The sequence below is a fragment of the Zootoca vivipara genome, chromosome 13 (genome assembly GCF_963506605.1).
Source record: "Zootoca vivipara chromosome 13, rZooViv1.1, whole genome shotgun sequence".
Lineage (NCBI taxonomy): Eukaryota > Metazoa > Chordata > Lepidosauria > Squamata > Lacertidae > Zootoca > Zootoca vivipara.
The window spans coordinates 28,790,798-28,851,745 of NC_083288.1; the positions used below are offsets into that span (position 1 = coordinate 28,790,798).

Sequence of the window (60,948 nt, forward strand, 5' to 3'; positions counted from 1 at the left end):
CGAGGCAGAACTCACAGCACTGACGGCAGCGGATGAATTTGCCAACCGCATCTTCAGAGAACTGAGAGGGGGGAGGGAGCAGGCAAAAGACTTTGCAGAACGCAGAGGGCTGCTTTTCTACAAGGGTGCGCTGTACCTACCCACCACCCAGCTTCGACGTACGGTCCTCAAGCAGATGCACGACAACCCTACAGCGGGGCATTTTGGAAGGGACAAGACCACTCACCTAGTCATGAGACACTTCTGGTGGCCAGGGGTGAGGGAAGATGTTCGAGACTATGTAAGGGGCTGTACCACCTGCCAGCGGGCGAAGGTGGTCAGAGCAGCGCCACCAGGGTTGCTGGAGCCCTTAGCCACACCACACAGGCCGTGGGAAGTGGTGTCCATGGACTTCATCACAGATCTGCCTTCGTCCAGGGGTAAGACTGCAGTGTTGGTGGTGGTGGACCTCATGTCCAAAATGTGTCACTTTATACCGTGTGCCAGGGCAGTCTCGGCAGAAGAGACAGCCAAACTGTTTGTTGATCACATTTTCAGACTGCATGGATTACCTTTAAGGGTTATTTCGGATCGTGGCCGCCAATTTGTTTCCAGGTTCTGGCGGCGGCTCATGAACCTCCTGCAGGTGGAGGTCAGCTTGTCGACGGCTAGACACCCGCAGACCAACGGACAAGCGGAGAGGGTCAACGCCATTCTGCAGCAGTACCTGAGATGCTACGTCAGCCAGCGGCAAACGGACTGGGTGGATCGCTTGCCACTAGCAGAATTTGCCTACAACAATGCAGTGCACGTCTCCACAGGGGTGTCGCCCTTTAAGGCCAATTACGGGCGCGACCTCAGATCTTTCCCAGAGAGGGAGAGGGAGGAGGAGGAGGAGGGCCCACAGGCTGAGGATTGGGCAGAGGAACTGGAGACGGTGCACCAGCAGCTCAGAGAACACTTGGAGAGGGCCAAGGAAGCGTACAAAAAGGGGGCAGATCGCCACAGGCGACAAGGGGAGGTCATCAGGGTGGGGGACAAGGTGTGGTTGTCCTCGGAGGGCCTTCCCACCAGAGGGAGGTGCAAAAAGCTGGCACCCAAATGGCTGGGCCCCTTCACGGTCACGCAACAGGTCAACCCGGTGGCATACAGGCTGGCACTGCCAGAGGACATGAGGGTGCATCCAGTGTTTCATAGATCGCTGCTGTCGCCGTACAGGGAAAGCAGCAGGCTCAGAGACAGCGAACAAACCCCCGAGGGAGGGGGGGAGAGGGAAAGCAGGGAGCAACTCAATGAGGCCACGGCCATCCTGGATTCAAGGTGGGGGGTGGGGGGCCTGGAGTACCTCATGGCATGGGAGGATGCTCCACCGTCCCAGAATGAATGGGTTCCCGCCACTCAGATACAGGAGGAATTCTTGGTGGAAGAATTTCACGCCCTCTTTCCCCACAGACCCAAGCCCTGGCACATGGAAAGGGAGGGGGAGGAGGAGGAGGCACGGGAGAACAGCTCACCATGGCGCTGGGAAGCGGAGTTTGAGGAACCAGAGGATGAGGTATGGGTGTCGCCAAGATCCACCCAGTCAGAGGAAGGAGCAGATTGGCAAAACATTTTTACCCCCACCAGCTCTGACGCCACGGACTTTTTGGGATTCCCGTCCTCCCAGGCGGAAGGGGGGGGCTCGCAGGACTGGGGGGAGGTGTTCACACCAACGGGCTCGGAGAGCACCGAGTTTTTAGGCTTCCAGTCGTCACCGACACATGGGGGGGGCCTGGGGAGGGGTGAAGGAGAGCTTGGGAGGGGGGTGGATGTGAGGGACAGGGGATATCGCGAAGTCCCTCCCCTCCTGAGTTCAAGCCCGTCCCCGAGCAAAGGGGAAAGCAGGGAGAGTTCCGATTCCAGTGGGGAAGCAGGAAGTCGTGTCCGAGGCTCAGGCAAGGTAGAGGAGCCAGGGTCCCAGGTGGGACAGGAAGGGGCAAGTAAGGGGGGAAGACCCATCCCCCCAACTCCAGAATTACGCAGGAAGAGGAGGGGCAAGAGGATGGGTCTGCCAAAGCTTTTGTGTTGGAGAAAGACGCGCCAAAAGCCATTAGGAGGTTCTGAAACCGACTGACAACATCGCTCCGTGTAAATAGCAATGACTTGAGCACTGTAAATACGCAGCACCAATAAAAGAATAAAATGCAGAGCTGCGTAGCGTCGTTACTCTGAAGTAGTCCACTCCGGCCACTGTGACAATTACATTCTATTCACTTTAGGTATATGCGTTGGCACTACAGTATTTTATCAAATGAATATATGCTGATTATTTTTTAAGTAGTGGAAATCATTCCAAATAAAACTTAGATCCATTTTTGAATAGTTCAAGGAATATCAATGCAGTGCCCTCCAGATGATATTTGACTACAGCTCCCATTATCTCTGGGCATTTGACATGCTGGCTATGGATAATGGGGGCTGTAGTCAAACAGCACCAATATTTCAGTAACCACTTTGATGTCTTCTACGATCAAAGTAGTTCTACTTGTGAAATAAGTAAAATAAATAGATATATGGAAGACACCATGTTAGCTATTGCTAGTATAGAAGATGGACTTCAATGAGGGAATGAAAAATTCCAATCCTGGAAACAAGAGGAATTGCCGACAAAGGAAGAATGGCAATTGAAACTAATGGAGTATGCGGAACTGGCCAAAATGACGGGAAGAATCTGAGAACAGCGGGAGGGACCAAAAGTTCATCAAGGACTGGACCAAATTTGTAAATTATTTGAAAGACAATTGTATTCAGTCAAATACACTGGTAGGATTGCAAGAAGCTTTGTAAGGAAAGGTACAAAAACCACTGCAGATAAGGATAAGAATGTATGATGTGTTTTAATGTTTTTTGATTTTAAAGCAATGGTTAAATAGTGGAAATGCAGAAATTTTGAAATGAAAGATAGAAAATTGTAAGGAAGGGCCCTAAAAAACAAAAATGTATAATATAAGAGGAGATATTACAATGGGAAGTATTATTGTAAAACTAATAAAAATGATATGTAAAAAGAAAAAGAAAAATTCCAATCCTTTCAGTCACAGTGCTTAAGGATAAACTAAATGTGGCATCATTCACACAACTGATAATTGTTTGATTTTTTTAAAAATGTGAAGGATATACACTGGAGGGAGTCGGAAAATCTTTTGTTATCTCCTGCTGCAATCTCAATTTGGATTCTACCTGCCACATGTAAAGCACACCTGCTCTACTCAACTGGGTGTTGAGTTCCATTCTCACCAGTGGAAGCTTTCCTTCCAGTATAAATAACAGATACAGGGGACTAGTCTGGACTGAAACCACAACAAAAGGCAAAGTGTTAAAATACCCACCATCTTCCCTCCCCTCCATATGTACCTTCTACTTGCAAATCACTGAAAAAATTGCTAAGCACATAAAATGTACCGTATTATATTTAATTCAGCTCTCTTCTTGACTTAACATTATTTACAAAGTTGTTGGAAGGATAGTGTGTAGGTGGCTACCATATATTCTACCCTAAGAATGTGATGGATAAAAAAATAAATAAATTTTAAAAGCTTTTAAATGTTTGCGACTCCATTTTGACTGTGATGATATAGAGGCTGAGTGATGCATTTAGACACTACAGGCACAATCCGTTGAATGATACGTTGAAGTCCTTTTGAAATCATTCAAGAATTTAGCAATGGAATTGATTTCTTCACATTTGGAATATGGCTCTCTTGACTTTTGGATTTCTATTATTAAATGTAGGCATCAATATTATATAGTTTTTAAACATAAAGATTGATATAAATGTACAAATCAGTTAATTAATATTATTTCTTTTTTTAAAAAAAATGTGAACAATATCTCAATATACCAATAAGAAAATTAAACAACTTGCCTCTTTGTATTTCTTCAAAAGAAGAAGTATCAGTTTTTCAAAGTGAATCGTCCCCCAGTTAGTGATTTATCTTCCAGATTGCACTGATATCACATGTGAGTAGGGTAGTGAGGACAGAATAGAATCTAGCAACATGAATTCTAAATAGTTCCTCTCCGTCTTTTTCTCTCTCCCCTTTGATTCAAATTTCTGTACTGAAATGCAGCATCTAATCAAGTGGAAGGATTTATTAATGGTGCTGATTCATTAAAAGGGTGTGGGAGATCATTTTGGAAAGGTCCTAGGAAATAATTCAAATAGTCTTGGGTGTAGATCTCATGTCTAGAAGAGAATTATTAATCTGATATTTTAATTTTTTTAACACTCACAATTTCTTCATAATTCCCAATGGCTATAATCCCAAATGCCTCATTTGTTTTAGAAATAGGGACTGAATGTTGTTCTGTTAATTTGCCTATACTTTAATACATGAGTATACACAGTGCTTTTTTCTCTCTCTAAAGAAATGTTTAGGGGTACTCTTATTTTTACTCAAGAAAATCACAATTTTGTAGTTCAAATTGGAGAAAATAAATACAGTAAATGGACAAAAGTACAAAGATTCACAAAATGTTTAGGGGTATGCGTACCCTTGCGTACCCCCCGAAAAAAGCACTGAGTATACATGAATCCAATGCACATACTGGAAGCTCTTTTGTAATTTAAAATGTCCTAATGAAAGATTGTCTCCATTTTTGTGTTTATTTCTCCTAATACACACATTTTTGCAAGTGATTTTCCCCAATATATTTTTGTGTTTTATTTTCATTTGTATACACACTCCCCCAAAATATATGCTTTCTTGTGAACATTTTTTTTTAACTGCAGAGCTGCAGTTCAAAATTTGGAGAAGTGCAAATTTGGAAAGATCACTATAAAACATGAGTGTGACTACTGTGTAACATATACAAACAATTTGGCGGGCACAAAATAGTGTTTCAGCTAAAACAATGGGTTTTATATATTCAAATAATATATAAGTGGGAATGAAACCCTTCAGCACATAGTGCTTATATGCCCTTTATATTGTGCTGTCCGGAAGAATTTATTGCTACCATTAATCCAAAAATTCCCTGGGCACCCGGCAGATTTTCATCTTGCCTTTTTATTGCAAGATACAGATCCGTTTGTAACTTTACAAATGGCAAAATTTTAAACTTCTGTTTTGTCATATAAGAGACGTAATGGATTGCTGTATGGAAATTGAAATTTCCTTATTATATTTATATTTAATTTTGTAGACCTATTAAGCTTTTTATTGTTATTAATTCTAAATCAAATTTGCACGTGTATTTGTTCTTGTTTTTGGCTGAAATAAAGTGATTGATTGATTGATATAAGTGGGAAAAGATGCTATAAAGCAGTGAAAGCACATAAACCAACAGGGTCTATTGTGGGCAATAGGATGAACAATGGAAGTGTTTGGGAAGGTAGAAACTGAATTGGCCATGCTGGGTGGGAGTTGTTTTAATCCATTTGGAGAGCACCACATTGTGTATCCCCGAGATAACCATATGACCTGGTTCTTGGGAACATTTTAAATGACCTTTCCCCACTCCTCCATCACCTCGTGGCAGGGGTTTGCTTTTCAACTCTTGGTGGCTTCACATATCCCCTACATGCAAAATCAATGGTCGTCTTATTTCCTAGCTCCCTCAGAGCATAGGCTAGGAACATGGTGCTTTGTAAGGGCACAGTTCTCACTTGGCATCAGTTGCTGGACACACGAGTCCTTCTCTAGTGGCATATTCAGAATGTTCAGGCAGTACAATTCCCAAATAACCAATATATTTTATTTTCTGATCATCAGCTCTATTGAATACAATAGTTTCATAGATTAGTTTTAAAATATCCAAAACTTATATCTAGTTTTGAAAAAGGCACAGTTATCCTAATCTGAATTATCCTAATCTGAAAAGAAATACCACCATTCTAGTTATTGGGAAATGTTGGCTGCATGTTGGAGTTCCCATTCTTTTAAAATTCTACTGCCATCAGAGTGCCCCTTGAGCATAATTGATATAAAAATACAAAAAAGCAGCACAGTATATATGGAAGAGATTTAAAGTAATTAAGACCATTAAGGAAGCCTAATTTCACATTGTACCATGTTTGCATTTGTTGCCTATATGATAAAATCCCACCAAACAGCATATACTTTTTCATGATCCTCCAAGCTCTTGGCAACACATAATTTATTAGCGCCCCTCCCAAAAAAAGCTGATGCTAAATTCAATACATTTTAATACCAAAATGAAAGTTGCAAGTCCTGTAAGGGTTTCCATTCAGTGAATTCAGGCTGAAAAAAAGCCTTGGCAAAAATCTTTCAGTTGATTGTTCCATTGATTTTGTAAACAAAGCTAGTGAAGTTGCAATGGGATATTTGAGTATTTTGGTCATTTCTTGACTAACCACTGTCCTGAATTTGAATACCTGTGGGCTGTCCCATAAGTGGAAAAAGGTGCCTCTTTTTCTACATCCCTTCCAACACTTATGAGAAAATTATGCTGCCATATGGGCTATTTGCATTTGTGTATACATTTCTATCTACATAATATTTTCATAGAACACTCCCATATATAAGCTGAGACTGCAGTTGAAAAATCAACAGAACGTTAGATTTGAAACATCTAATAACATAATTTTGCATTATTTCTTCCCACTCATTAGTCTCTTTAGTGCCCCCATCACTTCCTGATTCCTGAGTGCATAAATCAAAGGGTTAAACATAGGTGTGACTACTGTGTAAAATATATAAACAATCTTGTCACCTAAATGAGTTTCTTTAGTTTGAGGGATAAGGTACGCAGACATACCTGAGCCATAGTACATGACCACCACAACCAGATGAGACCCACATGTAGAAAAAGCCTTCATCCTACCCCCTTCAGAATCTGAGTGCATTCTCATGATGGCAACAAGAATGTGTATATAAGAAAAAGTAATGAAAGCTAGGGGTAAAATCAGTGTGAAAATGCTTGTAAAATACATGCCCATCGTGCTTGCAGAAGTATCAGTACAGAGTAACTTAAAGACAGCTTTGAATTCACATACTAAATGGTCCACCTCATTGTTCCCACAGAATCGTGCTGGCTTCGCAAGGCAAGGGACTATTGTAACCATGAAGGCAGTCGTCCATGTCATAGCAGCAAAGGTGATGCAAATATTCCTGTTCATGATGAGCGTATATCATAGTGGATTGGAAATGGCCACAAAGCGATCATAAGCCATGACAGCCAGCAGCAAACACTCACACGTTCCAAAAAGGAGACCCAGAAGAATTTGAGAATAACACAGCGGAAGGGACATTACAGGTCTATCCACTAAACAGTTGACTATGGACTGTGGGATGCCAGTTGATGAGAAGCAAAGGTCAATGATGGACAAATTACAGAGGAAAAAGTACATAGGGCTGTGCAACCGGGAGTCATTTATGACCACCACAATAATGAGCCCATTTCCAACAAGGATGACAGCATAGGATACAATGAAGAGGACCATCAATCCCATTCTTGCCTTGGGTCGACCTGACCATCCCACGAGAACAAATTCAGTTACTTCTGTCTCATTTTCCCCTATGTCCTGCATGAGGGCAGATCTGAAATTGAAGAAGGGAAATGCATTGTCTTTTGATCTCTGTTCTCTTTATTACCTGTTATTTCTTGTCCTATGGGCTCATTATTCCATAGATTATTTCATTTGTGGCTAGGCATGTTTGCATATCTCACAGCCAGACATACAAAATAGCAAAACGCAATAAATTTAAGCATGTCCATCACATCTCAATATTTTAGAAAGCATTAAGACAATATTATGTAAAGTGGTATCAAAACACTGGTATCAATAATACTGTAGTTCGTTTTATGACTTTGAATATCTTTTACATGTCACATCACATTCATTCATAAAAAGTACAATACAGTAAACCTCTGTCCACCTACTACCAACTTTCCTAGAGTGGGGTAGCTTACAAAGTTAGAAAAAGCAAATAGATGAATAATTTTACAGGTCAAATGATAAAGGTAATAGTATGGGTCTCCTGTGAAGTGAACCTAGAAATCAGCAATTGAATTGATTTCTACATTAAATATCCTTTATCTAATTGGGTCCCATATTTTGGACCTGAGAGCTATCAAAGAGAGAAATTGATATAAAAGTACAAATTGGTTAATATTATTTTCATCTGTTTTTAAAATAGCCTCCCCAATAGGAAATTAAACAAAACAATGCCTCTTTGTATTCCTTGAAAAGTAGAAGAAAAGTTGATGATAGTGGATCATCTCGCAGTTATTGATTTATTGTATTGTATTGTATTTCAAGAAGTAAAAACCAGGATGTTGAACTTTTCTTTACAAAAACGTCAAAAATATGCCTAAGATTGATTTAACTAAGATTCAGAACAAAGCACCACCTTTTGGAAATTTCCAGTAATGTCTGGGAGATTCCGGACGTATGTCAGCCCTATTATACGACATAAATGTTTATAAAATAAAAATACTCCTCCTCCCCCTCTTTCTCTCTACCCCTTGACTGAAATACCTGTTATATAGGCTGAAATGCAACAAATGATCAAGTGGAAGGATTTGCTAATGCTGTTGATCTAACACTGCTCATTAAAACAGGGTGTAAGGTCGTTTTGGAAATTTCCTAGCAAACAATCCTAATTGACTGGGGTGGGGTTTTAAATCTGTTTAACTGATGAGCAAAGCCTAACTTTAGTCTAGAAGGGAACTTTTAATCTGCTATTTTCATTTCTTAATGCTCACAATTTCTTCACAATTCCTCCTGGCCATAATCCCAACATGCTTAATTTATTTTAGAACACCCAAGAAGGGATGCTATTCTGTTAATTAGGATATTTTTGCCCATGTGACCTATGAGAGCAGCAAAAGAACCAGACTGTACAATGGTGATGGGATAAAATCAGGCCAATTTGTTTTTGACAGACATAGGCAGGGCAACGGTTGGCATGGCATTGGGTCCCAGGATCAGTTCATTGTTTCACAAGCCCCAGGTTGATGGAATGGATCCGCTGGGTTTGGATCTTTCCGAACCTGTACGATGGGAGTCGGCCAGTGTTGAACCTTGCCGTGGTGCAAGCCAAACAAGGAAGGTCTCACTGGGGGACCAGGGTACAGATTCCAGCCCATGCTTGGGTTTGCCATGGTCAATCCTCCTCTCAGGCCCATTATGCCCCCCCCTATACTATGTTGATCCTGACCAATGCAATTTCCACCACAAGGGAGGACCTACCACGGTCCAAATCCTGCCAACCCAAACATGCCCCCACAGCCAATCCAAAGGCCCAAATAAAGACCTTCCAATCAAATGTCAATTGCCACTTCCTGACAGGTGAACCTTACCTAGGTGAAAGAAGTTCGCCAACTCAAACCTGATCAAGGGGTGACAGATTTTCCAGGCCACCTTAGAGCATTATAGTACACACCACGTGCCACTGCCATTGCACCACATCCACCTGAAAGGGTTGATCTCCCCTCAAAGAGCATTGTTGTACCAAGATGACCGGGTGATGCACATTTTCATATCTCCATTAGGCAATGAGGCAATGTTTTTTTTTAAATGGTCCACGCCAAGTAAACAACCTTTTGCATACACAGGTTGCTTTCTACCAGATAAACAACCAGCAGGTCTAGTGAGCAGAAGTACTAAGTGCATTTGGAAAGCACTGGGTAGCATAACTGGGCTCCTGAGCCCCACAGGGGTGCCGCAGAAAGAATGCAGTTATTCAAGGGAGCCGTGGACTCAAAAAAAGTTGGAAACCTCTGTTATAATTCCAGTGCTATGGAATTAGGCTGCAGCATTTGGGACAGAATATACAGAATATACAGTTATGCGTGGCAGGGAGAAAGTGGATAGAGAAACGTTTTTCTCCCTCTCTTAGAATTCTAGAACTTGTGTATATCCAATGAAGCTAGATATTAGAAAATTCAGAATATATATAAGCAAGTCCTTCTTCACACAGCACGTAATTGAACCAGATAACTCTCTCCCACAGGTGGCAGCGATGGCCACCAACTTGGGTGGTTTTAAGAGAGGATTGGATAATTCATGTTGGGTACGTTTATCAGTCATGATGGTTGTGCTCCATCTCCACAGTCAGGGGTAGTATGCTTCCAAAAATCAGTTACAGAAAATTGTAGGAGGGGAGAGGGCCTTTGCGTTCAGGTCCTGCTTCTGGATTTCTTACAAGCATCTGGTTGGCTACTGTGAGAAAACATGCTGGGCTATGTGGGTCGTTGGTCCAATCCAGCAGGTTGTTCTTATGTTAGCAGAAGCAGTAATCATTGTAGTAACAGCAGCAATACTCAAATGGAAAGAGTGCATGGTTATTTTTTAGTGGATCTAGACTTGGCTATGCTTAAAGTAGTTCCACTGAAATCAATGGGACCAGATAGTCTTAGTTAACTTGTTCTGTTGGTTTAAATGGGTCAACTCTAAATATGAATATATTAGGATCCATCCAATTAATTGTAAATAATAATAATAATTGTGTGGACATGTGGAGGCCCCCCCCCAAAAAAAACCCAGGCGACCCCCAGGTGGAATAATGACACCTGACAACATGTTATGGGATAAAAATTGGCCACAACTTTATTAAACTTTCAGATATAGGAAGACCTTGGCTTAGGCATTGGCCGTTTATCCCTCCCAGTCCCCGGCCGGGGAACTGGGGAACATCAGGATTATCCAAAATGTGTGGGGATTGGGCTGACTGGAAAATGTTTGGTCAAGCAGAGAGCCTGCCCCCCATTTTGCCGTGTCGTAGGGGTGAGCACTGACAACCTATTGGCGTATGACCAATGCCTCCCCTCGAAATACCCCTTTAACGGGGAACCCTGGGATCACTGCCGCAGAGGGGGCGTCAGTCACTGCTTTATGTCCCCCCCCCCATATTGAGGGAAATAGACTAAAGGATTCCGCCCAAGGCCTACAAACCGCCAAAGTTGTGATGTTTTGCTACGGGGAAGGCGAAACCTGCCAATGCAGGGAAATTCCTTCTCGGTCCCTCAACAGCAACCATCAAAGACCGCAGCAGCGTCCACATAGCTGTAAAAAAGTTTAAACTGCAAAAGAAGGCATAAACTGAGAGAGGGCAGGGTGGGGGAAGATCTGGAGCCGACTGAGGACTAACAGGTAAGCTATACCCTCTATTGTGAGTGTGGGGTGGTTCTAACTCTACCTGACCAACTCCTCTGGCAACGTCCCTCACCCCAGCCAGGATTGGTTAATTGTCAAGGCTAGGAAGGAACCTCCAGGTACCCAGCTTGGGGGAGGGAGGGGCGAAGCCAGGCTACCTTGCCAGGAGTCTCATAGTCTTGGGGGGGACTGTGTGTGACCCCAGTTATTGTGGGGAGCGGTCATTATATTGCCATTCTCAGTTATTGTTTTGCATTATACAAATGCATACATCCCTGTCATTTAATAAAGCAGCAGCAGCAGCAGCTATTTTTTAGAATGATGACACTTTCCAATACAGCATTCCACAAGTGGGGAAGCACTGCAGAAAAGGCCCGTTCTTGTGTTGCCACCCTCCTGACCTCTTGTGGAGGGTGCACATGAAGAAGGGCCTCAGCAGGTGATTGCAGGCTCCAGGTCAGTTCATATGGGGATTTGTATAAAGAAGAGCTCATTCACAAAAGCAATTGTTACTGACTTTAATGAAACTCCACCTAATTTATGTAACTATAACTTAGCCGTACTGAGGTCATTGAAATAAAGTAACTAAATAAATATGTAATAAACATTCAACATACAATTAATTGTATGGGGGGTATTCTTGAAGTAGCTTCTCAAGTCAAGGTAAGAACATCCCCCCAAAAAAATTGACACCCCCCCCCAGATTGTTAGAGTAATTAGAAACCATGGATGACATATTTGATGTTACAGCATTATTAGCAAAATAAACAAAAGGCAGCTAGGGTCTAATAAAACTTCTACTTGATTAACATTTTGGAAATGAGATGAGTTACATGAGAAATTTATTTTATTTTTAAGAAATAAATAGACAATGGAACTATTTCCACTTCTATATCCCCAAAAGTCATAATCCCCAAAGCCTTGTTTACTTAAGAACTTTCTGAACTTATATAAATATATTTAAGACCATTGTGAATAGCATTTCCCATATTAACTCATGAACTTAATTAGCTAAGTGCAACAAGTTTATGTATATCAGTAAGAATAATTGTGCACATTAGGTGCAGTCAACAAACCATGTCCGAGTTTCATAGCCAAAAAAAAAAAAAATCTACTAGCTAGCCAGAATATAGTAAAAGTGTCCTTGAGCACATACAGAGTGCCTCTTTCTGTCTCTACATTGAGCAAGTGCAAATTGTCCAACCCCTCCACTTTTCCCCTTTTTTACAGAGGGCTGCACTAGATATTCAGTTTGGTTCAAATTTTATTGCAGACCTATGTAATTTCAATTCCCCAAACAACAGGCAAACGTATGCACAAATATTCTTCAAATTCACACTGTTCTGAATATTGTGTGCAGTTCTTCAACCTTAATATATATACACTGAAATGCATATATTGGGGGGAAGTGAACATTAAAAGTGTATGTTAGTGAAAGTGAAAGCTACATGCAAACATGCAGTATATTACATAATGCAGAACTGCTTGCAAAAAAGGGATGTATTTGATAAACTTGCACAGTAAAGTATTTTGTTGTTGTTGTTTAGTCATTTAGTCATGTCCGACTCTTCGTGACCCCATGGACCATAGCACGCCAGGCACTCCTGTCTTCCACTGCCTCCTGCAGTTTGGTCAAACTCATGTTCGTAGCTTCAAGAACACTGTCCAACCATCTCATCCTCTGTCGTCCCCTTCTCCTAGTGCCCTCCATCTTTCCCAACATCAGGGTCTTTTCCAGGAAGCCTTCTCTTCTCATGAGGTGGCCAAAGTATTGGAGCCTCAGCTTCAGGATCTGTCCTTCCAGTGAGCACTCAGGGCTGATTTCCTTCAGGATGGATAGGTTTGATCTTCTTGCAGTCCATGGGACTCAAGAGTCTCCTCCAGCACCATAATTCAAAAGCATAAATTCTTCGGCGATCAGCCTTCTTTATGGTCCAGCTCTCACTTCCATACATCACTAGTGGGAAAACCATAGCTTTAACTATACGGACCTTTGTTGGCAAGGTGATGTCTCTGCGAGAAATACTGATGACACCCTCTCTCTTTCCAGGCCACATCCATCACTGGCCCTACTTGAGAGAGGGGTGTGTGAGTGTAGAAACTAACTTACTGAACAAAAGTAAAATCTGAATGTCTTGCCTCACCCAGTTATTCATTTGCCCCTGTGCACTACTGGCGTGCCCCTCTGAAGGTTGCAAATAAGGAAGGAAAAACAAGTATTTCCCACTTTGTGACATCAGGGAGATGTTTATCCACTATGTAATTATGAAAAACACTATTATTGTTTCTCCTTAATCTGTAATAAAAAAGAGAGAGATCGAGAGATTAAAAACAAGTGCTTCAAATGTTGAGCTCCCTTAAGTACTGGTTACAATGTGCTGCATAGATCGGAGGGTGGGTGGGTGTTGTGACACATGCAGAAGCGATCAATTGATCACTTAAAGTTGCTGCTTTGTGTGTGGCAAAGCATGCCGTTGTGCAGTTGTGGTATGGGCAGGCATGTATTTGAATTAAGGTGCTTGCTGCTGTTGTTGTTGTTGCAGCTTCAGCTCCCTCCTTTTGCTTGCAAGGAAACGTCAGAAAAATGCACAAACATCCAAGACGATTTGTATGAGCCTGGAGAGGTGATCATCGGTGGGGTTCTTTCTCTTATACAACCTGGGGTATATTTGCTCAATTTTACATTCGTTCCAGACCGAAGTCATGATTTTCCTCTGTAAGTTTTGCATTTTTACTTGTAATCATTTTTACGGCCTGATGTTACATATGCCAGCAACTGCATAGCAGATGTGTGTGGGGAATGCTACAAAGTTCTGCTTTTCATATGATGTAACTGCAGTTAATGGGCAAGATGTATAATTCTAATTTCTACTTATAATAGATTTATTAAAGACTTACCCACTGTGGGTGGCACAGTAGTGTAGGATTTTGACCCCATCCCCAATTTTCCTAGGAAAAGCCCTTCAAAACAGCACACTTTAATGGGAGGGAGGGAGGAAGAGAAATTAGTACATGACATCCCTCCTGCCCAAAAAAGGATATCCTGCCCACCACCCTTTAAAAATAGGTATTCCCACTGGCAATAACCAGAAATTGTTAAGTCCAGCTGATCCAAAGGCAGCTAGCTAATCATTAGGACAAAGTGCTTAATTCTGGCTGGATTTGTCCCAGGTTTGCAAGGAAATATTTTCCTTAATTCCCATTTGTCTGACTCAGTTCAACAACTCTGCCTTATGATGCTGAATCAAAATGCATCCCTCAAACTCACACTTTTTTTTCTGATAGTAACCTTCCTTTCTCAAGCTACTAGGGAGTTGTATAGTAGCTTTTCAGTAATTAAAAAGAGTTGGGATTGGTGATACACGAAACAGTGGGCTTGTCCTCATTTTTGGGCAGGTGTGTGTGGAGAACAGAAGAGGTTAAAACAGATGGTGAGTACTCTGAGGCATGTTTGAGATGCATAATGATCCCAGAGACTTACACATTGGGCTTTGTGGCCCATGGAGCAGGATATGGATCACTTCTGCATCACTCGCTTGGGGTTTTGTAGCCTCTTCTTAAGAGTGTCAAAAGGTGAAAGTTAGAATTCAGAACCAACTCACCATAACTTAGGCTCACCCAATCAATATGCTAAGGAGCCTGATAGAATTGGCTTTCACATAGTTTGCATTGCCCACTATGCAATGTTATGACTTTATTAGCTTTTTATGTTATTTTAATAAAGGGGCCCTAATTTTATCCCAAGGAACCCAGGTGGCACTGTGGTTAATCCACTGAGCCTAGGGCTTGCTGATCAGAAGGTCGGCGGTTCGAATCCCTGCAACGGGGTGAGCTCCCATTGCTTGGTCCCAGCTCCTGCCAACCTAGCAGTTCGAAAGCACGTCAAAATGCAAGTAGATAAATAGGAACCACTACAGCGGGAAGGTAAACGGCGTTTCCATGTGCTGCTCTGGTTTGCCAGAAGCGGCTTTGTCATGCTGGCCACATGACCTGGAAGCTATACGCCGGCTCCCTCGGCCAATAATGCGAGATGAGTGCGCAACCCCAGAGTTGGTCATGACTGGACCTAATGGTCAGGGGTCCCTTTACCCTTTTTAATTTTATCCCATACTGTGTGTGTGTTCCTTGACTATTTGCAGTCTGCTAATGCATAATATCTAATTGACCTTTGTAAATCTCAGTGTGAACCTCATTGCAGCATAAAGTTTAAACATTATCAGCATGCCCTCGCCATGATTTTTGCCATTCATGAGATCAACAATAACCCACGGTTGTTGCCCAATATCACACTGGGGTTCCATATCTTTGACAACCTATATAACTCAAGAAGAACGTACGAGGCCACCTTGGATCTTCTTTTCAAACAGAAAAATAATATACCAAATTACAAGTGTGATAGGAAAGATGTATTTTCTGTTACTGGAGGACTCACTTCAAAATACTCCATGCAGATGGCCTCCATCTTAAGTAACTTCAAAATTCCACAGGTATGTGCATGCTTGCTGTTCAGTTATACCCTCTCATTTTTTCCCTTTCTTTGAAAAAAAAGAGAGGAAAAATGTAATTGGTTCATATAAGTGCTGATTATTAATAGTCTTGGCAGCTCGATGTGTTTGAGAACTGCAATTTCTTCTTCAGGAACAATCTGAAGATAAGTAAAGAATGCAAAAGTAACTATTGCCATATATACCAATTACTGTAAACGTTTGTAGAATAGTTTACATATATGCCAATTAGAAAGAAAATATAATCATAATTTCAAAAAGTAAACATCATTTAAAAAGGTAAACATCAATTTTTGAGCCATGCACATGGCATATCTGCTGAAATCCTGTACCTTCTTATACCACCGTCTTATATTTATTTATAAACACACTATGGCTTATTTTCAGGGGATGTCTTATTTTTTTTCCTCCTCCTGCTGCGGCCGGCATTGCTGCTGCACCTATCACTATTTCTTATTTTTGGGGTATGGATTATATTCCTTGAATTCTTAAAAATCCTGCTATGTCTTATTTTATGACTACATCTTAAAATAGGGGGAACAGGGTACCAAAGATATTCTGGGTTGTTCTATCTCACTTTGACAGCAATAATGTAATTACATTGGATATATCACAGAAAAGGACTGGTAATTAAGCATAATTAATCTACTACCAACACACTGCTCTTGTTTCAAGACCATATTGCAGATTACACCCACAATAAAACACTGGTTTGCAAGAGCCCTGGTCTTACTTTTATATACTAGGTACTAGTTTAACAGAGACAGGTGTTTTAAATCTTTATTCAGCAGAGTTTTTGATCAACTTTTGAAATGAAGTATCTAGAACATTAAAATAAAGATTTTTCATTCAGCATTTCCTAAGAACTAAAAAAAGGGGGGGATCCTTGCACATTTGTGAAAATTGGTGTTTTATGTAGGAGACCTTTCCCATTCTTACAGATATCATTGTTTTGTTCACAGATTGCACACACATTGAAAATTAAATGTGAATAACAGTAAGTGTATAGCTCAACTGTTGTGTAAACAAATACACAATTTGTACACTTTTTGAATGTCATGTGTGAAGATAGTCATCACCTCAATGGGGTCCTTTGATTGCAAATGCTTATAAAGGCAGTTTTTTAAAAATCTTGACAGTCATCAACAGGTTAACCACTCCTATCAGCCAATCACCCATTCCCACCACCCTTCTGAGTAATACCCCCACCACACCCTCTGACTTTACTTAAGGGTCTGGTGACTTCTGAAGAAGTGTGCATGCACACGAAAGCTCATACCTATGACAAACTTAGTTGGTCTTTAAGGTGCTACTGGAAGGATTTTTTATTTTGTTTTTAAATCTTGAGTTCTAAATGAAAATATATGTTTGTTCATTTGTTAGATCACATTTGACTCATTTGAAGCTACAGTGAGTGATAAAAGCGATTTTCCTTTTTCATACTGGACAGCACCAAGAGAAACCATACATCATGTTGGCATCGTCCAACTACTCCTGCATTTTAGATGGACATGGGTTGGGCTCATTGTTTCTGATGATGATGCAGGGGGAAGCTTTGTGCAGAAGCTTTCTTCTTTGTTTATCCACAACAAAATATGTATTGCCTTCTTGATAAGGGAAGTAGTAACTCATTTTGTTCTTAATGATTACTTGAAACCTGATTGCACTGAAAGAATCATGGAGTTAATGCAAATTCTTATTTCAAGCAATGCCAGTGTGATTATTCTCAAGATGGATCCTCTGTTGTTGAATACTTTAACACGCTTGATGGAAATAAATGAATTCAAGATGAACACCAATGTAGGGAAGGTTTGGCTCATGCCACTTCAGTGGTATTTCAGCACCTTCTTAAAGGGAGAATTGATTGGCAGAAATATTTTCTTTGGTGCATTTTCCTTCTCTGTCCACACAGATACAGTTCCAGGTTTCCATGATTTCCTTCTGAATGTAAAGATTGATAAAACACTAAGGCTGTTCCTCTGTTTATTCTGGCAATTAGCACTGCTACGGTGTGAAAACTGTAGAGAGGGATATTTAGAGGATCTTCCTGCCAAGGTTTTTGAGATGGATATGTCTGGCGAGAGCTACAGTATCTATAATGGTGTCTACGCTGTGGCACATGCTTTGCATGCCATATACTTTTCCAGACCAAAAGCTATGTTGCATAAAGGCAATGTGGAGCATGTGAATGTTCACCCATGGCAGGTAAATTAATCACTTTAAGGCTGGGAGTATCTATTTGTAATTCACAGTTTTGAGAACATGTTGTGGGCACCAGTCACAAAATGGTTACCATGGTTATTAGGCAATAGCACAGCATGGCTAACACAGCAAAATACTGGGAAATGAGAAAGGAACACATAAAACTCCTACCCATAATGTGTGGAAAGAAGGTAACAGACAGCTTTTGAATTCTATTTCTCTGTACTTCACTTCATGTACAATTTAAAATGCTTGCAAATGACCGAATAGCATATTGAGGGCATGCAGAAACTATGGCTACCATTTTATAAAACTCATTTTATTTTCCTCCAATCCAGCTCCATGCTTTCCTGGAAAACATCCGCTTTAACAATGGAGCTGCCCAGGAAGTCTTTTTTGAGTACAAGGATTTGTCCATTGGATATGATATCATCAACTGGGTCACTTTCCCCAACGAGTCCTACCTAAAAGTATTGGTTGGAAAGGTTTCATCAAGTCAGAACTTCAGCATTATCAAAGATGCCATTGTGTGGAATACAAGATTGAAGCAGGTAGGAATCAACTGTGGATGGAGCTGCTATTGGCACTCCTGCTGTGGAACCTCCAGTTTCTTATTTGTCTTTAATAATCTCTGAGCCCCACAGAGGTAGAACAGAGGGTAAATTGTGCTCCCTTGGTCTGCGTCCAAGCTATAAAAGGAGACCAGGGCTGTAGGCAGACAGGAATCCTGAGGTAAGTATGGTTGGACTCATACATTTTTTAATGAATAGGTGCCACCACATTCCGTATGTGTTGAAAGCTGCCATATTGGACAGAGCAAGATAGTTCAAGAAGGCAAACCACTCTGTTGCTATGACTGCACTGCATGCTCAGAAAACATGATTTCCAACGAGAAGGGTATGTGGCAGTACACAGCTATGCAAAGGGGGGGGGAATCAAATACGAGTTTCATGCTTTTATATACTTTGTCAGGACCAGGAAAGGGCAAAAAGCTCCTCCTTGTGCAGTACATTTCTAACCTATGCAGGCCCCCAAGGAATTACAGTTTGCAATTTTTTAAAGATTCACATACTGCAAGACAGAGTTTATATAGGCTGACGCCAGGTTATCCAGAGAACTGAGGATTTCTCAACATATATACATATACATATCTCAATATGTACATATAGAACCAAGGAGTCCCCAATACTTACCCATCCCCTGTACCCCAGAAACAGAATCTAGGAGTCTCTAACCAGGGCAACCAACCCTGGGCTAAACCAGGGGTTAACCTGGACCTATTCTGAACTAGTTTGTAGGTAGGTCTTATTGTAATTAGCATACAGCCACCAGAGGAAAGAGATGTTGCCCTGGTGGCTTGGAAAGGAGCAGCTGTGCATATAGAATCAGTGGCTCTGCTTCTGTCCCTTAACAACATACAAAAAGATGAATCATGTGATGGGCTGCTATCTTCTTCCAGTGGTCAGGATAGATTCCAGCCTTTTCATTCAGTCCCCCACCCCCCACCCCAACACATGCTGGTCCTTCCTGCTTGGTACCCCATCCCCTAACAGCTACAGATTGTTCTGAGTGATCCCATCCAACCTGATAGATAAGGATATGGAAGTATAAGCATCTCATAATAATAAATTGATTTTTGATACATATGTCAAGGAAGGATACGAACCACATTTTGGACCACCAAATATTTTAAACCAAGCTGTGGCATGACTAGGGTGATGGCTAGGCTGTGGAATGTACCTAGCCCATCCCTCATATTTTTGTTCCCTTATTCTCTTGTTAAAAATTTATTCTGTGTGTGTGTGTGTGTGTGTGTGTGTGTGTGTGTGTGTATCCATTCTTGCAGGTCACCTTCAGCTTCTTTGCTGAAGACAGCAATTGGGCAGATAATCCTTCCCACGCTTTCTTAAAATGAAACATCAGAGAAGACATTGCTTAATTAAGCTTTCTTTTGTGCTTAGTACGGTATAAACATGTGGATTGGGCCATTTTTGTCCAGTATTAATTAAGCATTATGCCGTTTCTTCCCTTCTGCATGAAAGATGTCATTTATATTATATATCCTATTCATTCTGTTCAGATGCAACTCATTGTGTCAAGTGCCCAGAAGATCACTATCCAAATGAGAACCATGACCACTGTATCCCTAAGGTTATATCTTTCCTATCCTATCAAGAGCCCTTGGGCATTGTTTTGGTTAGTGTTGCTCTTTCCTTTGCTGTGATCACTTGTTTTGTGATACAAACCTTCCTAAAGAATTGGAACACTCCCATTGTCAAAGCCAATAACCAGAACCTCAGCTGTGTTCTTCTCATTTCCATCCTGTTGTGCTATCTTTCTTGTTTGCTCTTCATTGGCAAACCTGGGAAGGTATCCTGCCTTCTTCGACAAATGACTTTTGGCATCATTTTCTCTGTGGCAGTTTCTTGTGTGTTGGCAAAAACAATCCTTGTGGTCCTGGCCTTCTTGGCCACAAAGCCAGGCAACAGGATGAGGACATGGCTGGGCCAAAAAGTGGCTATTTCTATTGTTCTTTCCTGCTCCCTCAAACAAGTGTGTATTTGTATTGCATGGTTGTTGACCTCACCACCATTCCCAGATGTTGACATGTACTCACAGACTGGGAAGATCATACTGGAATGCAATGAAGGTTCCATCACCATGTTCTGTTGTGTCTTGGGCTACATGGGTTTTCTAGCCATGATCAGCTTCACTGTTGCTTTCTTAGCCAGAAAATTGCCTGACACTTTCAATGAAGCAAAGTTTATCACCTTCAGCATGCTGGTGTTTTGCAGTGTTTGGATCTCCTTTATCCCAGGTTACCTCAGCACCAAGGGAAAATATATTGTGGCTGTGGAGGTTTTTGCCATCTTGGCCTCCAATACTGGGCTCTTAGCTTGCGTCTTCCTCCCTAAATGTTACATCATTATTTTCGGGGCTGATTGCAATACCAAGATGCTGCTAACCAAAAAAGGAAATGATTGATTAGTTTTTGTTTGCTACATGTTTTTCTTTTGGGGGGGGGGCATCCATTAAAGACTTCTTTACTCAACTTAGTAAACTTTGTAACTGCACGTTGGCTAACAACTTTCTATCGTTAAGCCACTGGGAGAAGGAAACCATGTCATAGTTTAGGTGTCAGGTTAACCATTGAATTCATACTAGAATGAAATGAAGCCTGTGCTACCATGTTCTATAATTAGAATTTTCTATTCTCACTGTTCAAAGATACAGCTTCATTGTACCTGAAAATTGCTTGACACATTAATTGAAGCCAAGTTCATAAACTTTGACATGCTGGTATTTTGTTCTCTGTGGATTTCCTTCCAACCTGCTTACCTGAACACCAAAAAGGAGAATATATTGTGATAGTGGAAGTTTGGGGCATTTTCACTTCCACCAGAGGCATATTGTCCTACATCTTTCACAATAAACACCGTCATTCACCTCAGGTTCAAAGGCAACCCTTCTTCTGTGCAACATGAACAGAAATTCACATAAGTGTTGATGGTGTCAGAAGCTCCCTTGAAAGTCCCATTCTGGCTCACATGTGTGCTCCACTCCTCCTTCCCTGTTTGCTCACTCAACTACCAAGTGGCCTGCTGGCCCCTGGTGGTCTCTTCTGATGATGGGGGGCCCTTCATGGCCACCTTCAGAGCTGAGCTGCTGCCCACCTTGTGAGGAGGGAGCCACATTTTCTTCATTGTGCCCTTCCACTCCCCCCCCCAGTTCTCCCAGAACACAGATGAGCTTGGCTGACTTATGGTAGGAACAGAGCCTCCATTGCACCCCATGCCTGCCTTTTCATGGTCTGGGCAATGAGGCAAGCCTTTCTACTGCAATGGTTGGTCACAACCAACCAAATAATATTTTGTCTTGTTTTGTAGTTTGGTATATATGATTGTTATTATTTGCATCTTTTGGATACATAGATGATATGTATTGATCTTCCACAACAAGTGTAGAGACACCACAGTGCAAACAGTTAACTTGTATGAATTGTAAAGTGACAGAATTAGCTCTGTATGGGATGGAGCTGATGTGCTTATCCTTGTCCCCCACCCCCAATATTCTCAGTTAATGTCTATGGAGGGGGGGATATAATTATGATGGCCTGCAAAAGAATTTTGAAAAAGAGAGGGGCTTGTTTTATCCCCACCCTCACCCCCAGTTAAATAAAAAAATTTTTTCAATGATGTGCATTGGAGCAACATTGGAATTGAAACATGCCATCATCACACTTTTGTACAGCTTCACTATTTTGCCAATAAAATACATTTTAAAAAACCACTTGTTGCTTCAAAAGGGTAACTGCTCAGTTCTCCTCGAAAAAAATTCCAAAAGACTGCAGTAAAGTCCCATGAGGTTCTGCTCTGCTCAGTTCCAGTCTGGTTTACATTACTGATATGTGAAATTGCAGAATCTGTGTTGGCATCTGCTGCATGTAAATTCCATTACTGTCCCTGCATGATATTCCCATTTATTTGGCATAAGGCAATCACTTCTTATGGTCAGTAAATAGTTAATGTAAGGCAATTATACTATGCCCAAGAAACTGGTGTAAAGCACTTGCAGTATAAGGTAACCTAGCATACAGTACACCAGATGCAAAGAGGCTTGCCAGGAAAGGGGCTATTGTGAGTCGAGGACCCGCCACCCGCGTAGAGATAAATAAGACACAAGGACACGTGTATTTTAGGTTAATGGGCTAAACAAGACCACAACTTTATTGGTTTACAGCATGTGCGTGGTATTGGCTTAGGCATTGGATCAAAAAATTCTATACATGACTCCACCACACTCAGCAGGGGGGGGTCATTTGAGGGTTAACGGCCAGTGGGATCCGATGAAAACAGGAAGCCGAATGGAGCCCCAGCGCTGCCGCGACTACCTAAATGCAGCTAAACCCTGCCCTTGAACCAGCCCTGTTGCAGCAGCTGGGAAAAGCTGACGGAGGGGGCCAAATACGCCCCCCTGCTGACGCAGGAGCCAGCTCCCTCTCACAACTCAGGAAAGAGGAGAGGTCCTGTTGGCTGAGGCAGCCTGAGCATAGCAGAGGGAAAGCAAACCTTCAAAATAGTATTTGAGTCACACCACTGTTTTTGCTGACTTAACAGGCAACAGGTTGCCAGGTCACTTGACTGACTTGAATCCAAATAGAATCCAGTCTAAATCCTACCCCCACAGTCCTTAGAGGGACATGAGTATTGGGTGGTGGGATTGGATACAAGACCCCAGTCGACCTTGCTATAGGAATGCTCCCTAAATCAGGGATGGACAATATCCTGTGCTACAGATGTTGGGGGACTGCTACTCCCATTCAACCCAGCTAGCATGACTGTTAGTCAGGGATGGTGGTAATTGTAGGTGAAGAGCATCTGGAACACTACAAACTCCTCATCCCTGATCTCAATATTGTAAGGAGAACCCACAGGGTTCAGACAGCCTCACAGTGAAGCAGGTGGTACCTTGGTTGTGTCTGTGAAATATTTTTGTTATTTCCCACAAGCAGAGAATACATCACTTTGGGAAGGTATTTACCTACTCTGTAATTATGGAAATCACTATTATTCATATGTAACAAAACAAAAAAAAATGCAACAAATACTGTATATTCCGGCATATAAGACAACTGGGTGTATAAGACAACCCCAAACTTTTCTAGTTAAAATATAGAGTTTGGGATATACTCGCCGTATAAGAAATACGACCTGGCGTATAAGACGACCCCTGACTTTTGAGAAGATTTTCCTGGGTTAAAAAGTAGTCTTATACGCAGCAATATACAGCAAGAAACCAGGGATGGGTAAATGTGAACTCCTTTGAGTGCCAGTTACAATGTGCTACTTAGAGTTGGGCGTATGGTGATATATGCAGGAAGGATAAATTGACGACCTACTCTTCTCACTGTGTGTAAGGTGAAACATTCATGCTGTTATGGGAAGGCTTAAATGCAGGTGCTTGCTGTTGCTGTTCTTGTCGCAGACCTGTCTACAGACCCGTCCTTTTGCCTTTAAGGAAATGACGAGAGAATGCAGAAACACCCAAGAACATTTGTATAAGCCTGGAGAAGTAATCATTGGTGGGGTTGTTTCTGTAAAACAACAGTGGGCTTATTTAATTGATTTTAAAGATGTTCCAGACAGAAATCACGATATTGGTTTGTAAGTTTTGTACAGTTTTGCCTACTTCTAATCCTGGTTGAACAATGTTAGATTTGCAAACAATTGCATGGTAGGTGTTTGTCTGGCATGCTAAGAAGTGCCCCTTTTTGTAACTGAAGTGTCCCCCTGGAAAACTTGGATTATTGATCAGAATCCTGCCACCTGTATGGAATAATGTCCAAAAGATTCCCCATAATGGGGTAGGATTTTGCCACAGACCCACCAGTTTTTTCTAGGGAAAGCTCTTCAAAACAGCCCACTTTATATTTGCTCCCACCAAAGAGGAAAGGAAAGATTGAAAGCCGAGCCAATTCACTGCCTTCTCGCTGCATGATATGCATAGGGTACGCATGACTCACCAGGGAAATATACAAGGCAGGAAGAGAAAGAAGTGCAGGGTCTCACAAGGGAGTACCCTGCATAGCTTTCCCTGCTCCATACTGGCTGCTCCACTGGCAAGAACAATCTAATGTTAATATATTATGTCCCACTGATCCAAAGGCAAGAAGCTAACCAATGGGATAAAGTGCTTAATTCTGGCTTAATTCTGGCTGCATTCTGGGTTTACAATGAATTACTCTATCTATTCACTCTTTGTCTGACACAACTGAACAATTATAGTCTCAGAAATTGAACCAAAATACATTCATTTTAACTTCCCTTTCTCCAGCTAGTAGAAAGTTACCCAGCAGAACTTTTAAAAACCAAACAAACCTGTCCTGCTAATAGCAAATTGAACAATCCCAAACTCACCTTTATAAATCTCAATGTGAACCTCATTGCAGCATAAACTTCAAATATTATCAACATGTTTTCGCTGTGATTTTTGCCGTTCATGAGATCAATGACAACCCACAGCTCTTGCCCAATATCACCCTGGGGTTCCATATCTTCAACAACTTATATGATTTAAAAAGAACGTACAAATCCATTCTGGATCTACTTTTCAAGCAGAGAAAGAATATGCCCAATTACAAGTGTGACAGGAAAAATGTATTATCTGTTATTGGAGGACTCACTTCAGAATATTCCAAGCAGATGTCTACTATTCTAAGCAACTACAAGATCCCACAGGTATGCACAGTCATGTTTTGTATGAATGGTGTCCGCTTGCTTTTCAGTTATGCTCTAACAATCTCCCTTTTAAATAAAAAGAGTATGAAAAAATGAGAAGTTGTTTCTTAAAAGTGGAAAAAAATTAATGGTTAATGACAATGTGTTGGGATATTGATTGAAAACTAAACTTCTACACCTAAATAAACACCTAAATATTGTGATTTTTGCTTTAGTTACATTCATACTTGAACCATTTAAAACCATAGACTTAGATGACCTCGGTTAATGAGCTACTACAACAAATAACTTTGGGCTAATTGTGTTGCACAAAGACTAAAGGTAAAAGAAAAATATTTAGCTGCTAATGAGCTCTACATAGTAAACTCAGCAATGCTATGGTTTGGAGTAATTAATTACTAATGAACAGATCTATACAAATACAAACATGAAGAGACTGTTCTTATCCTGCTATACAGGGCTGTAACACAACACTAGAGAGATCTCCAGACCTTTTTATTATGCACTCACAATGATTTGTGCTCATGATGCAATTGGAGGGATCATACAACATCCCACTTTCAGTACCATTTGTGCCTGTAAATGTTTTGGCGTGGTCATATTGCTTCATTTTCAATCAGTGCACATGCTGTAATGTCCTGAAATCCTGTAAATTCCACAGATATTCTGGGTTGTTGTAGCTTTTATCCCACTTTTGCTGTGCTATTACCGGTACACCTACAGATAGCAATAATGTGGTCCTATTGGAAGTATAACAGGACAACTAATAAAGCAGCATAACTCCCCACCCCACCAGAATACTATATTTGCATCAAGAACCTGCTGTAGAATACATCTTCAATAAAACACGGCTCTGTGGGAGACCTGGGTTTTCCTTTATCTACACATTCTAGAGACTAATTGTAGCAGAGAAAGGTCATTTAACAGAAGTGTTGAAACACTTTTGAGTTGAGGTATTTAAAATATTTCTCGCTGAATAAATACATAGTCAACCAAAAAGAAAAGGGGGGGAAAAACCCTACTTTTACGTGCATCTACATGAAAATAATCATATTCGTGGGGGCACCTGTTCTATTCCTACAGATATTATTATATAGTTTGTAAATTTAATGTGATTAATAGTATGAGTGTATAGCTTGACTAAGGTATTTCCGTATACAAATTCACAGGCTAGCATTGTGGAATGTAATGTGTTACCACAGTGACCACATGAAAGGTGTTCTTGGGTGAGTTGCTTATTAAGGCAGAGTTCTTTTGTTTTTTGTTTGTTTGTTAGTTCACTTTTGGTTCATTTGAAGCTACAGCAAGTGGCAAAAGTGATTTCCCTTTTTTGTACCGGCTGGCAGCAAGAGAAACCACATATCGTATGGGGATCATTCAGCTTCTTCTGCATTTCAGATGGACATGGATTGGCCTGGTTGTATCTGACGATGACGCCGGGGAAATCTTTGTGCAGAGACTAAGTCCTTTGTTTGCCCAGAAGAAAATATGTGTTGCCCTCTTGAGAACAGTAACTAACTATATTCTTAACAATCACATGCAATTGGATTACATTGTAAGAATCACAGAGTTAATGCAAACACTTGTTTCAACTGATGCCAATGTGATTGTTCTCAAGATGGATACATTTTTGCTTAATTTTTTAGCACAGTTCATGGAAGCAGATGAAATCAATGTGATGAGCAACAGAGGAAAGGTTTGGATAATGCCGCTTCAGTGGGATCTTGTCAGCAAACAGCAAAGTGGAGAAATGATTGGCAGAAACATTTTCTTTGGTGCCTTTTCTTTCTCAGTCCACACAAATTCAATGCCAAAATTCAAGGAATTTCTTCGGAATGTAAAGCTTGATGACACTTTAGAGATGTTTCTCTGTTTGCCATGGGAAACTGCATTTAAACTGTGTGAAAGCTGTACAGGAGAGGAGAATTTGGAGGAACTTCCTATAAAGATTTTTGAAATGGAAATGTCTGGTGAGAGCTACAGTATCTATAATGCTGTCTATGCTGTGGCACATGCTTTGCATGCCATATACTTTTCCAGACAAAGTGTTATGTTGCATAAAGGCAGACTTGAGCATGTAGAAGTCCAGCCATGGAAGGTAAATTGCAATCACTTTAAGGCTGGGGAGTGTGTGTGTGTGTGTGTGTGTGTGTGTGGTTCCCCCCCCCCTAGAAAGAAGGGTCATTATGCATATTAAAATGTGGGGGAGGGGCACAGACAGGGGAGGGGTCAGTGCATGGGGGAGGGGTGTGAACTGATGCCAAGGCTGAGCAGTTAGCTGTTTGATGCTACGTCACTCCCACACAAACCTACTGGGGAGCTGTCACCCAGAAGAAGAAGCCTACCATGGTCATTGCCACCAGGAAAAAATAGTTCCTGGAACTGTGATCCAGTGTACTCCACTGGGGGGGGGGAGCACTGAGGCTGATGTTGTCTATTTGGAAATTTGAGGTCATGCCTTAGGTACCATTCACAAAATGACTACCATAGTTAACAGGGCATAACACAACATTGCAACATATCAAAACACCAGAAAAATAGACAGGGATGTGAAATTGAATGGACATATCCCCACTGCACTTGCTTAGAAACATATATTCCTTGCCCACCCTTCTTTGTTCAGAACAGAAGGCAGACTAGATGTCAAATTTTGACACCCATGAAATGCGGGCACATCGAAACAGGGATTTTTAATGTAGAGATTGAGCCTGTGCAAACAGGAACTCAGCAGGAAGAAGAAACTAACTGTCATTCACTGTAGATTTTTGAGAATATATTTTATTGAGACCTTTTGCAGCTGTCCCAGAATGTACTGGTGTATACACTGACACTCACACACTCTTACACTCTCCTCCGGAAAATATTGATTTTTGCTAACTATTTTGTGGCACCTTTGTTGCCCTACTGATGAGGAACTGAGGACAATCTGCTGTACAGTTCATTTTAACAGTGGTATATTTGTAGAAAGCATGCTGAGAAAGCATACTGAGAAAATGGAATTCCATATTTATATTTCTTTTAGTTTCTCCCAATCGAGCTCCATGATTAGTTCACCTTCACTGCTATCTTATTATGTGGATATAAAGTGACAGAAATATTATGAATTTGATTCCTCTGTGCTTCACTTCAGGTCCAATTTTTAAATGTTTGCAAATCACCAAATGGAAGATTGAATGTACACTGTAATTACAGATGCCATTTTTATAAAAAGGTGTTGTGCTGTCTCCCAATCTAGCTCCACATTTTCCTGGAAAACCTCCACTTTAACAATGGAGCTGCCCAAGAAGTCTTGTTTGAGAACAAGGAATTGTCCATAGGGTATGATATCATCAACTGGGTCATTTTCCCCAATGAGTCCTACATCAAAGTCTTGGTTGGAAGGGTTTTGCCAAGCCACATGTTCAGCATTATGGAAGATGCCATTGTGTGGAACAAAGGATTAAAGCAGGTAGGAATAAATTGTGTATCTTAAAGGAATGGAGCTGCTGTCTTGGCCATTTCACTCCTGCAGCAGAAACTTCAGTTTAAAATTTCTCTTTGCTACTTTCCGAGCCTTCCAGAGTTTGAATGGGGTAATGAAAATTGATCTCTGTCACGCAAATCCATATTCACTACTTCTCAGCAGTAGACTCCCATTGAAGCAAGCAGCTGGGAGCCTGGCAGCTTTCCAGCTGACAGGACTTTGGCCTCTTGCTTGCTCTGGGAACCAAATGGCAAACTTGATCAGCTCTTAGGTTCAGAGCTGTAGTGCAGAACAGTTGGGAAATACTGCTTCTTGTCAGGGAAATGGTAAATAACCTGTGTAAGGCAATTAATGAAAGAGGCAAAGTGTGGGGCTATATGCACTCTCTAGTGCATCATAACTCCCAGCAGAGTATTTAAAAATCACAAAATGTGCAGCACAGTGAAACATTATGAATATAGGCTGCTACATGCAGTATCTTTAAACATCCCTTATAGTTTGATTTCAGTGTTTCGCCATTTCTACCCATTTCATGAATGTGCATATTTAAATTTTTGGGGAAACAAGGATCAGGTGTGACTTGAAAACTCAGGGTGTCCCTGATTCCTGCTCATACACCTTGTTAATGTGATTCACCTCCAAAACATAAGGTTATGACATGAATCACCCCAGTTTACCTAGTTATTTGTCATATATATCAGAACCCCTTTTTAAAAAAAAAAAAAAAATCTCCCCTGCACACACCCAAAAGGCAGACTTGAGCTGCCCACCCTTTGTTGGAGTAATTGAATGATTGATTTACAATTAGTAAAATAATGGGATACAACTGCTTAAGTGTGTTCTACAACAAATTTAATTGGAAACTTTGTTGGAAATCTTCAGAGATATGCTATTTTAACTGCATTTTTAAGAATCAGATTTTGAAATTCCATCTTCAACTATTTAATATATCAAGAGTACATGCAGTATAACATCTTGCGCAGTCAGACAGAGTCCCCCCAAACCCCAGGCAGCCCCCGAGCAGAATAATGACACCAGACAACATTCTATGGGATTAAATTTAGCCACAACTTTATTAAGATTCAGATGTAGGGAGACCTTGGCTCAGGCATTCGGCTTTTATCCTTCCCAGCCCCAAGCCGGGGGTCTGGGTAATTTTCGGGTTATCCAGCATATGTGGGTGTTGGGCTAGTTCTGGAGAACATATGTTCAAGAGATAGCCCGCCCCCCTTTTCGCCGCTGCTGGAGGGGGAGGGCAATGACGAACTCTGGGCATATGGTCAATGCTTCCCCCCTAGACCTCGTTTATGGGAACCCTGGTATTGCCGCTGCAATGGGGGCGGGGGGGGTCACCTCCCCCGCCCCCCTTCTGGTAAATTACTAAAGGATTCCGCCCAAGGCCTGCACCCGCCAAAGTTGTGACTAATTGCAACGGGAAAGGAGAAACCTGTCAATGCAGGGAAAGTCCTTTCCGGCCCTTCAACAGCGGCCTTGTCGTAGCAGCTCCTGCGTGCGTGTTCGCCTGCAGAAGAAAAAAGGGGGTTAACCTGTAATGTAAGCATTAATTTTGCGAGTGGAGGGTGGGAAAGCTCTGGAGTCGTCGGCAGCTACCAAGGTATGTCTCACCTTCTGCTGTGTGCACTGAATGGTTACCTCCTCCTACCTGGCCAATCCCCCCTGGCAACACCCCCCCCCAGCTGGATTGGATGGATGGCTGTGTGGGCGGAGACCACAGGTGTCCAGCCCGGGAAGGTGGTGCCAGCCTCCGAACTGCTAAGGGCTGTCCAGGGGTTCCCAGGGGCTGTGCATGACTGTGCAAAATGTGCGCCCCTTTTTATATGGGGAACAGTCATTATCTGAGCTCTGTTTTAAGCTCCATTTTAAGCACTTTTATCACATCAGAAATTACAGTTCGTTTTGCAGCTTTGAGTGCTAATTCTGATGTGAGAATTATGTTTATCACCATAAGCATCTCGTTTCAAAACTGTTCAGCTTACAAAATTCCAAAACAGCCATAACACCTTAGTAAGTCTAGATAAAAAGCAGGATATAAATAAAACACCAGGTTGAAATTTTATATAAAAAAGCAAGAAAAAATTGCATCACCTCAGTGCCACCACTACAAAGACCCTAACCACATCAGATTTCATGCAAGGACTGAAGTGATGGGCTGGCTCATGTTTGAGAATAAGGTTCATGCACTCTATTTTTTTCCCCTTTTTGAAAAATGAATAGGTGCCACCACGTTCCATATGTGTTGAAAGCTGCCATATTGGACACAGTAAGATAGTTCAAGAAGGAAAACCAGCCTGTTGCTATGACTGCACTCCGTGCTCAGAAAACATGATTTCTAACAAGAAGGGTATGTGACAGTGTACAGTAAATTTTTGAAACATGAGTTTTCTATACTTTATCAGGACCAGAGCACAGCAGGAAAAAGAAAAAAAAACATTCCTCCTTCTGCAGTGCATTCCTATTTCTATTCAGGTCCCTGAGAAATTACAATTTGCAAGTCAGTGTTTATGCAGACTGGCACTACTGAGGATTTCTCAACATAGTAATAATCATCATCATAATCATCACTACATTTCTGCAGTGTATCGGGCTATGCACTGACATACAACATAAAACCCCAATCCAAGGCTCTTGAATCAGAGTTAACCATCTGTTCTACATTTGAATATTTTAGGGAGGAACTTATTTTTAATTAACATATAACAGGGAAGGGGAAGCAGGAAGGGGCTATTGCTGTCTCTCTCCTGCCATCTCCAAACTAGGAGTAGGAGTTTAATTCTCTGACAAGCTTCTGGTACATTAGCACCCTGCCACATGCAGGATCAGTGCCTCCACTGAACAGTTGCTCAGGAGAGGTGCCAATCCTGCTCCTTTACATGTGGCTTGACAGCAAGGAAGCTGCTTGCGAAGAAGCAGCACACACCAGGCAAGATTCACATCTCAGTTGTTCAGTTGTTCAGCAGAGGTGTCAATCCTGCTTTGTGCATAATGAACTTTTGCAAGCTGCTTATCTATAGGAAATCCACCATCAATGGAGTACATTTCATTGGGCACGTTTGACATCTCAATTGAATAGTTGTTCAGGAAAGGCACTGCTTCTGCTTCACAGAACTACTTTGCAGTTCAGCTGGATCTACACTGACCTGTTTAACTTTATTTCCCTCTGTTAGAATTATATTGTTGTTGTTGTTTAGTCGATTAGTCGTGTCCGACTCTTCGTGACCCCATGGTCCATAGCACGCCAGGCACTCCTGTCTTCCACTGCCTCCCACAGTTTGGTCAAACTCATGTTCGTAGCTTCGAGAACACTGTCCAACCATCTCGTCCTCTGTCGTCCCCTTCTATCTAATATAATTCTCAGAAGGGGACGACAGAGAATTATATTAGATATGTCATTTAAAAACGGCACAGGACATACTTATTAATTAATATGTCTTTTACCTTGGTTTTTGCATCAAATGTATGCAGTTATCCAGGCAAACCATTTTCCTAAATGCTGTTCTTTCCCTGCTGCTTCTCACCGGTTGCTCTGTTCTGGCCCCTGGTGTCACATACTTTGACAAGCTTTCAAACTACTAAGTTGGCAAGAGCTGGAACTGAGCAATGGGAGCTCACCCCGTTGCGGGGATTCAAACCGCCGACCTTTTGATTGGCAAGCCCTAGGCTCAGTGGTTTAACCCACAGCGCCACCCGCGCCCCCTTTGTGCTCAGTATATATTTGGAATCGAGACATCTTCATCTAAACATTTGGATTGAATAATTTTTGTCCAGCATTCACTAGGCATTATGACATCTGATCGTTCCTGCTTAAAACAAAGAGTGCTATTCAAATGATATATTCTCTTTATACCTTTCAGATGCAGTTCATTGTACCATGTGCCAAGAAGATCAATACTCAAATGAGAACCATGACCAGTGTATCCCTAAGCATATATCATTCCTCTCTTATCAAGAGCCCTTGGGCATTGTTTTGGTTAGTGTTGTTCTTTCCTTTGCTGTGATCACTTGTTTTGTGACACAAACCTTCCTAAAGAATTGGACTACCCCCATTGTCAAAGCCAACAACCAGAATCTCACATGCCTTCTTCTCATTTCCATCCTGCTGTGCTATCTTTCTTGTTTTCTCTTCATTGGCAAACCGGGGAAGGTGACCTGCCTTCTTCAACACATGACCTTTGGCATCATATTCTCTGTGGCAGTTTCTTGTGTGTTGGCAAAAACAATCCTTGTGGTCCTGGCCTTCATGGCCACAAAGCCAGGCAACAGGATGAAAACATGGCTGGGCCAAAAAGTGGCTATTTCCATTGTTCTTTCCTGCTCCCTCAAACAAGTGTGTATTTGTACCATATGGGTGTTGACCTCTCCACCATTCCCAGGTGTTGACATGCACTCACAGGCTGGAAAGATCATACTGGAATGCAATGAAGGTTCCATCACCATGTTCTACTCTATGTTGGGCTACATTGGCTTTTTGGCCCTCATCAGCTTCATTGTAGCTTTCTTAGCCAGAAGCTTGCCTGACACCTTCAATGAAGCCAAGTTTATCACCTTCAGCATGTTGGTGTTTTGCAGTGTTTGGATCTCCTTTATTCCAGGTTATCTGAGCACCAAGGGGAAACATATTGTGGTGGTGGAGCTTTTTGCCATCTTGGCCTCCAATACCGGGCTGCTGGCTTGCATTTTCTTCCCCAAATGTTACATCATTATTTTCAGGGCTGATCTCAACACAAAGAACCTGCTAACTGGAAAAAGGATGGGCTGATTTTGCATGTTATCTCTCCATTATTTCATCCAAATATGTAATTCCTGCAATCTGTTCACTTTCGTGATATATTGCTTTTTTATTGCTGGAATGTAATGAAGGCTCTATTATCATGTTCTACTGTGTCTTGGGCTATATGGATTTCCCAGCCACGATCAGCATCACTGTAGCTTTCTTAGCCAGAATATTGCCTGATACTTTCAATGAAGCCAAATTTATCACCTTCAGCGTGTTGGTGTTTTTGCAGTGTTTGGATCTTGTTTATTCCAAGTACCTAATCACTAAGGGAAAATATATAATGGCTGAGGAGGTTTTTGCCATCTTGGCCTCCAATACTGGGCTATTGGCTTGCATCTTCCTCTGGGAGGCACTGGAAGACAGGAGTGCCTGGTGTGGTCTGGTCCATGGGGTCACAAAGAGTCGGACATGACTAAACAACAACAGTCTGAGATACTGCTACAGATTAAACGCCCTTGAGGATCATACTCTTACTATGCTCTGGTTAGAGCAACTAAGGACAGGGGGCTGGGCACATAAGTGCCAGGGTATGCTTATGGCTTATAATCTTCAAATGGAGAACTTCTTAGCCCTTAAGCCACACAACCTTAGAAATTGGATTTTTGATCAGGTTGCCAACCAAGGCAGAGCATCTATCATTGCTGGTCATTACTCTACTTGGTACCTTCTAATTAAAACATATTACCCAAGTCCCCATTACCTTGAGACTCTGACCTTCCCAAAACTACCCAGTGCCTTTGTAGAACTAAGGTTCCAACAGATGCCCTCAGCAAATTTAGAATGGAGATATTGGAGAATTCCCCATATGGATCACAAATGTATATATGGATGCCATCGGGTAGAGGACATTACACACCAGGTAGTCAATTTTGCGCTGGCAGTCAAGAAACTCCATTCCAGCTGTGTGAATGCACTCTAATCTTAATTTTTAATGTTGTATTTTTTTATGTTGTAAACTGCTACAGGTTACATTGTATGATTTTAGATGAAAGTTTTCCTTTTATTCTCTGCCATCTATTGTATAGGCATTTGGCTATATACAATAAAATTGACTGAGCAATACTAAGAAGCTGATAACCCAAACAGGAAATGATTACTGTAGTCAGTTTTTGTTTGCTACCTGTATTGTATTGTATTGTATTGTATTGTATTGTATTGTATTGTATTGTATTGTATTGTATTGTATTGTATTACCATTAAGCACTTCTTTACTGGACTTAGTAAACTGCTAACCCCATGAAAGTAATGACTGAATGCAAATTTATTTGTTACATGTATTATTTTTGTATTAGTATACTTTTTGCACTTCTCATAACAGACAACTTAAATTGCCTGAATCTTTGAGTCATGAGGTTACAGATTTTTTTTGTATTGACTCATTTTATTGCACTTTAGGAATAAAATCTGGAAGTTATGGAGTGGTACCAACAGATTACAGACCTTCTAAGTCCCTGTATATTGCAGCAGGCAGGTCACCCTGAGGCTCTTAGACCACAAATGAGAATAAGTTTGAAAGGGAATGCAGGAATATGAAGAAGAGGAGGAGGAAGAACTAGTCAAGCTTACTCATAGTGGTAAAATGACAAGATCAGGTGGCTTAAATAGGTTTCTGGACAAGAAACAAGTACTACATATGGCATTATTTAAGCGGGGGGAAAGGCTTCACTCATTAGACAAAGGTGGATGGAGTTGGGTGTGCATACACGATGAAAGAACTTCTGTCACAGTGTCCCATTTCACCAGAAGTGGTTCAGTCATGAGCTGGTCACATGACTGGAAAAACTGTGAACAAACGCTGTCTCCCTAAGTCTGAAAGTGAGATGAGCGCCACACCCCATAGTTAAATTTGACTTGACTCAACCATCTAGGGGTCTTTATCCTTTACCTTGGAAGAGCTTGGAAATTTGTCCACTTCTTTTACCAAAGCCAGCTAACTTTCTAACTTCACTGAAGCAGGTAGAAACCTGGTTGACTCTGGGAAATAATTTCTTCGGTTCTCACAAACAGCATAGGTGACATCAGGGGGAAATTAATCTACTCTGTAATTAAGTGAAGCACTATTATTAGCTTTCTTTCATCTGTGACAAAAATTAAAACAGAAATGTGGACCTCAAATGAGTGCTGGATGCAATATGCCACTTACAGACGAGAACGCAGAGATAAATGCAGGAAGGACAAACTGACCACCTACTATCCCTGCTGTGTGTGTGTGGCAAAGCATGCTATGGTTCAATTGCATCATGGGAAGGCTTGTCTTTAAACGAAGATGCATGCTATTGCTGCTATTGCTACAGCTGCAGCTTCCGACTTTTGGCTGTAGTGAAATGACAGGAGCATGCATTAACACCCAAAACCATTTGTATAAGCCTGGAGAAGTAGTAATTGGTGGGGTTCTTTCTCTAATTCAACCTGGGGTATATTTGCTCAATTTTAAAGTTGCTCCAGATGGAAGTCATGATGCTCCTTTGTAAGTTTTGTACAGTCTTTTTTTAAAATAACTCATATTCATATTTGCCAACATTACATTTGGCAATAGTCACATTGCATGTGTGTTTGTGGAAGGTCCAGAACTGCTAATTTTTCAAAAGGTTTAACTGAGGTTAATGAGGAAAATGTATCATTCAAATTTCTGCTTTTAATAAACACCCAGAAACTACATTTGGGGCCTTGGTAGATTTGCCTTAAAGGAGTGGCAAGCATTCAAATCCCTGAATTCCTAAAATCCAAACTGGATAAGTTTTTCTGACTTTGAATAAGTGATAGGAGCCAACTCCTAGGGGCTGTGGGGGCTTCAGCCCCCACAATGCAATATTTGATGGAGCTCCTCTCCCCAAGTTGATGGTCATTCCCATTCAAATAGTGTGTGTGCACTTCATCATGTGAACAATTATGCAGGGTGGGACCTCCCACAATATTTTATTTAAGTTGGCACCTCTGAATAAGTGACTCTGGAAAGAACTGGAGTTGGGACCAAAAGTCCACACTCTGCATGAAATCTTTTTATCAGAATAGCTTTTTGTTAAACTTCACTTTTGTCCTTTCCATTCCCAGATTTCCCAGTGAGAAATCTTCAAAGCAGTTCCTTAATATCTTTGAAGAAATCTAGGCTATTTAAATGAGTTTGTGGGAGAGGGTAATTAGTAGTTGCAGAATAGGGTGTATTCCGTTCTGGTCAGACCTCACCTGGAGTACTGTGTCCAGTTCTGGGCACCACAGTTCAAGAAGGATACTGACAAGCTGGAACGTGTCCAGAGGAGGGCAACCAAAATGGTCAAAGGCCTGGAAACAATGCCTTATGTGGAACGGCTTAGGGAGCTGGGTATGTTTAGCCTGGAGAAGAGAAGGTTAAGGGGGTGATATGATAGTCATATTCAAATATATAAAAGGATGTCATATGGAAGAGGGTGAAAGGTTGTTTTCTGCTGCTCCAGAAAAGTGGACACAGGGCAATGGATTCAAGCTACAAGAAAGATGATTCCACCTAAACATTAGGAAGACCTTCCTGACAGAAAGAGCTGTTCGACAGTGGAATTTGCTGCCAAGGAGTGTGGTGGAGTCTCCTTCTTTGGAGGTCTTTAAGTGGAGGCTTGACAGCCATCTGTCAAGAATGCTTTGATGGTGTTTCCTGCTTGGCAGGGGGTTGGACTAGATGGTCCTTGTCATCTCTTCCAACTCGATGATTCTATGATTCTAAATCCACTACCATGTTCTGTCCATCCTCACTGTACAAAGTTGTACCTTTACTGCACCTATAATAGTTGGCTAGATTCTGCTGTTTTCTGTTGTTCGCATTTCTTTTCTAACCAAATTCATGATCACCAAAAAAGTGAATATACTGAGATAGTAGAAGTATTGGTCATATTTGCTTCTGACACTGGCCAGTTTCTTACACCATTCTCACAAAAAATTACATTATTCTTCTATGAAGTGAACTGAATTCCACGTAAGCAATGTTTAAGAGAGAGAGAAAATCTTTATTCTAAAAGGTTAGGAGGGCTTGTGCATACAAATAAATGTAGATCAGCCACAAGAGGCCTGAAACTCTGAAGGGGGAAACTCTGCTGGGTGATTGAGCTTGAAGATCATAATTATTGGGGAAAATAAATTAAGTAATTGACATTCAACTGTGTGAGAGGTTTCTTCTTCTTAATATCTTCTCAAGTATATTTGGCACTGCTTGTAATATTCCGAACGTTGGAAGAAAATGTTGAGGATCATTAGAATGAACTTGAATTGAACTGTGAACTGAACTAGTGCGTAAATGTAGGTAAATATATCCAGACAGTAGTTTTGGCATCCATGTCCATCCTTCATCCAAGTAGGAAGGAACTATTATCCCAGTCCAAAGGCATATTCCAAGCTTCCAAATGTACTAGAGAAGGTTGTGGACTAGGGCGCTCTCTCTCTCCTGATTTTGAAATTATGCAAAGGTTCCTTGTGGATTTATCTCTAATATGCCTCTTCTTACCTTCTTCCCAGCATCCTTTGTGTTAGGCACTTGGAAGGAGAAAGGCATTTAAATTGGATGTAAAAGATGTTGACATTCCATTTTTTTAATTGATTGGCCAAAGCCAAAGCATTAGAAGGATTACTAACATGACTCTGCAGTGACAGTGTGCCTGAAAAGTTGTGCTGATAGCTTTCTAATTAAATGAAGGAAGCAAACTGTCTGGGAAGTTAGGAATATAAGAGTTCCAAAATGGTGTACCAAGAAATTCATGCTAATTGACTGTTCAAGGACTATTAAAGAAATGACCGCTCTGTTGGGTACAATTTACCCATTGGTGACATATTAGTTATAATTGGCCACATCTCTCCTTCATATCCTGCCGTTTTTTTCTTGACCTCTTTTAGAATTCCTGTATTGAGAGATCTAGATAAAGATAGCAACAAATAAAACATCAAGAGAACAGAACACAAAAATAACTAAATGCTCTTTGGTATTTTTCCCCCCATCCCAGAAAAGCAAGGTGAAATCTCAAGGTGGCTATGGTTTTAATGAGGTAAATATTCATTATATTCACCTATGTAGATTTCCGATCCCATGGTGTTGTCATGGCCCTCTGTTATACTTTCTGTAGTGAAGGATCTGTGGGAGCCTAGCAATATAAATCCATAGGGATAATACAAAAAGTTTTAAGTGACTTCAGGGATTCCCCCCCTGAAATGTGTTAGAACACATTTTCAGAATTGAGAAGAAATCTCAAAGGAATCTTATTGTTGTTTTTTCTAATATAAATTTTAATTATTCAGCTAGCTACCTGCATTTCAGTTAGAAGCATCTGTTTAAGAGGACACACTTATCCAAGTTTTCCACTGTGTAAGTAGAACGAATAAGAGAATATGAAAAAGTTAAGTGGTAAGAGTGGAAGAAGAGTATATATAGATGGAAATCTTTGTGTATTCAAAGTGGTACTTTTGGCATATTGATCCAAACAAATGAAATGGCAAATAGTAAGTAGCTCTACTTTTTTAAAAAAAAACATTTTATTTATATGGCTTAAATTGGTTTTTTTATTGTTGATTTATTGCTCTTTTAGTATGAATACTGGAAGTCACCATGTGATCTTGGAAAGATGAAATGTGGTTTAGAAGAGGAAATGTAAATAAGGAACAAACAAACAAACAAACAAACAAATCACTAAGCGTGTTGGGCAAGAATCCCATTAGCACCACAACTGAGAAGAGCCTTTTCACAGCAGCAACCCACTTTACTTGATAAGATCATCCAAATGGGGGCCTCTGCATCTAACCAAAGTGTAGGGAGATAAATATATTGCAATGGGTATAGGTGATCCTTCAGAAGGTCTCAAGTGATGTAGATATTTTCTGTCTGCATACTCCTTATCATCACATCCTTGGTGAATTATCAATATGTTAATTGGGTGATCCCCCCCCCAGCAGTTAAACTTATGGAAGAGAAGAATAAAGGAAGGAATGGAACAAAAGTGATGGAATTCATTCTTCTTGGCTTCCCGGGATCTCAGTATTTACAGATGTCCATCTTCATGCTCTTTCTTATCATGTACATCTTGTCACTTCTGGGAAATGCGTCCATCATTGTTCTCGTAATAGCAAATCATCGTCTCCATACTCCCATGTACTTCTTCCTATGCAATCTCTCCTTCCTAGAAATATGGTACACAACAGCTTCTATCCCTAAGAGTCTTGCCATCTTTCTGGGGAGGGGCAGAAGCATCTCTTTCACTGGCTGCATCATTCAGCTGTACTTTGTGTTTGCCTTAGGGTGCACAGAATACTTCCTCCTGTCTGTCATGGCTTATGACCGATATTTGGCCATATGTTACCCTCTGCGTTACAGCAGTATCATGGATAGCCAGCTTTCTTTGCAGCTGGCAGCTGGCTCTTGGCTTTGTGCATTCCTCATTATTCTTATACCAGCCACCTTAATCACAAGATTGACTTTCTGTGGTTCCAATGAGATCAATCACTTCTACTGCAACATTGATTCATGGATAGCTATTTCATGCACCAACACCTTCGAGGTTGAGATGGCAGAGTTTGTTATATCCATTGTTGTCATATTGGGTCCCTGTGTGATCACCTTTCTTTCCTATATATTCATTATCAAAACCATCCTGCACATTCCTTCTGCACAAAGACAGCAAAAGGCTTTCTCCACCTGTTCCTCCCATCTTGCTGTAGTGCTCATTTGGTATGGAGCCACCATCTTTCTCTTTATCAAACCATCTAATCAGATCTCTTCGGATATGAACAAAATAGTCAGCATCTTGAGCACAATTGTGACTCCATTGCTGAATCCTTTCATTTATACACTAAGAAATAAAGAGGTGAAGGACACAATTAGAAGTTCATTGCACTGGGGTTGAACCCCACCCCACATGAGTTATGCAATTCAAAAAGGGTATAAAATAGTTTGTCGCAAACATGTGTATAGACCAGTGGTGGGGATCTTTCAAGGGCCATGTTAGAACGATGGTACACCTTCCAATCCGGCCCATGGTCTCCAAACCTCTGTCCCACCCCACATGAAATTTTGGCTGTAAAGGGTGAGTGATTTTCTTGAGTGTTGCAGCTGGGAAGTAAAGGGTTAATGAGGATGCACTGATATTAGGGGAGAGAGTCCAATTCATGTAAATGAGACTTTATTATAAGTTTACTTGCTGCCAAATGGGGGGAGGGTTACCCCTCATCTCAACAAATACAACCATATGCAGCAAATATGCTTTAAAATTGTCTGATTCATTATGCTGCTGTGGAGGGCAGTTTAGGGTAAGGAAGGTTATCAAACTTTTGCTTTTCAACAGTGCCACTTTCCTGAAAATGATCCAATGGCTATTAGGCTTGCAGAAAATAGTACTGTACTTAATTGTACTGATTAGGGGAGGGAATAGGGTATGGAAGAATATGAAGGGATGAGAGAGAGAGAAGGGTCAAGTCCGTGTTAAGTATAGTGGTTAAAATAACATGGAAATGAGAATGCCAAAATATGTATTGGTGAAAAGGTTTAAAATTGGGTTTTAAAGCCAGGGAGAGCACTCTGAGCTCTTGCTGAGTTAATGATTGTTATCTGGAAACTAATATGTGAGTGTTGTAACCTTAGATAATGTGATGAAGGTATTAGGTTACAAATCTTCATTTTGAACGGAGTTGCTTTTGTGTCTTTCATCTCAAGGCTTTGTGAAGTCAGGACATGCAAAAGACCCTCTCTGACTGAGCAAACATACCTAGGCTAAAATGAATGTTGTGGGAAGAGACAGACCTTTGTTCCTAGGTCTGTAGGAATTATTTCATATTTCAAAAGCTGCTGAGCCTGTGCTGGAAGCACAACACATTGTAAGGATGTTTGGATGTATAATTTACTGTATTCTGTTTTGTTTCTGAAGAGTTCTGCTAATAAAATTTGAGTAAGATTTTCATGGGTCTGGACAATGTTTCATTTCCAAAAGGAAATCAGTGCATGAAATCCAAAAAAAAATTCATGCATCCAGTCACTTCAATCTGTACAATATTAATATTTGCAACAGTCTGTTTCTGCCAGCCAAGCAACTCCATGTCTAGAAGCTGTTGTGGCCAGCTTAGGATGGGGCAAGTTCAGGCTGCCTGGTGTGCAGGGCCACATACTTTATAGGTATTGTCTGTGCCTCTCAGCATAGCATCAAAGGAAACCAATTATCACATATCAAAGCAAGCAGATAAATATATGCACGTCTGGGAGAAGATAGCTCCATCAGTAGAGCATGAGATTCTTAATGTCAGGGTTGTGGGTTCGAGCCCCATGTTGGGCAAAAGATTCTTGCATTGCAGGGGGGTTGGGATAGATTACCCTTATGGTCCCTTCCATCTCTACAATTCTGGGATTCTCACAGCAGATACCAATTAGTCCCAGGATTATATCAAATATAGAAGTGGTGTTTACAGGCCTTCCGGGACATTTTCACCATTTGGTTCTACACAGCTGGAAAGGGTGCAGTAACAACTCTCCTGATGTTGGTAGGTAGGAAGTTGCAGGGGAACAACATCTGGAAGGTCACATGCTTCCTATCCCTGGTCTGAATATTGTAAAGGAAACCAATTGTGCTCAGGCAACCTCACTGTGAAGCAGGTGATATTTTTTCTATTTCCAACAAACAGAGAATCTCTGACATCAGGGAGGTATTTATCTACTCAGTAATTATGAAAAGCACTATTATTCATTTCATTAGTCTGCATCAACAAGAATAACAAGATATATATAATAAGGAGCCTAAATGTTGAGCTCACATGAGAACTGGTTCCAATGTGGCACATAGGGTGGGATGGTCTATGCAAAAAGGATAGGGATAAATTTACTATCTACTGCTACTGCTGTGAGTGCAGTGAAACATTATGTTCTGCAAGTGTGGCATGGGTAGGCATGTCTATAAATGCAGACACTTGCTGTTGCCACTATTGTTGCAGCTGCAGCTCTCTCCTTTTGCCTTTACAGAAATGACAGGAAAATGCAGAAATACCCAAGAGCATTTGTATAAGCCTGGAGAAGGAATCATCGGTGGCGTTCTTTCTCTAATACAACCTTTGGAGTATTCACCCAATTTTACAGCTGTTCCCGATAGCAATCATGATGGTGCTGTGTAAGATTTGTACAGTTGTTACTACGGCAGTAATAATTTTTGCCACATGGTATTAGATTTCTCAACAATTTAAACTGCTGAACTTCAAGAAGTGCTTTTTCATATTGTATTACTGGAGTTAATGGGAAAGCTGTAGCATTAAAATTTGTTCTTGTAATAGATTTATCAAAGGTCCAGGAGATACCAAAGATCTTTGAAGTGCTACCCACTCAAACACCTTAAACCAGGCATCCCCAAACTGCGGCCCTCCAGATGTTTTGTGCTACAACTCCCATGATCCCTAGCTAACAGGACAAGTGCTTGGGGAAGATGGGAATCGTAGTCCAAAACATCTGGAGGGCCGAAGTTTGGGGGTGCCTGCCTTAAACTATAGATCAAAAGCCTGTCCCTCATTTTCCTAAAGAAATGAAATGTTCACTGTATTCCTACTATATGATAAACATAATAAGCATGGGACTGGGGTGGGAGAGAGAAAGCAGTGCAGGGTTCATGAAGAAAGTATTCTGCCCAGCTCCAATCCCCTCATCCCAATATGAGAGTTCCATATCTACTGTTACAAATTTTAACTCCAGCTGATCCCAAGGACAGAGTGCTGAAATTTGGCTGCATCTGCCCCAGAACAAAATATTCTCCCCCTTCCCCTCAATTGAACATCTCTACTCACACATGCTGATTCAAAATACCCCCACCCCCCACTCACACTTATTTTTTGATCTTAACCCTCGTTTATCAAGCTAGAGTGTTTTGTTTGGCTTTGCTTTTTGGAGGCTATCTTTTATATACTTGTGCTACTAATTGTAATTTATGTTCTCTCTAATTGATGTTTCTAAGTCTCACTGTGGACCTCTTTGCAGCGTAAAGTTAAAATATTATCAACATGTCTTTGCCTTGATTTTTGCCATTCATGAGATCAATGGCAACCCACGGCTCCTGCCCAATATCACACTGGGGTTCGATCTCTATGACAACCTGTTTAACTTCAGAAGAACATACAAGGTCATCCTGGATCTACTCTTCAAGCAGAGAAAGAATATGCCCAACTACAAGTGTGATAGGAAAGATGTATTGTCTGTTATTGGGGGATTCAGTTCAGAATATTCTATGCAGATGGCCATCATCTTAAGTAACTACAAGTTTCCACAGGTATGTGCATATCAATATATGTACGAATGAATTCAGCAGTGTTTAGTTTGCTTTTCATTGTTAGTATGTTAGTGTTGTTAATATTGCTTTGTGGATTATAAGTGCTGTAAAGCTTTGTGAATGTTATAATATGACTTTTCTTGCGGTTGTTTTATCTGTTTAATTTAGTATTAAAGTTGTTCTGTTAATAATGTTTTATAAAAGGTGCTTATTTTATTTATAATTTGTTAATTGTTTTACAGTCGTACCTCAGTTTAAGTAGAGATAAACAAATAAAGTAAAAACCAACTATTTACATATGTACAAAATACAAATTTTGTAGAATATTCAATACTTAGATTTATCCAATAGAGAAATGCTACCTATTTATTTATTTATTTATTTATTTATTTATTTATTTAAAATGCAGCCTTTATTTGGGACCTATATATGGCACTCATCCTGTGGAATGCGCTCCCATCAGATGTCAGGGAGATTAAGAACCACACAACTTTTAGAAGAAATCTTAAGGCAGCTGTGTATTGGGAATTTTTAAATGTTTGATGTTTTATTAGAGAGAGAGTGTGTGTGTGTGTGTGTGTGTGAAGTCACCCAGAGTGGCTGGCACAACCCAGCCAGATTTTTTTTTGGGGGGGGGGGAGTATAAAGAAAATTATTATTACGTTTATATATTGGTTAGAGTAGATCCATTTACCCAATGCACTTTCATTATTTCATTGATTTCAATGGATCTACTCTGAGTATGGCTAAAACTGGATATGACCCATTCATTTTACAGACAAAGAATTAAAAAAAAATAAGCTAATATATTTATGGAACCCTACAACAAATACCTTCGGCTATTTGTCAAGAAGCATAAGAAATACTAAATATAAGAGATAAGCTCCAGATTGTTAGCTTTTGGTACAGTTTCCTATAATTGCAGGGTGGGTTTATTATTTTCATTCTTTAGAGTTTTAAAATGATATACCTCTGTTTCTTAGCTCACTTTTGGTTCATTTGAAGCTACAGTAAGAGGCAAAAGTGATTTCCCTTTTTTGTACCGGATGGCAGCAAGAGAAACCACATATCATATGGGGATCATTCAGCTTCTTCTGCATTTCAGATGGACATGGATTGGCCTGGTTGTATCTGAGGATGATGCTGGGGAAAACTTCGTGCAGAAACTGACTCCTTTGTTTGCCCAGAACAAAATATGTGTTGCGTTCTTGCAAAAGGGTACAGCAAATGACCTTGTTCTTAAACATAAAATTAAAAGAATCGTAATGATAGCACAAACACTTATTTTAACTCATGCCAATGTAATTATTCTCGCAATGGACTCTCTCTTATTTCATATATTAGTGTTGTCCTTAGAAGGCATTGAATTAAAGAAGAGAGTCCTAATAGGAAAGGTTTGGATCATGCCACCTCAGTGGTATTTCAGTACCACTTCCAATAAAGAATTGATTGGCAGGAACATTTTATTTGGTGCCTTTTCTTTCTCAGTCCACACAAATGTGGTGTCAGGATTCCAAGAGTTTCTTCTGAACATAAAGTTTGATAAAACACTAAAGGCATTCCTCTGTTTAGTCTGGCAATTTCCAATAAATCAGTGTGAAAACTGTAGAGTGGAGAATCTGGAGGATCATCCTTCAGATGTTTTTGAGATGGATATGTCTGGTGAGAGCCACGGTATCTACAATGCTGTCTATGCTGTGGCACATGCTTTGCATGCTGCATATTTTTCCAGACAAAGAATAATGTTGGATAAAGGCAAAGGGGAACGTGTGAATTTTCACCCATGGAAGGTAAATAAATCACTCTGGGGCGGAATTGGCTATACTTCATGGGATAATGGGCATATTTTGAATTTTGAGAATGAGTCTTGGCCACCAGTCACAATACGATTTCCATGGCTATTATAGGACATACTTTTGGGTTCAATGGCATCCACAGGTGCAATTTTGGCTCTCCTACCAGTACTCCAGAGAATGTCCTTGTGTAGTTGTCTGAAGCTTCTGGGGGGGTGTCTATTATTATTTTTTAGCAAATTGTTATGGGGAAAGTCTCTTAAGATGTTAAGTAAAGTATTGGGGGGGGGGTAGAATATATTTTTCTCCCTCCTCAACCTGATGAAAGAGCTTTGGAGAATATGGAATTTGCTGACTATTTTGTGACATTTTAGTTGCCCTATCAATTTTGGATTTGCTTTTGCGTGGACAGGCGGAGTCTCCCAAACCCCAGGAGACCCCTGAGCGGAATAATGACTCAAGACAACTTGCTATGGGATTAAAATTGGCCACAACTTTATTAAGATTCAGATGTAGGCAGACCTTGGCTCAGCCATTGGGCGTTTATCCTTCCCAGTCCCCAACTAGGAATCTGGGAGACTTCAGGGTTATCCAGAATGTGTGAGAATTGGGCTGGCTCTGGAGAACATATGTTCAAGCAGAGAGCCCCCCCCCCCGTTCGCTGCCGTTGGAGGGGAGAGCAATGACAACCTTTTGGTGTATGGACAATGCCTCCCCTCAAGACCCCTTTAACGGGGACCCTGATATTGCCATCAAAAAGGGGGCGTGGGACACAGCTCCATGCCCCCTCCCCATTTAGGAAGATAGACTAAAGGATTCCGCCCAAGGCCTGAAACCGCCAACATTGTGACATTTTGCTACGGGAAAGGCAAAACCTGCCAATGCAGGATAATTCCTTTCCAGCCCTTCAACAGCAACCCTGACGTAGCAGTGCCCGCATACTTGTGGGAAAGTGGTTAACCTGCAAAAGAGGACTTAAATGAGGGTGTGGAGGGTGGGAGAAGCTCTGAAGCCGACTGCTGGTTCTCAGGTAAGATTCACCTCTATTGTGTGTGCTGCATGATCCCTCCCCTTACCTGGCCAATCCCCTGGCAACACCTCCCCAGGCTGGATTGGCCAATTAGTTGAGGTAGGCGGAGTCCCCAGGTATCCAGCTTGGGGAGGATGCAGCCAATCCAAACTACCAGGTAGCCACTCTGGGATCGAGAACACGCAAAGGTTGCCCACCATTTAATGTGGGGAGCGGTCATTGTAGGCCAAGGTGACTACCTTTATTTTATAAATAAAATAAAAACCAAATAACTAACACCAATGAATTCAAACTGAGAGGTTGTAAATTGATAGGGAACTAAGGAAAATATTATTTCCCATGTTAACAGTAGTTTGTCTGTAGATATCTGAATGGATGAGAGTAATAAAATTCACTCCAGTTGATAATAATTGTAGTTTCTCCCAATCAAGTTACACAACTAATTCACATTGTTATTCCCCTTTTTGTGGAGATAAAGTGATAGAAATCTTCTGAATTTGTGCTTTGGGTCCAGTTTTAAAATGCTTGTACATTGCAGAATTGAACAGGCAGAAACAATGGGTTCCATTTTATAAAATTTATTGCATTGTCTCCAAAACTAGCTCCACCCTTATCTGGAAAACATCCACTTTAACAATGGAGCTGCCCAAGAAGTCTTGTTTGAGAACAAAGAATTGAGCACTGGATATGATATCATCAACTGGGTCACTTTCCCCAATCAGTCCTACCAAAAAGTCATGGTTGGAAGGGTTTCATCAAGTCAAATGTTCAGCATTATCAATGATGCTATTGTGTGGAATAGAAGATTAAAGGAGGTAGGAACATGTTCCGTATCTTAATAGAATGGTGCTAGTCTCTGGGTTATCTGCATTGCTGCTGTGAAATCTTCAGTCCATAATTTGTCTTGAATGATCATAGACTGGTGCACTATATCTAGATAAGTTGTGTTGCGATACCGCGAACTCTCCCTGGAATAAAGAAAGACACAGGACACATTGCATAAGGTTAATGGGCGTAGAAGGCCACAACTTTATTGATTACGGATGTAGAGACGTATTGGCTTAGGCATTGGATCTAACTGTCTATATCCGACTCCAGCCCGCTCTGTTGGCAGTCTGTGAAGGGTTAACCACCATTGGGTGAGCCCTGCGATGCAGATCAACTAGGAACTCACCCCGGGGCCACCACTAGGGGCGTGCCTTAGGCCCTCACCTACCACGGCTTCGGATATGGCCATGCTCCGGACTCCTTAAGGGAGTACCCTTCAGCATTTTGGGGGAGGTGATGGCAGCAACCTCCCCCCCCCACCTGTAACCTTTCAGAGATAATCCAATGCCTACTGCCAAAACCAAAGTTGTGACAAGTTGCTACGAGGTAGACGAAAACCATCAGGCCAGAGCCAATTTGCCAAGTGGAAAAATTCCAACCAGGCCCCTCAACGGCGACCAGCTGAGGTCCATAGCAATGTTGGAAGGAGAGACCTGCCTAGTGGGAGGGTGGGCGGGAAAACACAGCAGCTGGGGGTCCTGCGAGAGAAAACAGGCCGATTCCTTGCCACACGCTCGCTTAAATCAGTGAAACACGGCCCCTGGTGCGTCCTGATCGGATGCGCCAAGGGAGCGCCGCGGCAGGGAGCCGGCCAATGGGCTGGGGGGGGGGAGGGCAACCATTCCCCCACCACGTGTAGGCTTCGTGGTGCCCACAATCTCCCCTCCTCCTACAGCGGTAGGGACCTTCCAATAAGGTGTTTCTCTGCAACAGACCATGTTGAATTCTAGGCAAGCCATGTGGCAGGGAATTCTTTGGGTCCCTGGCTAGTGGTGCTGGCAGTATTTGAGTCTCTGTTGACCCTGGGAGACAATCAGCACCCATGGCTGACTCCTAGAGGCAGAGATGGGGCATAGGCCTGATGGAAAACTGCACTTCCTTAGTTCGTACCATGACTGTAAAAAAAGAAGAAGCCTAGGCTGTGATAGCTTAAGTCCTGCTGTCATTCACACACACACACACACCTACCTTTATCACAGCAAGGCTTTAATTCATAAGCCTGACTCACATATGTCACAACTCAGCCAGGGAGGAAATTGGGCAGAGTCTCCCAAACTGGTATTGTTTGAGGCATAGAGCTGGAAAACAAATGTCACACACTTAGGTTCCTGTGGGACCCATCTGATTCTGCTCTATTAGTCATATACCCTTTTGACTGAAGGGACACAGGTGGCACTGTGGTCTAAACCACTGAGTCTCTTGGGCTTGCCGATCGGAAGGTCGGCGGTTTGAATCTGTGCAATGGTGGTGACCTCAGCTTCTGCCAATCTAGTAGTTACAAAACATACCAGTGCAAGTATATTAATAGGTACCACTGCAGTGGGAAGGTAAATTGCATTTCTGTGCACTCTGGCACTCATCATGGTGCCCTGTTGCACCAGAAGTGGTATAGTCATGCTGGCTACATGGCCCAGAAAGCTGTCTGTGGACAAACACCGGCTCCTTCAGCCTGAAAAGTGAGATGAGCGCCACACCCCATAGTCACCTTTGATTGGACTTAACTGTCCAGAGGTCCTTTACCTTTTACATTTTTACCCTTTTGATAAATACACTTCCTTCCTTTCTCAATGAACTGCAAGGTAAATCAGTACAGGAATGCATTTCTTAATGTATATGCACACATAATAAGTGCTGCAGTTTGTTTGGCCACTGTAAAGTACACTATGATGAGAGGTGGTGGATGGGTGACCCAGGCAAGCTGCACAGGGCCAGTGGAAATAGGCTACAGAAGCCTCCCAAAAGCAGCTCTGCTTATTTGCCTCATCTACCTGCTCCGGGATTCCGAAGCAGCAGCACAGGGAAGAGAAAGCGGTGGCCAGCCAACCAATCACAGCTACCTTCTGCATGGGCCAAACTAACTCTTCAGCACTACCACTGAAAAGGACCTGTCTGGTTTCATGCAATGATATGATATAAAGGGCAGCCTCTGAAGCTGATGGTAAGTGGTGGGTCTACAACTCTCATGTGATTGGTCAGGGTTCTGAGGTGAGAAATTATATGTTTTTATGAACAGATGCCACCACGGTCCACATGTGTCAAAAGCTGCCATACTGGACACAGCAAAATTGTTCAAGAAGGAAAACCAGCCTGTTGCTACGACTGCACTCCGTGCTCAGAAAGCATGATTTCTAACAAGAAGGGTATGTAGCAATATAAAGATATGCACAGGGAAATTTCTGCATAGTGGTGTACTTGGTATGGAACACAGCACAGCAACAAATGGGTTAAAAATTGCTCCTTGTACAGTATATTCCTAATCCTAATCGGGAGGACCCCCAAGAAATTCATGATTTTAAAGGATTCACATATAGCGGTACCTCTAGTTGCGGACATGATCCATTCCGGGGTGCCGTTCGCACCCCGGAAAGTCCGTAACTAGAGCGGCGCTTCTGTGCAAGCGTGGAGTGCAATAGAGTGCTTCTGCACATGCGTGAAGTGCGCAGAACGCTTCTGCGATTGCATGCGTGGTGAAACCCAGAAGTATACACTTCCAGGTTTGCTGTGTTTGCAATCTGAAAATCCACAACATGAAGCGAACACATCTAGAGGTATGACTGTACTGCAAGTCTGTGCTTATATACACTTTCTGTGAGGTGTTAGACCCATTGCTTTCAAAATAGGTATTGTTCCATCCTGAGACTTCTCTGGATCAGGGCCGTCTTAAGTATATTTGGCGCCCTGGCGCCACGGTGCGACGGATCCCTCCGGCACCCCCGCCCCGCCCGGTTTCCCAGGGCGGCGGGCGGCCAGAGCTGCGCGGGCGGAGCTGTGCGGGCGGGCACAGCACACAGCACGGCTGCCAGGGGCGTAGCTCCGTGGCGGGCGGGCAGGCGGGCACAGCTCCGCGGCGGGCGGGTGGGCGCCCTGGCGCCCTGTGCCACCCAGCCTGGCCGTAGGGCCGGCCCTGATCTGGATATTATGAACAAAACTCCACAAAGCTCTAGAACATGCATTTTATTGAAGTTCACAAGGCACATGTAGAAATATTTACTCATACTCCAGTGTAGGCTGTTCTTTTGTTTGAATGAATGTAGTTAGGAAGCTCTTCATTAAGTTCTTTATGGTGTTTTCTATGTAGTTCTTTTTGGAGTTCTGTAAAAACGAGTGAATTTGCATCTCTTCCTGGGCTTGCAAGAACTAAACTGAACTAGGATGCAAAGGACAGAGGGATGTTTTTCCTGATCTGGGCAGAGCCAATAGAAATTAAAATACTCCTGTGCCTGCATTTCCCAGCCTACTTTGGGGGAATGCAGTACCTTTTCTTAAAGGGACAACATTATTCCTTTTACTAATACTAATACACTGATTTGCTATCACTAAATACAGTGGTACCTCGGTTTAAGTACACAATTGGTTCCGGAAGTCTGTACTTAACCTGAAGCGTCCTTAACCTGAAGTGTCCTTAACCTGAAGCGAACTTTCCCATTGAAAGTAATGGAAAGTGAATCAATCCATTCCAGACGGTCCGCGGAGTACTTAACCTGAAGCGTACTTAACCTGAAGCGAACTTTCCCTTTGAAAGTAATGGAAAGTGGATTAATCCATTCCAGACGGTCCGCGGAGTACTTAACCTGAAGCGTACTTAACCTGAAGCGAACTTTCCCATTGAAAGTAATGGAAAGTGGATTAATCTGTTCCAGGCGGTCCACAGAGTACTTAAACTGAAAGTACTCAAACTGAAGCATACGTAAACCGAGTTATGACTGTAATTGAACCTGGGATTGGGGGGGGGGGCAGAACAGATATTTCTGTGAATAAATGGACTAAAGGGAAATAAATGTATTGAGACAATTTTGCCCAACACTAATTGTGTGCATATACTGTATACATACTATATTGCAGATGCAGCTTATTGTATCAAGTGCCCAGAAGATCACTATCTAAATGAGAACCATGACCACTGTATCCCTAAGGTTACATCTTTCCTATCCTACCAAGAGCCCTTGGGCATTGTTTTGGTTAGTGTTGCTCTTTCCTTTGCTGTGATCACTTGTTTTGTGATACAAACCTTCCTAAAGAATTGGAACACCCCCATTGTCAAAGCCAATAACCAGAACCTCAGCTGTGTTCTTCTCATTTCCATCCTGTTGTGCTATCTTTCTTGTTTGCTCTTCATTGGCAAACCGGGGAAGGTATCCTGCCTTCTCCGACAAATGACTTTTGGCATCATTTTCTCTGTGGCAGTTTCTTGTGTGTTGGCAAAAACAATCCTTGTGGTCCTGGCCTTCATGGCCACAAAGCCAGGCAACAGGATGAGGACATGGCTGGGCCAAAAAGTGGCTATTTCTATTGTTCTTTCCTGCTCCCTCCAACAAGTGTGTATTTGTATTGCATGGTTCTTGACCTCACCACCATTCCCAGATGTTGACATGTACTCACAGACTGGGAAGATCATACTGGAATGCAATGAAGGTTCCATCACCATGTTCTACTCTATGTTGGGCTGCATTGGCTTTCTGGCCCTCATCAGCTTCATTGTAGCTTTCTTAGCCAGAAGCTTGCCTGACACCTTCAATGAAGCCAAGTTTATCACCTTCAGCATGTTGGTGTTTTGCAGTGTTTGGATCTCCTTTATTCCAGGTTATCTGAGCACCAAGGGGAAACACATTGTGGTGGTGGAGCTTTTTGCCATCTTGGCCTCCAATACCGGACTGTTGGCTTGCATCTTCTTCCCCAAGTGTTACATCATTGTTTTCAGGGCTGATCTCAACACAAAGAACCTGCTAACTGGGAAAAGGATGGGCTGATTTTGCATGTTAATATCTCCATTCATTTGTCTAAATATGTAATTCCTGCAATCTGCTCACATTTGTGGTGTGTTGCTTTTAAACAGTTTTCTAGTGAAGCAAGTGTTAGTAAAGAATTAATTAGGGCTGGTAAAATAGTTGACTTTGGAATGTCAGGTTGAATGTTGGAACCACACTGGCACACAATGAAGACTCCATCATCACGTCCTACAGTCGGGTTTCTGGTCATCTGCAGCTTCAATTTTGCTTTTCTAGCTTGGACATCACTTGACATGTTCATTCACACTGAACTCCTCATCTTAGGCATGTTGGCTTTTTGTAGTGTTTGGATTTATTTGATACCTACTCATGTGAGCACAATAATAATATACTAATGCTATTTAAATGAGTTTGTGGGAGAGGGTAATTAGTAGTTGCAGAATAGGGTGAACTGCACCAAAGATTGGAAGGATGAGACACACAAGGATATAAAAATAGAGAGATTTGTTCTTTCCTTCTCCCATGTAATGGATTATAGTATTGCCACCTTAATTAGTCATATTTAGGTTGAAAAGCCTCACTTATATAAATGGAAACTGAATGCAACATAATTATTTACCTAATACCACACACTGGGAACCATTGATATAGCCATGTTTCTGAAATATAATTTCAGCACACTGTCCCTTACTCATATTGGCTCTCAAAGCTCATCATTAAACTAGTTACAGACTATATTCTCTAGTGCCTTCTGTCTCTACAGAAATAATCTCTGGTGAATCTTGCTTTAAAAAAAAACCCACAGAGAATGAAAGACGTGCAAACTGACTGACAGAATCTAAAAGAATTAAAGGCATTTAGATAAATCCACCCAGACAACAGGAACAAATATCAGGAGTGTAGGAGTGTATGAAGGAAGATTCTTAAAAGCCATTTCTGAGATGGAAATATTGAGTCATATTTGAGTGAGATGGACAAATATGACAAAAGTTTGACTTAAGAATCCCTTACTCCCCCCCCCCAAAAAAAACCCCAGAAGATACCCAAATATAATCATGTGAATGAAACACATCAGAAGAAACGCCCGAATGTGCAGAAGCCAGTTGAGAAAACTAAACAGAAAAGGTAAGGTTTGTTACATATCCCTTGTCCACTCTCTTCACTTCAAATGTAATTGTTTGAGTCACAACCCATAACCAAATTTCATACATAATTTCATACAAGGAAAGAAGACAAAATGAATACTTAACAGCAAACACAAAAAATGAATTCACACCCCATGATCAACAATTCAGTAAACTATCTTTTGGAGATTTTTTTAAATGGCTGTTTCCAAAAGCATAGCTGTATTAGTCACTTGCAGCAAAACTGGCAGTCTTCTGGCATTTTGAATGCCAACAGATTTTAAAAACATATTCCGTAATAAATTTCTTGGTATTGAGTAAGGTGCCACAAGACTGTCATATTTGTATTTTTCACAATGGTGAACGATCTACTCACTTTCACACATAATTTTGTGATTAAACATTTCTGTATGATTGTTTAAAATACTTCTCTCTCCCATAATTAGGATTACCTGATGGAAATTTTTATGCAGCAAAACAGAACAACAACAATGAATCTATTAATTCTCCATGGCTTTGGGGACCTCCAGGAACTTCAGTTTTTTGTTTTTCCACTGTTTTTAGGAATTTATGGAATAACAATGGTCGGGAATTTTCTTATTTTAATATCTGTATCAGTTGATAAGAAACTTCACACTCCCATGTATTTCTTTATTGGCAATTTATCATTCTTGGAACTCTGGTATACCTCAAACATTAGCCCAAAAATGTTGGTGGATTTACTGAGCAAGGACAAGACCATTTCAGTGACAGGCTGCATCATACAGCTATACATTTTCTGTGCCCTGGGAACTGTTGAATGCTTTCTCTTGTTGCTCATGTCATATGATCGTTATCTTGCCATCTGTAATCCACTGCACTATGCCAAATCAATGAATTGGAATTGTTGCCTTAAATTAACTGCTGGCACATGGTTATGGGGCTTCCTATTAGCTGCTGGGCTGAACATCATTGTCTCCACGTCTTTAACACTTTGTGGCCCCAATCAGGTCGATCATTTCTTTTGTGACTTGACACCCTTGTTGAAGTTGTCCTGTTCTGATATCCACCTAGCAGAAGTGGCCATCTTCGTAGCATGTTTTGCTGTGTCATTGGTTCCTTTTCTTTTAACCATCACATCATACGTCTCTATCATACTGACCATTTTCAAAATTCCATCATCATCTGGAAAGAAGAAAGCCTTTTCCACTTGTAGCTCTCATCTAATTGTAGTAAGCTCCTTCTACGGAACTCTGGGCATCACATATGCGGTCTCTATAGGGACACAGTCAGTAGAATTAAACAAAATTCTTTCCTTGTTGTATACTGTTCTGACTCCTATGTTTAATCCCATTGTATACAGTCTGAGGAATAAGGAGGTTAAAGAAACACTAAGAATGTTGTTGAGTAAAGCTTCAGCTTTCATAAACTGATCAAATGCTATGCAACAATTTTGATAATATTTCAAAAAATAAAATAAAATGTTGAGGTTGGATTTACTATAAGTAAACTCTGCAGCAAAAGGCAGCAACATAGGGCTTGAGACACTGTGTACCAGCACCACGGGACACATCATACTACAGATGTGGTAAAATCTTCCAGTTCCTTCTAGTCTACCTAAATACTTTAGCCTTCCTTAAACAGAAGGGAACTAGCAAATCTGCTTTGAAAATCCCATCACCTGAAATCTTATGACAAAAATCTGGAAGCTCCCTGATAAATTCTCATAGTCCTATTGAAATTCTGTGCTCGTATTTTCATTATTTCAAATTATAATGCACTCATCATGATAAATATTTCTAGGTCAGTTTATAGGGTGTTGCCACAGCACTAGCTTCTCAACAGCGCTGCTGTTGCTGCTGTTGCTGCTGCTGCTGACCAGCAGGTTGACGAGTGAGGTGACAAGGTCTGCAGGATGTGGTTGAAGTGATGTGAGTGCAGGGTTGGCTCCACCTGTGTGCCTGCCCCATGCTAACCTCTCTGGACCCCTTTTCCTCCTGGTAAGTGGCAGCAACAACACTGCTGGGAAGCTAGCATTGCAGTTCCACCCCAGAGGGCAAGTTGCTTTTGACTCTTCCTTTCTTTCTCACATGATGTATCTAAAATAGCAAGTTTGATAATATATATATATATATATATATATATATATATATATATATATATATAAACTTTGTAATTTATTTTGAAGTACCGAGAGAAATGAATAACAAACTTACCTTCCCAATGGATGCATTTGGGATATGGTATAAATTGCAGAGCTCTTGATTTACTGGTAATTACCAAATTTTGTTTCTTTGAAGTATACACTATTGTTTTGACAGCAATAATATTCTGGTTTTTTATGTGTTTTAAAATTTAATAAAGTTCCCCACCTCTCTTCTCCCCCAAACTTATACTGTATACAACATAAATGTCTCACATTGAATGTAACTGATTTGTAGAAAAGACTCTACAACCTGAAAATAGTTACAATACAGTACTTTTGTAACCCAGGAAAATATTTAATAAAACTTAAATAAATAGATACAAAGAACAAAGATTAATTTGAGACACAGGAGCCTTTGCATTTAACTCAAAACATCTGTAGGCAGGAGAATGTATTGAAAGCCACACAAAGTTTATTTGGCTCATCACAGAGAGGTCAGTGACAATTGTTATTGTTCTCTGGTAACTCAAATGTGGTGTTTTAGCCTTAGATCATATGAGAGGTATTGAGTTGTAAATTGGAAGGTTGGTGGCTAAGTCTTTGATCTCAGGTTCTGTGGAAGTAAAGGTAAAGGTAAAGGGACTGCTGATCTCACTTTACTGGCCGAGGGAGCTGGCGTACAGCTTCCGGGTCATGTGGCCAGCATGACTAAGCCACTTCTGGCGAAGCAGAGCAGTGCACGGAAATGCCTTTTACCTTCCTGCCAAAACAGTACCTATTTATCTACTTACACTTTGACGTGCTTTCGAACTGCTAGGTGGGCGGCAGCAGGGACCAAGCAATGGGAGCTTACCCCGTCGTGGGGATTTGAACCACTGACCTTCTGATCAGCAAGCCCTAGGCTCTGTGGTTTAGACCACAGCACCACCCACTTGGAAGTAAGGATGTATAAATGACCCCCTCCAGTGGGTGAATACAGCTGCAAGAAAAATGGAGACTGTAAGGAGAGACAGACCTCTGATTTTAGATCTGTTAGGAGTATTTAATATTTTATTGCTGAGATGCTGAGCCTGTGCGGGACAATATAGTCTATGGAAATATTTGGATTCATCTTTGATGTTTTTGCTCTGTTTTGAGGCAAATTCTGCAAGTAAAGCTTTAATTAAACTCACGGACCTTGACAATGTTTTATTTTCAAAAGGAGTGAGTTTTTATGCACCCTGTCACTTCAAACTGTTCAATATTAATATCGGAAATAAAGCCACCACCCAGAGTACCCTGACTGCTCTTTGGGCCCATCAATACTTTATATTGATCTGTTCTATGCTCAGCTTGTTAATTCCCCCAGGTTTGAAAGCTCTTCACACTGTTCTGCAGCCATTTGTTGCTTGCAAGATTCTGAACTTGCCAGATGCACAGAATATTCAAATAAAGAATTACCCCACTGGAAGAGATCATGAACAGTTTTCTTTGACTTTTCCATGGATCTGTAAGCAGGGGTAGTCTCCTTTGATCTCCTCCATTTCTCTCCATGCCTCTCCCCACCAATGGTAAGTTTTCCATACTTTCAGGTTCCGACTGCTTAACATGCATGGTTCCATACTGTCTGAGACCCAATATTTCCTGTTATGTGGAACAATATTCACTTAGAAATATCCTCATCCAGAAATCCATAATGAATGCACAAGAAAGCACAAAAATCAATGGAAGGGGCAAAACAATGCACAATTTCAGGGCTGGGATGTGGGAAGTGTCCACTCTCTACATACTGACTATTAATGGGAATGACTAAACTTTGAATACAGCCGATAACACAATGAGGTGGTGGTGGGCTGGGGTGTGTGTGCCTCCCTCCCACTTCTGTTCCCAGCAGCAGCACCCTCTCCCCCATCTCTCAGTGTGACTTATTCTTCACTTCAGGGCCATGTAGGAATCTTTGGCAGATCCACCTCTGAGTGGGTTGGTTTTTTCACCTACCACATATTGAATACAATGGTACCTCAGTTTAAGTACACAATTGGTTCTGGAAGTCTGTACTTAACCTGAAGCATACTTAACCTGAAGCGAACTTTCCCATTGAAAGTAATGGAAAGTGGATTAATCCGCTCCAGACGGTCTGCGGAGTACTGAAACAGAAGCGTACGTAACCTGAAGCGAACTTTCCCATTGAAAGTAATGGAAAGTGGATGAATCCGTTCCAGACAGGTCCGCGGAATACTTAAACTGAAAGTACTCAAACTGAAGCGTACTTAAACTGAGGTATGACTGTAGCTGGGTCATGGGCATTAGATGGTTTGCTGTACTGTTAAATAAGTTAACCTGGTATTTTATTCATTCGTTTTTGGCAGGAAATGGAGTCGTTGTGTTTCAGTCTGGTCACCCCCTTAAGGCAGGTGCCACAGAAAGAATGTAGTTGTTCAAGGGAGCCTTGGATTCAAAAAGGTTGAAAACTTCCCCCCTAGAGCTTGCAATTTGTTCAAGTTTGCTCCTGTACCAATAGTGTTTTCCCTCTGCAAGGATTTTTAATAGTACACCAGGGAATTATATGCAATTCACTCAAATTGGATCTTCAAGATGTATTAAAAAAAAGTCCACTCCAATGGATATGAATTATACCTTAAGTGACAGATTGCTTAGAATTGGTCCCAGATACTCGTTCTGTCCTTCAAATCCCTTGGTGTATTCCTCGACTCTCTATGTTGAAGGATCTGTGGGAACACAGCAATAGAAAGGGAATAGAACACGTAAAAGCTTAAGTTATCCAAGGGATTTCTTTTTCCTCCATACGTGTTTAAGACCTGATAAGGGTATATTTTCAAAGCTGAGGTGAAATCGGAAAGGAGCCGTGCCTTTTAATAAGATAAATATTGCTTATTCAACTCCATTAATGTCAGTTACAAACAGTTGTGCAGGACAACAGCCTTACCTGAATTTTTCACTGGGTGAGTAGAAAGAATAAGACAGCCAATTAGTAGTTGGAAATAGTAAGAGTGGGAGAATAGTATATATTATAAGAAAATGGATACCATAGCTGCCAAGTTTTCCCTTTTCTCATGAGGAAGCCTATTCAGCATAATGGAATTTCCCTTTAAAAAAGGGATAACTTGGCAGCTATGATGGATACAAAGAGAGCAGTAAATACTTGGTAAGTGGCTCTATTTTCCAGTGTGTTTCGGAATATAAACTTTGAGAGAATTCAACTTTATGTATCCTCCTGAAGCAGTTCCAGCTTCCTGATAAGGTGATAGACCATTAAAGGGAACAAAGGATGTGGATCTGTACGAGACAGCAAATGGGGCCCCTTCCCCATTTAGAAAGACAAAGTATTTGATTAGAAGTGATGTGAGGTAGAAGTGATGTGAATGTGAATGGCATGAACCCTTCCACTGTAGGCTCAAGTTGTGTGTGTGTGTGTGTGTGTGTGACACTAATGCATTAAAAATTAATAAGTGAAATTGAACATATCATTTTTTGATGGATAAGTAAACAGTATGTTATGAATGTCAGTTTGTATATTAGGGTGATGGCTTTTTTTTTACAACCTCATTTCCCTGTATGAAAATTTGATGAGCTTTCATTAAAGATTAGATAGAATCTTACTTTCAAAGAGATTTGATTAAAAAACCTCATGCACAAAATTATTTTTAAAAAATTATTTATCAGTTTTTGGACCATTTTTGAATGGTCTGCAAGCAGATATAAAACTGAACCCAAGCTTTAGAGTCACATATATACAACATTATATAGGATCATCACACACACGAGGAAGCTTTTTTTAGCTGCAGGAACACTATAGACGCCACTAGAGGACAATGTTTTGCTACCTCTCCTGTAGGTTCTTTTCCCAGCATGTCTGGCAGGGTCTGCTGGCTGAGTTTTGATGTCCCCAAAAGCGGCTTTTACCTTGCGCAGGTGTGACATTTGTATACCCTATGTTGCTAAGATCACTCCCCATTGTGGAATGTCGTGTTGTGTTCAAATTTGATACAGAATATATATATAATTGTTAATACAATTTTATGAAATGGTAAAACGGCATACAAAAAAAAATCAAAAATGGTTTGTGCGTAAACTTTTTTTAATATTTCAATGGAATATAGCTCATTTTAGTCATCAATAGGGAAAAGTTCATTCATTTGTGCTACAGGAAATAATTTATACTGTATCATATTATGGCAGAAACACATTTCCCCCTCCCTCCAATACTACTTTACAGTAATTTAAGCAATGGGAAATTTTTTATTCTAGAATGTCATTCACATGCTTTCTTTTTTTCCCCAAGACCTTGTAAGATTTTTTTTTAAGTTCCTGTGGCATTGTTGGTGGTTTTATTGTGCACATTTTGGTTCTGTGCTGCATGCGGTGTTTTGTAGTGTGTTTGTTTGTGTGTTTGGAGGGGGAGTGATCTCACTTTCATGATACTTTGTGCTTTAAAGCTTATTATAGATTTTATTTATTGTTCTATAGTTTTATTATTTTACTTCGTGGACAACATCATATATGTGATGATGTACCTTATAAATAGAATCAAACATTATATTCTTTCCTTCTTCTTAGAAGCATATGCATACTGTTGAAATCTTGGTTGATATAGGCTTTAAAAAAGTCTAATTCTAGTTTACTTTATTTAATCTATCATTTGGAAGGAAAAGGCATGTATCCTGAGGTCCTCCATGCAGCTCAGGTGGCTTCAGTGGTTTGGCAGGTATAGTACAGCTGGTTTGCTGGCTATCACCATTTGTAGATTGGAATAACCTAGGAATAATTATCCCTGCCCATGTAACCTCCTAAATGGAGTATTGTGACTCACTCCATATGGGACTGCCCTTGAAGATAGTCCAGAAGATGCAACTGGTGGAGCAAGTAGCCACTAGTGTCCTAAGCAAAATGAGACCCAAACACCTGAAGAGAACCTGCCCCTGTATTAACCTTCCAGTGGCTAAAGTCCAATGGGAAGGCTATTTTTGTTGTCTCACCAATGGTTTAGGCTCACAATATAGTAACATGGAAAACAACCTTATCTATAGTGATAACCCACTTAGGGAACACACACACTATTGGTCTGTTTGATGATATTGACAAAAACAGGTAGATAAAGTGAGGTCTAAAAAGAAGTCAAAAGCAAGTAATAAATAAATCAGTAAGGGTACTGGGTGAGCGTCCATTTGGAAAGTATTTCGTTAGCCGATAGCCACAATGAAGAAGGATCTTTCCACTTTACAAGATAGTGAGAGTCAGTGGTATTTTTCTAGAAAAAGAGGTGCTGGAATTTACCATAAATGCCTCCCCCATTCTCTTAGAATGGCTATGGTGATCTTAATACTATTATGTATATAGTACATTAACTCATTTACCTCATGAAATAATAAAATATTCAGGAACATTGTTCCCCCAGTGGGAGGGGAGAACAAGACATGTTTGATTCAAGGAGTCTCCAAAGGGGGAAAAAAACAGTATGGAATAATGTCCTCCTAGTGAGAGAGGGAGGGCAGGATCCATACCGGGGCCAGAATTTAAAGGGAATAAAAATTTAGATAGTGCTGAGAGGTGGAAAGATACCTTGGTGGTATCGTGCTACAGT

The 60,948-nt window shown here is 41.1% G+C and overlaps 5 protein-coding genes and 1 pseudogene across 5 annotated transcripts; 5 read left to right on the forward strand and 1 right to left on the reverse strand.

Annotated features, from left to right (window-relative positions):
• Positions 1-6,571: 6,571 nt before the first annotated feature.
• On the reverse strand, positions 6,572-7,510 carry LOC132592907 (olfactory receptor 13H1-like; annotated as a pseudogene).
• Positions 7,511-15,312: 7,802 nt separating this feature from the next.
• LOC132592908 (vomeronasal type-2 receptor 26-like) lies at positions 15,313-20,772 on the forward strand. The gene is made up of 5 exons (XM_060281131.1): positions 15,313-15,567; positions 16,969-16,995; positions 18,126-18,338; positions 18,558-18,684; positions 19,868-20,772. The coding sequence occupies exons 1-5, from the start codon at positions 15,313-15,315 to the stop codon at positions 20,770-20,772; spliced, it is 1,527 nt and encodes a 508-aa protein (XP_060137114.1).
• Positions 20,773-24,914: 4,142 nt separating this feature from the next.
• Positions 24,915-33,265, forward strand: LOC132592909 (vomeronasal type-2 receptor 26-like). The gene is made up of 5 exons (XM_060281132.1): positions 24,915-25,025; positions 26,302-26,721; positions 28,261-28,473; positions 30,724-30,850; positions 32,361-33,265. The coding sequence occupies exons 1-5, from the start codon at positions 24,915-24,917 to the stop codon at positions 33,263-33,265; spliced, it is 1,776 nt and encodes a 591-aa protein (XP_060137115.1).
• Positions 33,266-39,195: 5,930 nt separating this feature from the next.
• On the forward strand, positions 39,196-40,134 carry LOC118077951 (olfactory receptor 6F1-like). Its single transcript, XM_035101672.2, has one exon. The coding sequence runs from the start codon at positions 39,196-39,198 to the stop codon at positions 40,132-40,134; it is 939 nt and encodes a 312-aa protein (XP_034957563.2).
• A 2,101-nt stretch (positions 40,135-42,235) lies between these two features.
• On the forward strand, positions 42,236-52,139 carry LOC118077952 (vomeronasal type-2 receptor 26-like). Its single transcript, XM_060281133.1, has 6 exons — positions 42,236-42,378; positions 43,233-43,521; positions 44,505-44,783; positions 46,947-47,159; positions 49,406-49,532; positions 51,235-52,139. Exons 1-6 carry the CDS (start codon positions 42,236-42,238, stop codon positions 52,137-52,139), a joined length of 1,956 nt encoding a protein of 651 aa, XP_060137116.1.
• Positions 52,140-53,733: 1,594 nt separating this feature from the next.
• Positions 53,734-54,654, forward strand: LOC132592910 (olfactory receptor 10A7-like). Its single transcript, XM_060281134.1, has one exon. The coding sequence runs from the start codon at positions 53,734-53,736 to the stop codon at positions 54,652-54,654; it is 921 nt and encodes a 306-aa protein (XP_060137117.1).
• The last annotated feature ends 6,294 nt before the right edge of the window (positions 54,655-60,948 follow it).

Excerpts from the sequence above, each read along its gene's own strand:
- LOC132592909 (XM_060281132.1), top strand. The coding sequence starts at position 24,915 with ATGCCCAATTACAAGTGTGACAGGAAAAATGTATTATCTGTTATTGGA. Across the intron at positions 28,474-30,723 it reads GGAACAAAGGATTAAAGCAG|GTGCCACCACGTTCCATATG; the intron begins GTAGGAATAAAT and ends AAAAATGAATAG. Across the intron at positions 30,851-32,360 it reads CATGATTTCTAACAAGAAGG|ATGCAGTTCATTGTACCATG; the intron begins GTATGTGACAGT and ends TATACCTTTCAG.
- LOC132592910 (XM_060281134.1), top strand. The coding sequence starts at position 53,734 with ATGAATCTATTAATTCTCCATGGCTTTGGGGACCTCCAGGAACTTCAG.
- LOC118077951 (XM_035101672.2), top strand. The coding sequence starts at position 39,196 with ATGGAAGAGAAGAATAAAGGAAGGAATGGAACAAAAGTGATGGAATTC.
- LOC132592908 (XM_060281131.1), top strand. The coding sequence starts at position 15,313 with ATGATTTTTGCCATTCATGAGATCAACAATAACCCACGGTTGTTGCCC. Across the intron at positions 15,568-16,968 it reads GTAACTTCAAAATTCCACAG|ATCACATTTGACTCATTTGA; the intron begins GTATGTGCATGC and ends TTCATTTGTTAG. Across the intron at positions 16,996-18,125 it reads TTGACTCATTTGAAGCTACA|CTCCATGCTTTCCTGGAAAA; the intron begins GTGAGTGATAAA and ends CCTCCAATCCAG.
- LOC118077952 (XM_060281133.1), top strand. The coding sequence starts at position 42,236 with ATGACAGGAAAATGCAGAAATACCCAAGAGCATTTGTATAAGCCTGGA. Across the intron at positions 42,379-43,232 it reads AGCAATCATGATGGTGCTGT|CGTAAAGTTAAAATATTATC; the intron begins GTAAGATTTGTA and ends ACCTCTTTGCAG. Across the intron at positions 49,533-51,234 it reads CATGATTTCTAACAAGAAGG|ATGCAGCTTATTGTATCAAG; the intron begins GTATGTAGCAAT and ends ACTATATTGCAG.